A 60948-nucleotide genomic window follows, 5' to 3' on the forward strand; every position below is an offset into this window, starting at 1 on the left:
GACTTAGACACAATTTCATGACATATAGGATGCCCAAGGATCGATTTCAATAAAGCCTCGTATCTTGAAGTGAGGTCTGGAAGCTTTTCCAATACACATAGTTTCTTGGCATGGGTCATGAATGTCATAAACTTAATTCTTCACTCCTATCGGGTCATAGATCAGATAGATATGAAGTTTCTGATTTTTTTGGAGAAAGAGTTCAATTCAACCAATTATGGCTCGAATACCACTTCACCGATGATGTCACCGGTATCACCCTATATACCGCATAGGAAGTTGATATATGCCAAGTTTCAATTTTTTTGTTGAGCAGTTTCAGAGAAAATGATGTCCAAATTTTTTTTATTTAATCCCATATGGCTGCCATACCATGTGACCTTTGACATCAGAGTTAGCAATAAAGTATTCTCCATGCAGAGTCCCTCCGATGTACAGTGTGTTTGAAAAAAGTGGACTATTTGAGCAGCCTGATATGCTGTTGTTTCTGATGGTATACCCTTCTCTCTTGCAGGTTATGGTGGTGGTGGTGGTATGCCATTTCTAACAAGTAATCAGGAGGACCCAACGTCAGCTATGGTGTTAATAGTTTGTAAAAAAAAAGTGAAAATCTTGACTTTGTGGTTTGAGACAAAATCCTACATGGAGGTGTGCCGACAATACTGTCACTATTACAATGTTCACACCCATACTGGACCTTCCAATGGGAGCATTCAGTGGTTTGTGGAGCACTTCCAAGCACATGGAAACATGAAAATTTCAAATAAAGGCAACAGCGGCCGCACACCAAATGTTACCAAGGACAAAGGAAACATTGATCTTGTGAGATTCTGCTATCAAAAGTCCTAAAAATCCCACCATCGGCGTTCCAGAGAACTGGCGATCTCAGCCTAATCTGTGTGGTGCATTCTCAGTTCTGAACTCAAGCTCGACCCCTACAATCTGTAAGGCATAAACTAACTATGAATGACATGGGAAGATGAGTAACAATGTGTGATTGCTTGAGTGACTGAATGGAAAGGTACCCAAATGGGATCATCTCCATGTAGTTCATTGATGAAGCACACTTCCATTTGAATGGGGCTATCAACGATCACAACAACATCTTCTGGGGGTGTTGAGCGTCCTGAGGAGCTGTCTGAGATGTCTCTCAAGGGCCCCAAGTCCACTTGCTTCTGTGCATTGAATGCCAGATGAGGTATGCTGGGACCATATTGGTTCGAGGACGCCAATGGTAAGATGGTGACAGTCAACGGTGAGCGGTACCGAGAGATCTTATGCCGATTCCACACTGATCTCACTCAACTACTGTCTCCAAACCAACTCAGACTTGCATGGTTCATGCAGGACGGTGCCCCCACCGCATACTGCAGGTGAAACCATCGACTTGCTCCACCAGCTGTTTGGAAATCGTGTCATCAGCCTGAGCACAGCACATGAGCGGGTGCCCCACAGCCCGGATTTGAATCCATCGGATTTTTTTATTTTGGGGTGCTGGCAAAAGTCGAGTTTACACCAACAAACCTCGAACCCTGGCTGCCCTAAAGCAGGAGATGGAGGACTACCGTCAGGCTACCATTCCAGCCACTTGCAGACGAGTTGTGGAGAATTTCGTAGTCACGATCAGAGCCTGTTTGAACAGAGGTAGAGCACACATTGAAAATGTCAATTACAACTAGTATAATGAGTGATTTGGAAGTGGCATGGTGTATACTTTCCATCAATGTATCAATGAACTTGCTACCTTTTGTTATTTTTCAACAATAAACAGTTCAAATAGTCCACTTTTTTTGAAACACCCTGTATAATGTTTTGCATCGAGCGCACAGGGGTTGCAGAGAAAACCATTGTTAAAGCGAAAATATATACAGTAAGTGTAAATATTTTCGGGATAGAAAGAGAATGGATGAACTGACAGACGACATCATTGTGCAGATGAGCTTAACTGAAAGAATGGTGAAATCCCGGCTGAGATGGGCTGGACATTTGGTGCGAATGGGGGAAGAGAAAATGGCAAAGAAAGTGCACAGGTTGACAGAGCAAGGTAGGAGGAAAAGAAAGGGACTTAAGTTGAGATGGGAGGATTGTGTGAAGAGGGATATCAGTGAGGTCAGTGTAGTAGGGGAGTGGAGAGAGTTGGGAAAGCCCTTTGGCATACAAAAAAGATTTGGAAAAAACGTTGAAACAACAATATATATGTTGTATACAACATGTATAAATAAACCATGGCATAGATGAAAACCGTATTCATGGGCAAACAATTTGACAAGGTGAATGAGTGGGTCAGCAGATCAATAGATCAATGGAAAGCACCATTCAATAGTCAAAGAGAACCACAATCGGTGGAAAGCATACCTCCGCCAGGCTGAAGAGTTTACGTTTTCTATCCCACCGATAACCATAGGTCACATCTGGATCTGGGCCTGAACCAAAATCTAATGGCCTTGATCTTGTCTTGTCACTTACCCAACTCATCCACCTTGTTTCGTCCGAATCCATCCCCAACTTTTTGACATATCCTGTTCACAAACAGGCATGAAAACACAACCTCCGCTCACTTTCAGTGAGGGAGAAAAATATACAGCGTGTCTCAAAAGTCTGCACTCATTGGAAAATATAGGTTTTATGTTCTTAAAGTTAAACAAAAACATTTCTAATGTCGGTTTCACTAATTTCAGGAATTAACATACCCTGATGGTGATGAATGGCTCACAACACTGATCAAGGGAAGGTGAAACTGGTGTTGTTACACAGTAACGTTTTTGTAATAACTTTCGCAACTTTTACAATTTAACAGTCTGACTGAACCTCTACATGGAAGGAGGTTGTCTTATCAGGTCCATCCTACCTGTGCTCAGACATACGTTTTGTCATAACTCATAACATATTATATTGCTTGCACTAGCAGGTGCAAGCTTCCACTAGCAGGATAAACATATTATATTGCTTGCACTAGCAGGTACTCCCGTCTGGGTAACCTTCTTGGTCCACCTCAGGTGGGTAATGTGCTGTGGCACGGTCTTGGAAATGTACTTTATAATTTTTAATACATCGATCGTGGGTCCGTGGCGAATCTGAATATTATATGGCGATCCGCGAGGTTCACGTTTGGAAAGTAGAAACCATCACGGCATGTCATCATTTACTTGAACTCGATATCTCTTTTTTCATTCCAAACAACAGAACTCCAATCACAAATTAATCACAAAATAAACTTTCAACAACATTGTTAATGTTTAATTCATTCTAAAAACTTCCAAGTCAACAGTTAAAAGGATTTTGAGCCGAGCGGTGTGACGGCCTTGGCAAGATCGATGGAGACAGTGATCTGTTATCTTATACACCGCCCAAATAGCGATGTGTAATTCTCTCATACAGAGATTAAACTCACATCGTTTCAACTTTGGCCGAGGTCATTATTTACCTTTAATGATGTTTATATACGAATCAAAAAGAAGATAATTAGTTTTGGGCCGTCCTTTCCACATATCTCGTGGGATTGTGAGTTGGAGAGATGGCCGTGATGGCGGGGAGGGGGTTGGCATTCTCTCAAGCAGGGATTCAACCCATGTCCTGACAAAGGTCTTTGTCCGAGGTCATTATTTTTAACAGTGTGTTTTTATTCGTCAGGTTGCGATCTGTGCAGCCATTTGTGCGGTACCTGGGAAAATAACATTATGCGGGAGGCGAAACCTGAAAATGCTGGAGACCAAAGCTGAAATTGGAAAAACAATATGGCCTATTTTACTCCAGGGGGTCCCAGGATTGCCCACTCAACATTTCGTTGCGATTGGTTCAGCTGTTTTTGCGGTACCTTCAAACGGACAGATGGATGGACGGACAGACGGACATTTGGTGAATTATAGTAAGATAGTGGGGTCACCCGTGGGAATCCCATGGGTATGGACGTGTGTGACATTTGGACACCTTGATTGACATGCTGCACATTAAATTTTACAAAATGGTTAAAATGGTGTAATGAACACAATTTATTTATTTCACATGTGACTCCTCACTCCTCTCCACCCTCACGCCTCTCCAATGCCACTCCTCCTCACACTCCTCTCCAATACCTCCTCACACTCCTCTCCAATACCTCCTCACACTCCTCAGTAACCCCTCACACTCCTCTCCAATCCCTCACACTCCTCTCCAATCCCTCACACTACTCTCCAATCCCTCACACTCGTCTTCAAATTCCTCATACTCCCCTCCAATCGCGCCTCACTCGCCTCTCCAACACCTCCTCACACTCCTCTCCAACACCTCCTCACACTCCTCTCCAACACCTCCTCACACTCCTCTCCAACACCTCCTCACACTCCTCTCCAACACCTCCTCACACTGCTCTCCAATACCTCCTCACACTCCTCTCCAATACCTCCTCACACTCCTTTCCAATACCTCCTCACACTCCTCTCCAATACCTCCTCACACTCCTCTCCAATACCTCCTCACACTCCTCTCCAATACCTCCTCACACTCCTCTCCAATACCTCCTCACACTCCTCTCCAATACCTCCTCACACTCCTCTCCAATACCTCCTCGCACGCCTCTCTAATAGCCCCTCACCTTCCTCTCCAATACCTCCTCACACTCCTCACCAACCCCTCACACTCCTCTCCAACCCCTCACACTCCTCTCCAACCACTCACACTCCTCTCCAACCCGTCACACTCCTCTCCAAGCCCTCACACTCCTCTCCAACTTCTCACACTCCTCTCCAATACCTCCTCACACTCCTCTCCAATACCTCCTCACACTCCTCTCCAATACCTCCTCACACTCCTCTCCGCTCCAATCGGCCCTCACTCTCCGCTCCAATCGCTCCTCACTCTCCGCTCCAATCGGCCCTCACTCTCCGCTCCAATCGGCCCTCACTCTCCGCTCCAATCGGCCCTCACTCTCCGCTCCAATCGGCCCTCACTCTCCGCTCCAATCGGCCCTCACTCTCCACTCCAATCGGCCCTCACTCTCCAACTCCTTGCTCCTCACTCTCCAACCCCGAGCTCCTCGCTCTCCAACCCCTCGCTCTCCAACCCCTCGCTCTCCAACCCCTCGCTCCTCACTCGCCAACCCATAGCTCCTCGCTCTCCAACCCATCGCTCCTCGCTCTCCAACCCCTAGCTCCTCGCTCTCCAACCCATCGCTCCTCGCTCTCCAACCCCTCGCTCCTCACTCTCCAACCCCTCGCTCCTCGCTCTCCAACCCATCGCTCCTCACTCTCCAACCCCTCGCTCCTCACTCTCCAACCCCTAGCACCTCACTCTCCAACCCCTAGCACCTCGCTCTCCAACCCCTAGCACCTCACTCTCCAACCCCTAGCACCTCGCTCTCCAACCCCTAGCACCTCACTCTCCAACCCCTAGCACCTCGCTCTCAAACTCCTAGTACCTCACTCTCCAACCCCTAGCACCTCGCTCTCCAACCCATCGCTCCTCGCTCTCCAACCCCAAGCACCTCGCTCTCCAACCCATCGCTCCTCGCTCTCCAACCCCGAGCACCTCGCTCTCCAACCCATCGCTCCTCGCTCTCCAACCCCTAGCACCTCGCTCTCCAACCCATCGCTCCTCGCTCTCCAACCCCGAGCACCTCGCTCTCCAACCCCTCGCTCCTCACTCTCCAACCCCGAGCACCTTGCTCTCCAACCCCTCGCTCCTCTCCAACCCTCCTCATCGTTGTTGCAGCAGCATTCTGTGCGGTTCTCCCGTCTCGTGCGGTCTCTGTGCGGTTCTTGCTACATCCTGTTCAAGTTTGCATTGACGTTCGTCGATGGACTCGTTCGCCCGTCTCATTCGTTTTCTTGCTACATCCTGTTCAAGTCTGCGTTCTTCATCGACCGTCGCATTCATTTTGGAAATGGAAGTTTCCACGGAACACATGCATAGTCACGATCCTCAAGAGGAAGTGTCTCGTAATTATCAAATGACAAAGGCAAGTAAATTACATTGTGAAAATTAAAGATTTCAAAGAAACCTATTTAAAGTGTATGCGCACATAACTAATGAAATAAAAACGAAGAAATATCTCTCGGTAATTTCCTGAAACATATTTTACTTCCGGGTAATAATGTTGAATGAAATAAGAAATAACGAAGATATATATGTCGTTTTTGTGCAGACTCTCATAAAAGGTAAAAGTAATATATCTTAACGGAAAAGAAAAAGCGAAATTTTAATATATGTCGACATTTTCCCCGAATGTTATTTTAGGCGGTGTATTTTCGTGTATCATCGTGGCGCGATTTTGAAAAATATATCTCTGCATTTTCCCGTGTGTGCGTGAATGTTCTCAATTATTTCTGACACCGAGTCTAAAACCAACGATAAAAATTAAATCAGATGGTGAATTCGAGATAAAATCGTGAGGGTGACTCATGATGGGCTTTATTTTACCGGCCTTTGAGAATTCATTTCGTTGAAGAGCCGGGGCTCTTGCTTGATACGGACGAAATGACGGGCAAGACACAAACTCGTCCGAGAAGATATTTATTCTCAAACCAACTCGGGAACACTGAAAAGCCCGTTTATCGGGCTGCATTATAAAGCACAACCCGAAACCAAAAGCCACGCCTCTCAAGCGAGGCGTGCTTCGGTGGTCACGTGATCAACAGGTGGAGCTGATTATACCCGCACGCGCGGCACGCTTTGGTGGTCACGTGACCAGCCACTCTGGTGCCGTGGTTCCCCGCCGGTGACGTCACCGGCTGGAGCAAGGAGATTCTGATGCTGGTCTTGCTTAGGGGGCCCATGGGTCGCTACATCGTTCTATAAACGGAAACTTTCTTGGGATTCTCTTCCCGGTTTTTTTCAACCGAGTCTAACACGATGTTAGCGACTGTTAAAAATGAAATGATATATCGAATTAGAATTGAAATAAACCTGTGTGTGAGAGAGAAAGACAGAACGGGCCTAACTAAACAGACCTCAAAGCTATTCGAGGTAATAAAATGGTGGATATTTGTTTACATGAAGCCTCTCCAAGAATGGGTGGAGCTATGGGTGGAGCAACTCTGCAAACGGACTAAGCCACACCCCCGGACAGACGGACAAAATCACCTTCGCCTAATATAATATAGATGACAGTATAGTTGGCAATACTTTTTTTGAGCAATTTAAATAACGTAATGCTTGATTCAGTAATTTCTTGGTGCGACAGCGAATCGACAAGCGACAGATGTGGATGAGGCCTTGCAGCTGTCGACCAATGCATGCACCATTGGAAATTCAAAAAGGAACCCAACATGAACACGAAGCTCTTGTCGACCTGCTACATTTCACAGGTAAAACAACGTGGGAAAGCGAAATCGAACTCTGCTGGGGAATCACATTGCAGAAGAGATGAAGAGCGAAATAACTTTCTGTCCGAAATTCCATCTCTATAAAATAATCAGCTAGCATAGAATGGTTTTGAACCATCGACCTCTGGGTTATGGGCCCAGCACGCTTCTGCTGCGCCACTCTGCTTACTTACCTCATTCGCTCTCATTTCAATAATAAATCCTCTTCTTTGTTTTCAGCATCAAGTCGTTTTTTTCAATAATATTCGTCACTTTCACAATTTAACAGTCTGAGTGAACCTCAACATGGAAGGAGGTTACCTTTTACCTTACTTGCTCTCCCTTACCTGTGCTCAGGCTTATATTTTGTCATGTAAACATATTATATTGCTTGCACTGGCAGGTACTCCCGCTTGGGTAACCTTCTTGGTCCACCTTCGGTGGGTAATGTGCTGTGGCACGGTCTTGGAAATGTACTTTATAATTTTTAATACATCGATCATGGGTCCGTGGCGAATCTGAATATTATATGGCGATCCGCGAGGTTCACGTTTGGAAAGTAGAAACCATCACGGCATGTCGTCATTGACTTGAACTCGATATCTCTTTTTTCATTCCAAACAACAGAACTCCAATCACAAATTAATCAAAAAATAAACTTTTAACAACATTGTTAATGTTTCCTTCATTATAAAAATTTCCAAGTCAACAGTTAATAGGATTTTGAGCCGATAGGTGTTACGGCATTGGCAAGATCGATGGAGACAGTGATCTGCTAGTTTATACACCGCCCAAATAGCTATGTGTAATTCTCTCATGTGGAGATGAAACTCACGTCGTTTGAACTTTGGCCGAGGTCATTATTTACTTTTAATGATGTTTATATACGAATCAAAAAGAAGATAATTGGTTTTGGGCCATCCTTTCCGCATATCTCATGGGATTGTGAGTTGGAGAGATGGCCGTGATGGTGGGGAGGGGGTTGGCATTCTCTTCAAGCAGTGATTCAACCCATGTCCTGACAAAGGTCTTTGTCGGAGGTCATTATTTTTAACTGTGTTAAAGGTTGCGAAACGACCTTCTTGGTCCACCTTCGGTGGGTAATGTGCTGTGGCAGGGTCTTGGAAATGTACTTTATAATTTTTAATATTTGCCCCGCACTCCTCCTACAAATTTGAAACAGAGGACACTAAAATGATCTCTGACCGACCGACCACCTGACCAAATGACCGACCGACAGTCTGACCAACTGACTGACTGACCGGCCTGACCGACTGACCGGCCTGACTGACCGACCTACCATCCCACCGAATTTTCTGCCATCTTCCGCTTCTAGGATCTTTTCACTTCATTTTTGAAGTCCTGGGATTTGTTAATTTTCTTGATTTCTGTGTTGTTTGGACCAAAATCGCTGAGTACAGACATCTCACTCAGCAATGCCTTCTGTTCTTTTTTGTACCCAAGTACGATAGCTGGGCACAATTCTGACTGGTGGATCTGGAGAAAAAGATTTTTGAAGGAATCTTTGCAATTTACCCAAAAAGTTGACGAAGTCGGCCATTTTGAAATTCCCTCAGACACGTGATCGTCACGACCCACAATTTAACATCCAAACCACAGCCTGATTTTGGAACACAAATTTCGAAGCATTCTGACTGGTGGGTCTGGAGAAAAAGATTTTTGAAGGAATTCACGAAGTCCGCCATTTTTTCACACTTCCGGTCAAGTGACGGGAACGTGCTTTGCAACCCCCATTATCTGTGAGGAGCGGAACCTTGCTGCCCAGTTAATGCCGGATCGGCCCAGCGGTTTGGCTGGAAAAGTCTAAATAGGAGACCGACGGATGGTGCACAATCACAATACCTTATCGGGATTTCAAATTCTCGAGAAGCTAAGAATTCACTCGACATCACTCACCCATTCATGTCATCCTCCCCTCGGTTGCATAAGAACGAGCTTATTCATCACACGGTCATGGAATGCCAAACGCCAAAATGGAGCCGTTCAAAAATTGTGTAACTGCAGCGGTTACCTTATTCGCATGTCGCGGTTAACTTATTCGCATGTCGCGGTTAACTTATTCGCATGTGACGGTTACCTTATGTTTGGTCATAACCCACGTGCACGGGCCTGTGGGGCTTTTGGTTGTGTGGAAGTGACGCACACACGGTTGTAGAGCCACGCCCTCCGAAGAGGGTTTTGGCTTTATAAAAGCTGTACCACTTCCGTTCGCATTTCAGAGTGCTGGAGATTTCTGTACGAATAAACGAGCTTCGAACCCTACGAAATGGTCTCGTCTTCTCGCCTTCCGCGACTCCTAAACTGGTGACCCCGGCTGCCCCCGAACGGATTCGGGGGCTGCAAACGAACTCGGCAAGCGCGCCCTGGCCAGGGAAGCCACCTAAACTGGTGACCCCGGCTTCTCCCGAACGGATGCGGGCGCGGTTTCGAACGCAGTTTCGATCGAACTGCCGGAGTTTCGGAAACGACGAGCGGCCATGTGGTTCGCGCACCGTGCTCGGCTCCTCCTCTACGACCAGAGGGGCGAGCCTGTTCCAGGACCCTCCGAAGGAACGCAGTTACGAGATGTGGGTGGCACTGCTGCTCATCTCTTGCGCGCGCACTGACGTTGGCTGCACGGCTGCTTCGTTACCTTCGCGCGCACTACTGCTCGCAACTCGCGCAACTACTACTCCTACTCTGAAGCCTTGGGAGGCCCGCGAGGAACCTCGGCAGCCTCCCCCGAGGCCTTGACCAGCCCCTCGGTCGGCTCAACCCCACGGCAGCGTTTTTTCGCGTGTACCGAGGCCGAGCACTGCTCGAGCCTTCTCGGCACTGCCGAGCGCGCCTGTGAACTACGTACATGCCCGTGGGAGTGCATTTTGGGGGGACGCATGTAGCGGTTACCTTATTCGCATGTCGCGGTTAACTTATTCGCATGTGACGGTTCCCTTATGTTTGGTCATAATCCACGTGCACGGGCCTGTGGGGCTTTTGGTTGTATGGAAGTGACGCACGCGCGGTTGTGGAGCCACCCCCTCCGAAGAGGGTTTTGGCTTTATAAAAGCTGTACCACGTCCATTTGCGTTTCAGAGTAATGGAGATTTCTGTACGAATAAACGAGCTTCGAACCCTACGAAATGGTCTCGTCTTCTCGCCTTCCGCGACTCCTAAATAACGCTATTTTAAATAACGCATTATGGCCATGACAGTATAGTTGGCAATACATTTTTTGAGTAATTTAAACAACGTAATGCTTGATTCTGTCATTTCCTGATGGTGCCATCGCGAATCGACAAGCGACAGATGTTGATGAGGCCTTGCAGCTGTCGACCAATGCGTGCACAATTGGAAATTCAAAAATGGACCCCAACATGAACCCAACAGCAACACGAAGCTCTTGTTGACCTGCGACATTTCACGGGTAAAAACAACGTGTGAAAGCGAAATCGAACTCTGCTGGCAAACCACATTGCAGAAGAGATGAGGAGCGAAAGAACAACTTTCTGTCCGAAATTCCATCTTTATAAAATAATTAATTAGCAGAGAATAGTTTCGATCCATCAACCTTTGGGTTATGGACCCAGCACACTTCCGCTGCGCCACTCTGCTACTTACTTCATTTGTTCTCATTTCAATAATAAATCCTCTTCTTTGTTTTCAGCATCAAGTAGTTTTTCAATAATATTCATCACTTTTGCAATTTAACAGTCTGAGTGAACCTCAACATGGAAGGAGGTTACCTTTTACCTTACTTGGTGTACCTTACCGGTGCTCAGGCATATATTTTGTCATGTAAACATATTATATTGCTTGCACGAGCAGGTAACCCGCCTGGGTAACCTTCTTGGTCCACCTTGGGTGGGTAATGTGCTGTGGCACGGTCTTGGAAATGTACGTTATAATTTTTAATATTTATCCCGCACCCCTCCTACAAATTTGAAACAGAGGACACTAAAATGATCTCTGACCGACGGACCACCTGACCAAATGACAGACCGACAGTCTGACCAACTGACCGGCCTGACCACCTGACCGACTGACCGACCTACCATCCCACCGAATTTTCTGCCATCTTCGGCTTCCAGGATCTTTTCACTTCATTTTTGAAGTCCTGGGATTTGTTCATTTTCTTGATTTCTGTGTTGTTTGGACCAAACTCGCTGAGTACAGACATCTTACTCAGCAATGCCTTCTGTTCTTTTTTGTACACAAGTACCATATCTGGGCACAATTCTGAGTGGTGGATCTGGAGAAAAAGATTTTTGAAGGAATCTTTGCAATTTACCCAAAAAGTTGACGAAGTCGGCCATTTTGAAATTCCCTCAGACACGTGATCGTCATGACCCACAATTTAACATCCCAACCACAGCCTGATTTTGGAACACAAATTTGGAAGCATTCTGACTGGTGGATCTGGAGAAAAAGATTTTGAAGGAATTCACGAAGTCCGCCATTTTTTCACACTTCCGGTCAAGTGACGGGAACGTGCTTTGCAACCCCCATTATCTGTGAGGAGCGGAACCTTGCTGCCCAGTTAAAGCCGGATCGGCCCAGCGGTTTGGCCGGAAAAGTCTAAAGAGGCGACCGACGGATGGTGCATAATCACAATACCTTATCGCGATTTCAAATTCTAGAGAAGCTAAGAATTCACTCGACATCGCTTACCCATTCATGTCATCCTCCCCTCGGTTGTTTAAGAACGAGCTTGTTCATCACACGGTCATGGAATGTGAAACGCCAAAATGGAGCCGTTCAAAAATTGCGTAACGCTATTTTAACGAACGCATTATGGCCATGACAGTATCGTTGGCAATACTTTTTTTGAGTCATTTAAATAACGTAATGCTTGATTCTGTCATTTCGTCTTGGTGCCATCGCGAATCGACAAGCGACAGATGTTGATGAGGCCTTGCAGCTGTCGACTAATGCGTGCACAATTGGAAATTCAAAAATGGACCCCAACATGAACCCAAGAGCAACACGCAGCTCTTGTCGACCTGCGACATTTCACGGGTAAACACAACGTGGGAAAGCGAAATCGAACTCTGCTGGCAAATCACATTGCAGAAGAGATGAGGAGCGAAAGAACAACATTCTGTCTGAAATTCCATCTTTATAAAATAATTAATTAGCAGAGGATGGTTTCGATCCATCGACCTCTGGGTTATGGGCCCAGCACGCTTCCTCTGCACCACTCTGCTACTTATTTCAATTGTTCTCATTTCAATAAAAATCCTCTTCTTTGTTTTCAGCATCAAGTCGTTTTTCAATAATATTCATCACTTTTACAATTTAACAGTCTGAGTGAACCTCAACATGGAAGGACGTTACCTTTTACCTTACTTGGTCTACCTTACCGGTGCTCAGGCATATATTTTGTCATGTAAACATATTATATTGCTTGCACGAGCAGGTACTCCCACCTGGATAACCTTCCAGGTTGGGTGGGTCATGTGCTGTGGCACGGTCTTGGAAATGTACTTTATAATTTTTAATACATCGATCGTGGGTCCGTGGCGAATCTGAATATGGCGATCTGCGAAGTTCACTTTTGGAAAGTTGAAACCATCATGGCATGTCGTCATTTACTTGAACTCGATATCTCTTTTTTCATTCCAAACAACAGAACTCCAATCACAAATTAATCACAAAATAAACTTTTAACAACATTGTTAATGTTTCCTTCATTATAAAAACTTCCAAGTCAACAGTTAAAAGGATTTGGAGCTGATACATGTTATGGCATTGGCAAGATCGATGGAGACAGTGATCTGTGATGCTTATACTCCGCCCAAATAGCTATGTTCAATTCTCTCATGTAGAGATTAAACGCATGTTGTTTGAACTTTGGCCGAGGACATTATTTATTTTTAATGATGTTTATATACGAATCAAAAAGAAGATAATTGGTTTTTGGCCGTCCTTTCCGCATATCTCGTGGGATTGTGAGTTGGAGAGATGGCTGTGATGGCGGAGAGGGGGTTGGCATTCCTTCAAGCAGGGATTCAACCCATGTCCTGACAAAGGTCTTTGTCGGAGGTCATTATTTTTAATTGTGTGTTTTCATTCGTCAGGATGCGATCGGTGCAGCCGTTTGTGCGGTACCTGGAAAAACAACGTTATGCGGGAGTCCAAACCTGTAAATGTTGGAGACCAAAGCTGAAATTGGAAAAACAATATGGCCTATTTTACTCCAGGGGGTCCCAGGATGACCCACTCAACATTTCGTTGTGATTGGTTCAGCCGTTTTGCGGTACCTTCGAACGGACAGACGGACGGACGGACAGACGGACATTTGGTGAATTACAGGAAGATGACAGAATTGTTGGCAATACTTTTTTTGAGCAATTTAAATAACGTAATGCTTGATTCTGTAATTTCGTCTTGGTGCGAAGCGAATCGACAAGCGACAGATGTGGATGAGGCCTTGCAGCTGTCGACCAATGCATGCACCATTGGAAATTCAAGAATGGACCCCAACATGAACAGGCAGCTCTTGTCGACCTGCGACATTTCACGGGTAAAAACAAAGTGGGAAAGCGAAATCGAACTCTGCTGGCAAATCACATTGCAGAAGAGATGAGGAGCGAAAGAACAACATTCTGTCCGAAATTCCATCTTTATAAAATAATTAATTAGCAGAGGATGGTTTCGATCCATCGATCTCTGGGTTATGGACCCAGCACGCTTCCGCTGCGCCACTCTGCTACTTATTTCAATTGTTCTCATTTCAATAAAAATCCTCTTCTTTGTTTTCAGCATCAAGTCGTTTTTCAATAATATTCATCACTTTTACAATTTAACAGTCTGAGTGAACCTCAACATGGAAGGACGTTACCTTTTACCTGACTTGGTCTACCTTACCGGTGCTCAGGCATATATTTTGTCATGTAAACATATTATATTGCTTGCACGAGCAGGTAACCCGCCTGGGTAACCTTCTTGGTCCACCTTGGGTGGGTAATGTGCTGTGGCACGGTCTTGGAAATGTACTTCATAATTTTTAATACATCGACCGTGGGTCCGTGGTGAATCTGAATATTGCGATCTCCGAAGTTCATGTTTGGAAAGTAGAAACCATCATGGCATGTCGTCATTTACTTGAACTCGATATCTCTTTTTTCATTCCAAACAACAGAACTCCAATCACAAATTAATCACAAAATAAACTTTTAACAACATTGTTAATGTTTCCTTCATTATAAAAACTTCCAAGTCAACAGTTAAAAGGATTTTGAGCCGATCGGTGTTACGGCATTGGCAAGATCGATGGAGACAGTGATCTGTTAGCTTATACACCGCCCAAATAGCTATGTGCAATTCTCTCATGTAGAGATTAAACTCACGTTGTTTGAACTTTGGCCGAGGACATTATTTACTTTTAATGATGTTTATATACGAATCAAAAAGAAGATAATTGGTTTTGGGCCATCCTTTCTGCATATCTCGTGGGATTGTGAGTTGGAGAGATGGCCGTGATGGCGGGGAGGGGGTTGGCATTCTTTCAAGCAGGGATTCAACCCATGTCCTGACAAAGGTCTTTGTCGGAGGTCATTATTTTTAACTGTGTGTTTTCATTCGTCAGGTTGCGATCGGTGCAGCCGTTTGTGCGGTACCTGGAAAAACAACGTTATGCGGGATTCCAAACCAGTTAATGTTGGAGACCAAAGCTGAAATTGGAAAAACAATATGGCCTATTTTACTCCAGGGAGTCCCAGAATGACCCACTCAACATTTCGTTGTGATTGGTTCAGCCGTTTTGCGGTACCTTCGAACGGACAGACGGACGGACGGACAGACGGACATTTGGTGAATTACAGTAAGATGACAGAATTGTTGGCAATACTTTTTTTGAGCAATTTAAATAACGTAATGCTTGATTCTGTAATTTCGTCTTGGTGCGAAGCGAATCGACAAGCGACAGATGTGGATGAGGCCTTGCAGCTGTCGACCAATGCATGCACCATTGGAAATTCAAGAATGGACCCCAACATGAACAGGCAGCTCTTGTCGACCTGCGACATTTCACGGGTAAAAACAAAGTGGGAAAGCGAAATCGAACTCTGCTGGCAAATCACATTGCAGAAGAGATGAGGAGCGAACGAACAACATTCTGTCCGAAATTCCATCTTTATAAAATAATTAATTAGCAGAGGATGGTTTCGATCCATCGATCTCTGGGTTATGGGCCCAGCACGCTTCTGCTGCGCCACTCTGCTATTTATCTCAATTGTTCTCATTTCAATAAAAATCCTCTTCTTTGTTTTCAGCATCAAGTCGTTTTTCAATAATATTCATCACTTTTACAATTTAACAGTCTGAGTGAACCTCAACATGGAAGGACGTTACCTTTTACCTTACTCGGTCTACCTTACCGGTGCTCAGGCATATATTTTGTCATGTAAACATATTATATTGCTTGCACGAGCAGGTAACCCGCCTGGGTAACCTTCTTGGTCCACCTTGGGTGGGTAATGTGCTGTGGCACGGTCTTGGAAATGTACTTCATAATTTTTAATACATCGACCATGGGTCCGTGGTGAATCTGAATATTGCGATCTGCGAAGTTCACGTTTGCAAAGTAGAAACCATCATGGCATGTCGTCATTTACTTGAACTCGATATCTCTTTTTTCATTCCAAACAACAGAACTCCAATCACAAATTAATCACAAAATAAACTTTTAACAACATTGTTAATGTTTCCTTCATTATAAAAACTTCCAAGTCAACAGTTAAAAGGATTTTGAGCCGATCGGTGTTACGGCATTGGCAAGATCGATGGACAGTGATCTGTTAGCTTATACACCACCCAAATAGCTATGTGCAATTCTCTCATGTAGAGATGAAACTCACGTTGTTTGAACTTTGGCCGAGGACATTATTTACTTTTAATGATGTTTATATACGAATCAAAAAGAAGGTAATTGGTTTTGGGGCAGCCTTTCCGCATATCTCGTGGGATTGTGAGTTGGAGAGATGGCCGTGATGGCAGGGAGGGGGTTGGCATTCTTTCAAGCAGGGATTCAACCCATGTCCTGACAAAGGTCTTTGTCGGAGGTCATTATTTTTAACTGTGTGTTTTCATTCGTCAGGTTGCGATCGGTGCAGCCGTTTGTGCGGTACCTGGAAAAACAACGTTATGTGGGAGTCCAAACCTGTAAATGCTGGAGACCAAAGCTGAAATTGGAAAAACAATAAGGCCTATTTTACTCCAGGGGGCCCCAGGATTACCCACTCAAAGTTTCGTTGTGATTGGTTCAGTCGTTTTTGCGGTACCCTCGAATGGACAGACAGATGGACGGACAGACGGACATTTGGTGAATTACAGGAAGATGACAGTATTGTTGGCAATACTTTTTTTGAGCAATTTAAATAACGTAATGCTTGATTCTGTAATTTCGTCTTGGTGCGAAGCGAATCGACAAGCGGCAGATGTGGGTGAGGCCTTCCAGCTGTTTACCAATGCATGCACCATTGGAAATTCAAGAATGGAGCCCAACATGAACAGGAAGCTCTTGTCGACCTGGGACATTCCACAGGTAAAAACAACGTGGGAAAGCGAAATCGAACTCTGCTCGGGAATCACATTGCCGAAGAGACAAGGAGCGAAATAACCTTCTGTCCGAAATTCCATCTTTATAAAATAATTAATTAGCAGAGGATGGTTTCGATCCATCGACCTCTGGGTTATGGGCCCAGCACGCTTCCGCTGCGCCACTCTGCTACTTACTTCAACTGTTCTCATTTCAATAAAAATCCTCTTCTTTGTTTTCAGCATCAAGTCGTTTTTCAATAATATTCATCACTTTTACAATTTAACAGTCTGAGTGAACCTCAACATGGAAGGAGGTTACCTTTTACCTTACTTGGTCTACCTTACCGGTGCTCAGGCATATATTTTGTCATGTAAACATATTATATTGCTTGCACGAGCAGGTACTCCCACCTGGATAACCTTTCAGGTTGGGTGGGTCATGTGCTGTGGCACGGTCTTGGAAATGTACTTTATAATTTTTAATACATCGATCGTGGGTCCGTGGCGAATCTGAATATGGCGATCTGCGAAGTTCACTTTTGGAAAGTTGAAACCATCACGGCATGTCGTCATTTACTTGAACTCGATATCTCTTTTTTCATTCCAAACAACAGAACTCCAATCACAAATTAATCACAAAATAAACTTTTTACAACATTGTTAATGTTTCCTTCATTATAAAAACTTCCAAGTCAACAGTTAAAAGGATTTGGAGCTGATACATGTTATGGCATTGGCAAGATCGATGGAGACAGTGATCTGTGATGCTTATACTCCGCCCAAATAGCTATGTTCAATTCTCTCATGTAGAGATTAAACTCATGTTGTTTGAACTTTGGCCGAGGACATTATTTATTTTTAATGATGTTTATATACGAATCAAAAAGAAGATAATTGGTTTTGGGCCGTCCTTTCCGCATATCTCGTGGGATTGTGAGTTGGAGAGATGGCCGTGATGGCGGAGATGGGGTTGGCATTCTTTCAAGCAGGGATTCAACCCATGTCCTGACAAAGGTCTTTGTCGGAGGTCATTATTTTTAACTGTGTGTTTTCATTCGTCAGGTTGCGATCGGTGCAGCCGTTTGTGCGGTACCTGGAAAAACAACGTTATGCGGGATTCCAAACCAGTTAATGTTGGAGACCAAAGCTGAAATTGGAAAAACAATATGGCCTATTTTACTCCAGGGGGTCCCAGGATGACCCACTCAACATTTCGTTGTGATTGGTTCAGCCGTTTTGCGGTACCTTCGAACGGACGGACGGACGGATGGACAGACGGACATTTGGTGAATTACAGTAAGATGACAGAATTGTTGGCAATACTTTTTTTGAGCAATTTAAATAACGTAATGCTTGATTCTGTAATTTCGTCTTGGTGCGAAGCGAATCGACAAGCGACAGATGTGGATGAGGCCTTGCAGCTGTCGACCAATGCATGCACCATTGGAAATTCAAGAATGGACCCCAACATGAACAGGCAGCTCTTGTCGACCTGCGACATTTCACGGGTAAAAACAAAGTGGGAAAGCGAAATCGAACTCTGCTGGCAAATCACATTGCAGAAGAGATGAGGAGCGAAAGAACAACATTCTGTCCGAAATTCCATCTTTATAAAATAATTAATTAGCAGAGGATGGTTTCGATCCATCGATCTCTGGGTTATGGGCCCAGCACGCTTCCGCTGCGCCACTCTGCTACGTATTTCAATTGTTCTCATTTCAATAAAAATCCTCTTCTTTGTTTTCAGCATCAAGTCGTTTTTCAATAATATTCATCACTTTTACAATTTAACAGTCTGAGTGAACCTCAACATGGAAGGACGTTACCTTTTACCTGACTTGGTCTACCTTACCGGTGCTCAGGCATATATTTTGTCATGTAAACATATTATATTGCTTGCACGAGCAGGTAACCCGCCTGGGTAACCTTCTTGGTCCACCTTGGGTGGGTAATGTGCTGTGGCACGGTCTTGGAAATGTACTTCATAATTTTTAATACATCGACCGTGGGTCCGTGGTGAATCTGAATATTGCGATCTCCGAAGTTCATGTTTGGAAAGTAGAAACCATCATGGCATGTCGTCATTTACTTGAACTCGATATCTCTTTTTTCATTCCAAACAACAGAACTCCAATCACAAATTAATCACAAAATAAACTTTTAACAACATTGTTAATGTTTCCTTCATTATAAAAACTTCCAAGTCAACAGTTAAAAGGATTTTGAGCCGATCGGTGTTACGGCATTGGCAAGATCGATGGAGACAGTGATCTGTTAGCTTATACACCGCCCAAATAGCTATGTGCAATTCTCTCATGTAGAGATTAAACTCACGTTGTTTGAACTTTGGCCGAGGACATTATTTACTTTTAATGATGTTTATATACGAATCAAAAAGAAGATAATTGGTTTTGGGCCATCCTTTCTGCATATCTCGTGGGATTGTGAGTTGGAGAGATGGCCGTGATGGCGGGGAGGGGGTTGGCATTCTTTCAAGCAGGGATTCAACCCATGTCCTGACAAAGGTCTTTGTCGGAGGTCATTATTTTTAACTGTGTGTTTTCATTCGTCAGGTTGCGATCGGTGCAGCCGTTTGTGCGGTACCTGGAAAAACAACGTTATGCGGGATTCCAAACCAGTTAATGTTGGAGACCAAAGCTGAAATTGGAAAAACAATATGGCCTATTTTACTCCAGGGAGTCCCAGGATGACCCACTCAACATTTCGTTGTGATTGGTTCAGCCGTTTTGCGGTACCTTCGAACGGACAGACGGACGGACGGACAGACGGACATTTGGTGAATTACAGTAAGATGACAGAATTGTTGGCAATACTTTTTTTGAGCAATTTAAATAACGTAATGCTTGATTCTGTAATTTCGTCTTGGTGCGAAGCGAATCGACAAGCGACAGATGTGGATGAGGCCTTGCAGCTGTCGACCAATGCATGCACCATTGGAAATTCAAGAATGGACCCCAACATGAACAGGAAGCTCTTGTCGAACTGCGACATTCCACAGGTAAAGACAACGTGGGAAAGCGAAATCGAACTCTGCTCGGGAATCACATTGCCGAAAGGATAAGGAGCGAAATAACTTTCTGTCCGAAATTCCATCTTTATAAAATAATTATATAGCAGAGGATGGTTTCGATCCATCGACCTCTGGGTTATGGGACCAGCACGCTTCCGCTGCACCACTCTGCTTACTTGCCTCATTCGCTCTCATTTCAATAATAAATCCTCTTCTTTGTTTTCAGCATCAAGTAGTTTTTCAATAATATTCGTCACTTTTATAATTTAACAGTCTGAGTGAACCTCAACATGGAAGGAGGTTACCTTTCCCTTACTTGGTCTCCCTTACCTGTGCTCAGGCTTATATTTTGTCATGTAAACATGTTATATTGCTTGCTTTAGCAGGTACTCCCGCCTGGGTAACCTTCTTGGTCCACCTTCGGTGGGTAATGTGCTGTGGCACGGTCTTGGAAATGTACTTTATAATTTTTAATATTTGTCCCGCACCCCTCCTACAAATTTGAAACAGAGGACACTAAAATGATCTCTGACCGACCGACCACCTGACCAAATGACAGACCGACAGTCTGACCAACTGACCGACTGACCGGCCTGACCACCTGACCGACTGACCGGCCTGACTGACCGACCTACCATCCCACCGAATTTTCTGCCATCTTCGGCTTCCAGGATCTTTTCACTTCATTTTTGAAGTCCTGGGATTTGTTCATTTTCTTGATTTCTGTGTTGTTTGGACCAAACTCGCTGAGTACAGACATCTTACTCAGCAATGCCTTCTGTTCTTTTTTGTACCCAAGTACGATATCTGGGCACAATTCTGAGTGGTGGATCTGGAGAAAAAGATTTTTAAAGGAATCTTTGCAATTTACCCAAAAAGTTGACGAAGTCGGCCATTTTGAAATTCCCTCAGACACGTGATCGTCATGACCCACAATTTAACATCCCAACCACAGCCTGATTTTGGAACACAAATTTGGAAGCATTCTGACTGGTGGATCTGGAGAAAAAGATTTTGAAGGAATTCACGAAGTCCGCCATTTTTTCACACTTCCGGTCAAGTGACGGGAACGTGCTTTGCAACCCCCATTATCTGTTAGGACCGGAACCATGCTGCCCAGTTAAAGCCGGATCGGCCCAGCGGTTTGGCCGGAAAAGTCTAAATAGGAGACCGACGGATGGTGCATCATCACAATACCTTATCGGGATTTCAAATTCTAGAGAAGCTAAGAATTCACTCGACATCGCTTACACATTCATGTCATCCTCCCCTCGGTTCTTTAAGAACGAGCTTATTCATCACACGGTCATGGAATGCAAAACTCCAAAATGGAGCCGTTCAAAAATTGCGTAACGCTATTTTAACTAACGCATTAGGGCCATGACAGTATCGTTGGCAATACTTTTTTTGAGTCATTTAAATAACGTAATGCTTGATTCTGTCATTTCGTCTTGGTGCCATCGCGAATCGACAAGCGACAGATGTTGATGAGGCCTTGCAGCTGTCGACAAATGCGTGCACAATTGGAAATTCAAAAATGGACCCCAACATGAACCCAACAGCAACACGCAGCTCTTGTCGACCTGCGACATTTCATGGGTAAAAACAACGTGGGAAAGCGAAATCGAACTCTGCTGGCAAATCACATTGCAGAAGAGATGTGGAGCAAAAGAACAACATTCTGTCCGAAATTCCATCTTTATAAAATAATTAATTAGCAGAGGATGGTTTCGATCCATCGACCTCTGGGTTATGGGCCCAGCATGCTTCTGCTGCGCCACTCTGCTACTTATTTCAATTGTTCTCATTTCAATAAAAATCCTCTTCTTTGTTTTCAGCATCAAGTCGTTTTTCAATAATATTCATCACTTTTACAATTTAACAGTCTGAGTGAACCTCAACATGGAAGGACGTTACCTTTTACCTTACTCGGTCTACCTTACCGGTGCTCAGGCATATATTTTGTCATGTAAACATATTATATTGCTTGCACGAGCAGGTAACCCGCCTGGGTAACCTTCTTGGTCCACCTTGGGTGGGTAATGTGCTGTGGCACGGTCTTCGAAATGTACTTTATTATTTTTAATACATCGATCGTGGGTCCGTGGCGAATCTGAAGATGGCGATCTGCGAAGTTCACTTTTGGAAAGTAGAAACCATCACGGCATGTCGTCATTTACTTGAACTCGATATCTCTTTTTTCATTCCAAACAACAGAACTCCAATCACAAATTAATCACAAAATAAACTTTTAACAACATTGTTAATGTTTCCTTCATTATAAAAACTTCCAAGTCAACAGTTAAAAGGATTTTGAGCCGATAGGTGTTACGGCATTGGCAAGATCGATGGAGACAGTGATCTGTTAGCTTATACACCGTCCAAATAGCTATGTGCAATTCTCTCATGTAGAGATTAAACTCACGTTGTTTGAACTTTGGCCGAGGACATTATTTACTTTTAATGATGTTTATATACGAATCAAAAAGAAGATAATTGGTTTTGGGCCATCCTTTCTGCATATCTCGTGGGATTGTGAGTTGGAGAGATGGCCGTGATGGCGGAGAGGGGGTTGGCATTCTTTCAAGCAGGGATTCAACCCATGTCCTGCCAAAGGTCTTTGTCGGAGGTCATTATTTTTAACTGTGTGTTTTCATTCGTCAGGTTGTGATCGGTGCAGCCGTTTGTGCGGTACCTGGAAAAACAACGTTATGCGGGATTCCAAACCAGTTAATGTTGGAGACCAAAGCTGAAATTGGAAAAACAATATGGCCTATTTTACTCCAGGGGGTCCCAGGATGACCCACTCAACATTTCGTTGTGATTGGTTCAGCCGTTTTGCGGTACCTTCGAACGGACAGACGGACGGACGGACAGACGGACATTTGGTGAATTACAGTAAGATGACAGAATTGTTGGCAATACTTTTTTTGAGCAATTTAAATAACGTAATGCTTGATTCTGTAATTTCGTCTTGGTGCGAAGCGAATCGACAAGCGACAGATGTGGATGAGGCCTTGCAGCTGTCGACCAATGCATGCACCATTGGAAATTCAAGAATGGACCCCAACATGAACAGGCAGCTCTTGTCGACCTGCGACATTTCACGGGTAAAAACAAAGTGGGAAAGCGAAATCGAACTCTGCTGGCAAATCACATTGCAGAAGAGATGAGGAGCGAAAGAACAACATTCTGTCCGAAATTCCATCTTTATAAAATAATTAATTAGCAGAGGATGGTTTCGATCCATCGATCTCTGGGTTATGGGCCCAGCACGCTTCCGCTGCACCACTCTGCTACTTATTTCAATTGTTCTCATTTCAATAAAAAGCCTCTTCTTTGTTTCAGCATCAAGTCGTTTTTCAATAATATTCATCACTTTTACAATTTAACAGTCTGAGTGAACCTCAACATGGAAGGACGTTACCTTTTACCTGACTTGGTCTACCTTACCGGTGCTCAGGCATATATTTTGTCATGTAAACATATTATATTGCTTGCACGAGCAGGTAACCCGCCTGGGTAACCTTCTTGGTCCACCTTGGGTGGGTAATGTGCTGTGGCACGGTCTTGGAAATGTACTTCATAATTTTTAATACATCGACCGTGGGTCCGTGGTGAATCTGAATATTGCGATCTCCGAAGTTCATGTTTGGAAAGTAGAAACCATCATGGCATGTCGTCATTTACTTGAACTCGATATCTCTTTTTTCATTCCAAACAACAGAACTCCAATCACAAATTAATCACAAAATAAACTTTTAACAACATTGTTAATGTTTCCTTCATTATAAAAACTTCCAAGTCAACAGTTAAAAGGATTTTGAGCCGATCGGTGTTACGGCATTGGCAAGATCGATGGAGACAGTGATCTGTTAGCTTATACACCACCCAAATAGCTATGTGCAATTCTCTCATGTAGAGATTAAACTCACGTTGTTTGAACTTTGGCCGAGGACATTATTTACTTTTAATGATGTTTATATACGAATCAAAAAGAAGATAATTGGTTTTGGGCCATCCTTTCTGCATATCTCGTGGGATTGTGAGTTGGAGAGATGGCCGTGATGGCGGGGAGGGGGTTGGCATTCTTTCAAGCAGGGATTCAACCCATGTCCTGACAAAGGTCTTTGTCGGAGGTCATTATTTTTAACTGTGTGTTTTCATTCGTCAGGTTGTGATCGGTGCAGCCGTTTGTGCGGTACCTGGAAAAACAACGTTATGCGGGATTCCAAACCAGTTAATGTTGGAGACCAAAGCTGAAATTGGAAAAACAATATGGCCTATTTTACTCCAGGGGGTCCCAGGATGACCCACTCAACATTTCGTTGTGATTGGTTCAGCCGTTTTGCGGTACCTTCGAACGGACAGACGGACGGACGGACAGACGGACATTTGGTGAATTACAGTAAGATGACAGAATTGTTGGCAATACTTTTTTTGAGCAATTTAAATAACGTAATGCTTGATTCTGTAATTTCGTCTTGGTGCGAAGCGAATCGACAAGCGACAGATGTGGATGAGGCCTTGCAGCTGTCGACCAATGCATGCACCATTGGAAATTCAAGAATGGACCCCAACATGAACAGGCAGCTCTTGTCGACCTGCGACATTTCACGGGTAAAAACAAAGTGGGAAAGCGAAATCGAACTCTGCTGGCAAATCACATTGCAGAAGAGATGAGGAGCGAAAGAACAACATTCTGTCCGAAATTCCATCTTTATAAAATAATTAATTAGCAGAGGATGGTTTCGATCCATCGATCTCTGGGTTATGGGCCCAGCACGCTTCCGCTGCACCACTCTGCTACTTATTTCAATTGTTCTCATTTCAATAAAAAGCCTCTTCTTTGTTTCAGCATCAAGTCGTTTTTCAATAATATTCATCACTTTTACAATTTAACAGTCTGAGTGAACCTCAACATGGAAGGACGTTACCTTTTACCTGACTCGGTCTACCTTACCGGTGCTCAGGCATATATTTTGTCATGTAAACATATTATATTGCTTGCACGAGCAGGTAACCCGCCTGGGTAACCTTCTTGGTCCACCTTGGGTGGGTAATGTGCTGTGGCACGGTCTTGGAAATGTACTTCATAATTTTTAATACATCGACCGTGGGTCCGTGGTGAATCTGAATATTGCGATCTCCGAAGTTCACGTTTGGAAAGTAGAAACCATCATGGCATGTCGTCATTTACTTGAACTCGATATCTCTTTTTTCATTCCAAACAACAGAACTCCAATCACAAATTAATCACAAAATAAACTTTTAACAACATTGTTAATGTTTCCTTCATTATAAAAACTTCCAAGTCAACAGTTAAAAGGATTTTGAGCCGATCGGTGTTACGGCATTGGCAAGATCGATGGAGACAGTGATCTGTTAGCTTATACACCACCCAAATAGCTATGTGCAATTCTCTCATGTAGAGATTAAACTCACGTTGTTTGAACTTTGGCCGAGGACATTATTTACTTTTAATGATGTTTATATACGAATCAAAAAGAAGATAATTGGTTTTGGGCCATCCTTTCCGCATATCTCGTGGGATTGTGAGTTGGAGAGATGGCCGTGATGGCGGAGAGGGGGTTGGCATTCTTTCAAGCAGGGATTCAACCCATGTCCTGACAAAGGTCTTTGTAGGAGGTCATTATTTGTAACTGTGTGTTTTCATTCGTCAGGTTGCGATCGGTGCAGTCGTTTGTGCGGTACCTGGAAAAACAACGTTATGCGGGAGTCCAAACCTGTAAATGCTGGAGACCAAAGCTGAAATTGGAAAAATAATACGGCCTATGTTACTCCAGGGTGTCCCAGGATGACACTCTCAACATTTCGTTGTGATTGGTTCAGCCGTTTTTGCGGTACCTTCGAACGGAAGGACGGACGGACGGACGGACATTTGATGAATTACAGTAAGATGACAGAATTGTTGGCAATACTTTTTTTGAGCAATTTCAATAACGTAATGCTTGATTCTGTAATTTCGTCTTGGTGCGAAGCGAATCGAAAAGCGACAGATGTGGATGAGGCCTTGCAGCTGTCGACCAATGCATGCACCATTGGAAATTCAAGAATGGACCCCAACATGAACAGGAAGCTCTTGTCGAACTGCGACATTCCACAGGTAAAGACAACGTGGGAAAGCGAAATCGAACTCTGCTCGGGAATCACATTGCCGAAAGGAGAAGGAGCGAAATTACTTTCTGTCCGAAATTCCATCTTTATAACATAATTAATTAGCAGAGGATGGTTTCGATCCATCGACCTCTGGGTTATGGGCCCAGCACGCTTCCGCTGCGCCACTCTGCTTACTTGCCTCATTTGCTCTCATTTCAATAATAAATCCTCTTCTTTGTTTTCAGCATCAAGTAGTTTTTCAATAATATTCGTCACTTTTATAATTTAACAGTATGAGTGAACCTCAACATGGAAGGAGGTTACCTTTCCCTTACTTGGTCTCCCTTACCTGTGCTCAGGCTTATATTTTGTCATGTAAACATGTTATATTGCTTGCTTTAGCAGGTACTCCCGCCTGGGTAACCTTCTTGGTCCACCTTCGGTGGGTAATGTGCTGTGGCACGGTCTTGGAAATGTACTTTATAATTTTTAATATTTGTCCCGCACCCCTCCTACAAATTTGAAACAGAGGACACTAAAATGATCTCTGACCGACTGACCACCTGACCATATGACAGACCGACAGTCTGACCAACTGACCGACTGACCGGCCTGACCACCTGACCGACTGACCGGCCTGACTGACCGACCTACCATCCCACCGAATTTTCTGCCATCTTCGGCTTCCAGGATCTTTTCACTTCATTTTTGAAGTCCTGGGATTTGTTCATTTTCTTGATTTCTGTGTTGTTTGGACCAAACTCGCTGAGTGCAGACATCTTACTCAGCAATGCCTTCTGTTCTTTTTTGTACCCAAGTACGATATCTGGGCACAATTCTGAGTGGTGGATCTGGAGAAAAAGATTTTTAAAGGAATCTTTGCAATTTACCCAAAAAGTTGACGAAGTCGGCCATTTTGAAATTCCCTCAGACACGTGATCGTCATGACCCACAATTTAACATCCCAACCACAGCCTGATTTTGGAACACAAATTTGGAAGCATTCTGACTGGTGGATCTGGAGAAAAAGATTTTGAAGTAATTCACGAAGTCCGCCATTTTTTCACACTTCCGGTCAAGTGACGGGAACGTGCTTTGCAACCCCCATTATCTGTTAGGAGCGGAACCATGCTGCCCAGTTAAAGCCGGATCGGCCCAGCGGTTTGGCCGGAAAAGTCTAAATAGGAGACCGGCGGATGGTGCATAATCACAATACCTTATCGGGATTTCAAATTCTAGAGAAGCTAAGAATTCACTCGACATCGCTTACCCATTCATGTCATCCTCCCCTCGGTTCTTTAAGAACGAGCTTATTCATCACACGGTCATGGAATGCAAAACTCCAAAATGGAGCCGTTCAAAAATTGCGTAACGCTATTTGAACTAACGCATTAGGGCCATGACAGTATCGTTGGCAATACTTTTTTTGAGTCATTTAAATAACGTAATGCTTGATTCTGTCATTTCGTCTTGGTGCCATCGCGAATCGACAAGCGACAGATGTTGATGAGGCCTTGCAGCTGTCGACAAATGAGTGCACAATTGGAAATTCAAAAATGGACCCCAACATGAACACGCAGCTCTTGTCGACCTGCGACATTTCATGGGTAAAAACAACGTGGGAAAGCGAAATCGAACTCTGCTGGCAAATCACATTGCAGAAGAGATGTGGAGCAAAAGAACAACATTCTGTCCGAAATTCCATCTTTATAAAATAATTAATTAGCAGAGGATGGTTTCGATCCATCGACCTCTGGGTTATGGGCCCAGCACGCTTCCGCTGCGCCACTCTGCTACTTATTTCAATTGTTCTCATTTCAATAAAAATCCTCTGCTTTGTTTTCAGCATCAAGTCGTTTTTCAATAATATTCATCACTTTTACAATTTAACAGTCTGAGTGAACCTCAACATGGAAGGACGTTACCTTTTACCTTACTCGGTCTACCTTACCGGTGCTCAGGCATATATTTTGTCATGTAAACATATTATATAGCTTGCACGAGCAGGTAACCCGCCTGGGTAACCTTCTTGGTCCACCTTGGGTGGGCAATGTGCTGTGGCACAGTCTTGGAAATGTACTTTATAATTTTTAATACATCGATCGTGGGTCCGTGGCGAATCTGAATATGGCGGTCTGCGAAGTTCACTTTTGGAAAGTAGAAACCATCATGGCATGTCGTCATTTACTTGAACTCGATATCTCTTTTTTCATTCCAAACAACAGAACTCCAATCACAAATTAATCACAAAATAAACTTTTAACAACATTGTTAATGTTTCCTTCATTATAAAAACTTCCAAGTCAACAGTTAAAAGGATTTTGAGCCGATCGGTGTTACGGCATTGGCAAGATCGATGGAGACAGTGATCTGTTAGCTTATACACCGTCCAAATAGCTATGTGCAATTCTCTCATGTAGAGATTAAACTCACGTTGTTTGAACTTTGGCCGAGGACATTATTTACTTTTAATGATGTTTATATACGAATCAAAAAGAAGGTAATTGGTTTTGGGCCGTCCTTTCCGCATATCTCGTGGGATTGTGAGTTGGAGAGATGGCCGTGATGGCGGGGAGGGGGTTGGCATTCTTTCAAGCAGGGATTCAACCCATGTCCTGACAAAGGTCTTTGTTGGAGGTCATTATTTGTAACTGTGTGTTTTCATTCGTCAGGTTGCGATCGGTGCAGTCGTTTGTGCGGTACCTGGAAAAACAATGTTATGCGGGAGTCCAAACCTGTAAATGCTGGAGACCAAAGCTGAAATTGGAAAAATAATACGGCCTATTTTACTCCAGGGGGTCCCAGGATGACACTCTCAGCATTTCGTTGTGATTGGTTCAGCCGTTTTTGCGGTACCTTCGAACGGACGGACGGACGGACGGACGGACATTTGGTGAATTACAGTAAGATGACAGAATTGTTGGCAATACTTTTTTTGAGCAATTTAAATAACGTAATGCTTGATTCTGTAATTTCGGCTTGTTGCGAAGCGAATCGAAAAGCGACAGATGTGGATGAGGCCTTGCAGCTGTCGACCAATGCATGCACCATTGGAAATTCAAGAATGGACCCCAACATGAACAGGAAGCTCTTGTCGAACTGCGACATTCCACAGGTAAAGACAACGTGGGAAAGCGAAATCGAACTCTGCTCGGGAATCACATTGCCGAAAGGATAAGGAGCGAAATTACTTTCTGTCCGAAATTCCATCTTTATAAAATAATTAATTAGCAGAGGATGGTTTCGATCCATCGACCTCTGGGTTATGGGCCCAGCACGCTTCCGCTGCGCCACTCTGCTTACTTGCCTCATTTGCTCTCATTTCAATAATAAATCCTCTTCTTTGTTTTCAGCATCAAGTAGTTTTTCAATAATATTCGTCACTTTTATAATTTAACAGTCTGAGTGAACCTCAACATGGAAGGAGGTTACCTTTCCCTTACTTGGTCTGCCTTACCTGTGCTCAGGCTTATATTTTGTCATGTAAACATGTTATATTGCTTGCTTTAGCAGGTACTCCCGCCTGGGTAACCTTCTTGGTCCACCTTCAGTGGGTAATGTGCTGTGGCACGGTCTTGGAAATGTACTTTATAATTTTTAATATTTGTCCCGCACCCCTCCTACAAATTTGAAACAGAGGACACTAAAATGATCTCTGACCGACCGACCACCTGACCAAATGACAGACCGACAGTCTGACCAACTGACCGACTGACCGGCCTGACCACCTGACCGACTGACCGGCCTGACTGACCGACCTACCATCCCACCGAATTTTCTGCCATCTTCGGCTTCCAGGATCTTTTCACTTCATTTTTGAAGTCCTGGGATTTGTTCATTTTCTTGATTTCTGTGTTGTTTGGACCAAACTCGCTGAGTACAGACATCTTACTCAGCAATGCCTTCTGTTCTTTTTTGTACCCAAGTACGATATCTGGGCACAATTCTGAGTGGTGGATCTGGAGAAAAAGATTTTTAAAGGAATCTTTGCAATTTACCCAAAAAGTTGACGAAGTCGGCCATTTTGAAATTCCCTCAGACACGTGATCGTCATGACCCACAATTTAACATCCCAACCACAGCCTGATTTTGGAACACAAATTTGGAAGCATTCTGACTGGTGGATCTGGAGAAAAAGCTTTTGAAGGAATTCACGAAGTCCGCCATTTTTTCACATTTCCGGTCAAGTGACGGGAACGTGCTTTGCAACCCCCATTATCTGTTAGGAGCGGAACCATGCTGCCCAGTTAAAGCCGGATCGGCCCAGTGGTTTGGACGGAAAAGTCTAAATAGGAGACCGACGGATGGTGCATAATCACAATACCTTATCGGGATTTCAAATTCTAGAGAAGCTAAGAATTCACTCGACATCGCTTACCCATTCATGTCATCCTCCCCTCGGTTCTTTAAGAACGAGCTTATTCAACACACGGTCATGGAATGCAAAACTCCAAAATGGAGCCGTTCAAAAATTGCGTAACGCTATTTTAACTAACGCATTAGGGCCATGACAGTATCGTTGGCAATACTTTTTTTGAGTCATTTAAATAACGTAATGCTTGATTCTGTCATTTCGTCTTGGTGCCATCGCGAATCGACAAGCGACAGATGTTGATGAGGCCTTGCAGCTGTCGACAAATGCGTGCACAATTGGAAATTCAAAAATGGACCCCAACATGAACCCAACAGCAACACGCAGCTCTTGTCGACCTGCGACATTTCATGGGTAAAAACAACGTGGGAAAGCGAAATCGAACTCTGCTGGCAAATCACATTGCAGAAGAGATGTGGAGCAAAAGAACAACATTCTGTCCGAAATTCCATCTTTATAAAATAATTAATTAGCAGAGGATGGTTTCGATCCATCGACCTCTGGGTTATGGGCCCAGCACGCTTCCGCTGCGCCACTCTGCTACTTATTTCAATTGTTCTCATTTCAATAAAAATCCTCTTCTTTGTTTTCAGCATCAAGTCGTTTTTCAATAATATTCATCACTTTTACAATTTAACAGTCTGAGTGAACCTCAACATGGAAGGACGTTACCTTTTACCTGACTAGGTCTACCTTACCGGTGCTCAGGCATATATTTTGTCATGTAAACATATTATATTGCTTGCACGAGCAGGTAACCCACCTGGATAACCTTCTTGGTCCACCTTGGGTGGGTAATGTGCTGTGGCACGGTCTTGGAAATGTACTTTATAATTTTTAATACATCGATCGTGGGTCCGTGGCGAATCTGAATATGGCGATCTGCGAAGTTCACTTTTGGAAAGTGGAAACCATCACGGCATGTCGTCATTTACTTGAACTCGATATCTCTTTTTTCATTCCAAACAACAGAACTCCAATCACAAATTAATCACAAAATAAACTTTTAACAACATTGTTAATGTTTCCTTCATTATAAAAACTTCCAAGTCAACAGTTAAAAGGATTTTGAGCCGATAGGTGTTACGGCATTGGCAAGATCGATGGAGACAGTGATCTGTTAGCTTATACACCGTCCAAATAGCTATGTGCAATTCTCTCATGTAGAGATTAAACTCACGTTGTTTGAACTTTGGCCGAGGACATTATTTACTTTTAATGATGTTTATATACGAATCAAAAAGAAGATAATTGGTTTTGGGCCATCCTTTCTGCATATCTCGTGGGATTGTGAGTTGGAGAGATGGCCGTGATGGCGGAGAGGGGGTTGGCATTCTTTCAAGCAGGGATTCAACCCATGTCCTGACAAAGGTCTTTGTCGGAGGTCATTATTTTTAACTGTGTGTTTTCATTCGTCAGGTTGCGATCGGTGCAGCCGTTTGTGCGGTACCTGGAAAAACAACGTTATGCGGGATTCCAAACCAGTTAATGTTGGAGACCAAAGCTGAAATTGGAAAAACAATATGGCCTATTTTACTCCAAGGAGTCCCAGGATGACCCACTCAACATTTCGTTGTGATTGGTTCAGCCGTTTTGCGGTACCTTCGAACGGACAGACGGACGGACGGACAGACGGACATTTGGTGAATTACAGTAAGATGACAGAATTGTTGGCAATACTTTTTTTGAGCAATTTAAATAACGTAATGCTTGATTCTGTAATTTCGTCTTGGTGCGAAGCGAATCGACAAGCGACAGATGTGGATGAGGCCTTGCAGCTGTCGACCAATGCATGCACCATTGGAAATTCAAGAATGGACCCCAACATGAACAGGCAGCTCTTGTCGACCTGCGACATTTCACGGGTAAAAACAAAGTGGGAAAGCGAAATCGAACTCTGCTGGCAAATCACATTGCAGAAGAGATGAGGAGCGAAAGAACAACATTCTGTCCGAAATTCCATCTTTATAAAATAATTAATTAGCAGAGGATGGTTTCGATCCATCGATCTCTGGGTTATGGGCCCAGCACGCTTCTGCTGCGCAACTCTGCTATTTATCTCAATTGTTCTCATTTCAATAAAAATCCTCTTCTTTGTTTTCAGCATCAAGTCGTTTTTCAATAATGTTCATCACTTTTACAATTTAACAGTCTGAGTGAACCTCAACATGGAAGGACGTTACCTTTTACCTTACTCGGTCTACCTTACCGGTGCTCAGGCATATATTTTGTCATGTAAACATATTATATTGCTTGCACGAGCAGGTAACCCGCCTGGGTAACCTTCTTGGTCCACCTTGGGTGGGTAATGTGCTGTGGCACGGTCTTGGAAATGTACTTCATAATTTTTAATACATCGACCGTGGGTCCGTGGTGAATCTGAATATTGCGATCTGCGAAGTTCACGTTTGGAAAGTAGAAACCATCATGGCATGTCGTCATTTACTTGAACTCGATATCTCTTTTTTCATTCCAAACAACAGAACTCCAATCACAAATTAATCACAAAATAAACTTTTAACATCATTGTTAATGTTTCCTTCATTATAAAAACTTCCAAGTCAACAGTTAAAAGGATTTTGAGCCGATCGGTGTTACGGCATTGGCAAGATCGATGGACAGTGATCTGTTAGCTTATACACCGCCCAAATAGCTATGTGCAATTCTCTCATGTAGAGATTAAACTCACGTTGTTTGAACTTTGGCCGAGGACATTATTTACTTTTAATGATGTTTATATACGAATCAAAAAGAAGGTCATTGGTTTTGGGCCGTCCTTTCCGCATATCTCGTGGGATTGGTTGTTGGAGAGATGGCCGTGATGGCGGGGAGGGGGTTGGCATTCTTTCAAGCAGGGATTCAACCCATGTCCTGACAAAGGTCTTTGTAGGAGGTCATTATTTGTAACTGTGTGTTTTCATTCGTCAGGTTGCGATCGGTGCAGTCGTTTGTGCGGTACCTGGAAAAACAACGTTATGCGGGAGTCCAAACCTGTAAATGCTGGAGACCAAAGCCGAAATTGGAAAAATAATACGGCCTATTTTACTCCAGGGTGTCCCAGGATGACACTCTCAACATTTCGTTGTGATTGGTTCAGCCGTTTTTGCGGTACCTTCGAACGGACGGACGGACGGACGGACGGACATTTGATGAATTACAGTAAGATGACAGAATTGTTGGCAATACTTTTTTTGAGCAATTTCAATAACGTAATGCTTGATTCTGTAATTTCGTCTTGGTGCGAAGCGAATCGAAAAGCGACAGATGTGGATGAGGCCTTGCAGCTGTCGACCAATGCATGCACCATTGGAAATTCAAGAATGGACCCCAACATGAACAGGAAGCTCTTGTCGAACTGCGACATTCCACAGGTAAAGACAACGTGGGAAAGCGAAATCGAACTCTGCTCGGGAATCACATTGCCGAAAGGAGAAGGAGCGAAATTACTTTCTGTCCGAAATTCCATCTTTATAAAATAATTAATTAGCAGAGGATGGTTTCAATCCATCGACCTCTGGGTTATGGGCCCAGCACGCTTCCGCTGCGCCACTCTGCTTACTTGCCTCATTTGCTCTCATTTCAATAATAAATCCTCTTCTTTGTTTTCAGCATCAAGTAGTTTTTCAATAATATTCGTCACTTTTATAATTTAACAGTCTGAGTGAACCTCAACATGGAAGGAGGTTACCTTTCCCTTACTTGGTCTCCCTTACCTGTGCTCAGGCTTATATTTTGTCATGTAAACATGTTATATTGCTTGCTTTAGCAGGTACTCCCGCCTGGGTAACCTTCTTGGTCCACCTTCGGTGGGTAATGTGCTGTGGCACGGTCTTGGAAATGTACTTTATAATTTTTAATATTTGTCCCGCACCCCTCCTACAAATTTGAAACAGAGGACACTAAAATGATCTCTGACCGACTGACCACCTGACCAAATGACAGACCAACAGTCTGACCAACTGACCGACTGACCGGCCTGACCACCTGACCGACTGACCGGCCTGACTGACCGACCTACCATCCCACCGAATTTTCTGCCATCTTCGGCTTCCAGGATCTTTTCACTTCATTTTTGAAGTCCTGGGATTTGTTCATTTTCTTGATTTCTGTGTTGTTTGGACCAAACTCGCTGAGTACAGACATCTTACTCAGCAATGCCTTCTGTTCTTTTTTGTACCCAAGTACGATATCTGGGCACAATTCTGAGTGGTGGATCTGGAGAAAAAGATTTTTAAAGGAATCTTTGCAATTTACCCAAAAAGTTGACGAAGTCGGCCATTTTGAAATTCCCTCAGACACGTGATCGTCATGACCCACAATTTAACATCCCAACCACAGCCTGATTTTGGAACACAAATTTGGAAGCATTCTGACTGGTGGATCTGGAGAAAAAGATTTTGAAGGAATTCACGAAGTCCGCCATTTTTTCACACTTCCGGTCAAGTGACGGGAACGTGCTTTGCAACCCCCATTATCTGTTAGGAGCGGAACCATGCTGCCCAGTTAAAGCCGGATCGGCCCAGCGGTTTGGCCGGAAATGTCTAAATAGGAGACCAACGGATGGTGCATCATCACAATACCTTATCGGGATTTCAAATTCTAGAGAAGCTAAGAATTCACTCGACATCGCTTACCCATTCATGTCATCCTCCCCTCGGTTCTTTAAGAACGAGCTTATTCAACACACGGTCATGGAATGCAAAACTCCAAAATGGAGCCGTTCAAAAATTGCGTAACGCTATTTTAACTAACGCATTAGGGCCATGACAGTATCGTTGGCAATACTTTTTTTGAGTCATTTAAATAACGTAATGCTTGATTCTGTCATTTCGTCTTGGTGCCATCGCGAATCGACAAGCGACAGATGTTGATGAGGCCTTGCAGCTGTCGACAAATGCGTGCACAATTGGAAATTCAAAAATGGACCCCAACATGAACCCAACAGCAACACGCAGCTCTTGTCGACCTGCGACATTTCATGGGTAAAAACAACGTGGGAAAGCGAAATCGAACTCTGCTGGCAAATCACATTGCAGAAGAGATGTGGAGCAAAAGAACAACATTCTGTCCGAAATTCCATCTTTATAAAATAATTAATTAGCAGAGGATGGTTTCGATCCATCGACCTCTGGGTTATGGGCCCAGCACGCTTCCGCTGCGCCACTCTGCTACTTATTTCAATTGTTCTCATTTCAATAAAAATCCTCTTCTTTGTTTTCAGCATCACGTCGTTTTTCAATAATATTCATCACTTTTACAATTTAACAGTCTGAGTGAACCTCAACATGGAAGGACGTTACCTTTTACCTGACTTGGTCTACCTTACCGGTGCTCAGGCATATATTTTGTCATGTAAACATATTATATTGCTTGCACGAGCAGGTAACCCACCTGGATAACCTTCTTGGTCCACCTTGGGTGGGTAATGTGCTGTGGCACGGTCTTGGAAATGTACTTTATAATTTTTAATACATCGATCGTGGGTCCGTGGCGAATCTGAATATGGCGATCTGCGAAGTTCACTTTTGGAAAGTGGAAACCATCACGGCATGTCGTCATTTACTTGAACTCGATATCTCTTTTTTCATTCCAAACAACAGAACTCCAATCACAAATTAATCACAAAATAAACTTTTAACAACATTGTTAATGTTTCCTTCATTATAAAAACTTCCAAGTCAACAGTTAAAAGGATTTTGAGCTGATAGGTGTTACGGCATTGGCAAGATTGATGGAGACAGTGATCTGTTAGCTTATACACCGTCCAAATAGCTATGTGCAATTCTCTCATGTAGAGATTAAACTCACGTTGTTTGAACTTTGGCCGAGGACATTATTTACTTTTAATGATGTTTATATACGAATCAAAAAGAAGATAATTGGTTTTGGGCCATCCTTTCTGCATATCTCGTGGGATTGTGAGTTGGAGAGATGGCCGTGATGGCGGAGAGGGGGTTGGCATTCTTTCAAGCAGGGATTCAACCCATGTCCTGACAAAGGTCTTTGTCGGAGGTCATTATTTTTAACTGTGTGTTTTCATTCGTCAGGTTGCGATCGGTGCAGCCGTTTGTGCGGTACCTGGAAAAACAACGTTATGCGGGAGTCCAAACCTGTAAATGCTGGAGACCAAAGCCGAAATTGGAAAAATAATACGGCCTATTTTACTCCAGGGTGTCCCAGGATGACACTCTCAACATTTCGTTGTGATTGGTTCAGCCGTTTTTGCGGTACCTTCGAACGGACGGACGGACGGACGGACGGACATTTGATGAATTACAGTAAGATGACAGAATTGTTGGCAATACTTTTTTTGAGCAATTTCAATAACGTAATGCTTGATTCTGTAATTTCGTCTTGGTGCGAAGCGAATCGAAAAGCGACAGATGTGGATGAGGCCTTGCAGCTGTCGACCAATGCATGCACCATTGGAAATTCAAGAATGGACCCCAACATGAACAGGAAGCTCTTGTCGAACTGCGACATTCCACAGGTAAAGACAACGTGGGAAAGCGAAATCGAACTCTGCTCGGGAATCACATTGCCGAAAGGAGAAGGAGCGAAATTACTTTCTGTCCGAAATTCCATCTTTATAAAATAATTAATTAGCAGAGGATGGTTTCAATCCATCGACCTTTGGGTTATGGGCCCAGCACGCTTCCGCTGCGCCACTCTGCTTACTTGCCTCATTTGCTCTCATTTCAATAATAAATCCTCTTCTTTGTTTTCAGCATCAAGTAGTTTTTCAATAATATTCGTCACTTTTATAATTTAACAGTCTGAGTGAACCTCAACATGGAAGGAGGTTACCTTTCCCTTACTTGGTCTCCCTTACCTGTGCTCAGGCTTATATTTTGTCATGTAAACATGTTATATTGCTTGCTTTAGCAGGTACTCCCGCCTGGGTAACCTTCTTGGTCCACCTTCGGTGGGTAATGTGCTGTGGCACGGTCTTGGAAATGTACTTTATAATTTTTAATATTTGTCCCGCACCCCTCCTACAAATTTGAAACAGAGGACACTAAAATGATCTCTGACCGACTGACCACCTGACCAAATGACAGACCAACAGTCTGACCAACTGACCGACTGACCGGCCTGACCACCTGACCGACTGACCGGCCTGACTGACCGACCTACCATCCCACCGAATTTTCTGCCATCTTCGGCTTCCAGGATCTTTTCACTTCATTTTTGAAGTCCTGGGATTTGTTCATTTTCTTGATTTCTGTGTTGTTTGGACCAAACTCGCTGAGTACAGACATCTTACTCAGCAATGCCTTCTGTTCTTTTTTGTACCCAAGTACGATATCTGGGCACAATTCTGAGTGGTGGATCTGGAGAAAAAGATTTTTAAAGGAATCTTTGCAATTTACCCAAAAAGTTGACGAAGTCGGCCATTTTGAAATTCCCTCAGACACGTGATCGTCATGACCCACAATTTAACATCCCAACCACAGCCTGATTTTGGAACACAAATTTGGAAGCATTCTGACTGGTGGATCTGGAGAAAAAGATTTTGAAGGAATTCACGAAGTCCGCCATTTTTTCACACTTCCGGTCAAGTGACGGGAACGTGCTTTGCAACCCCCATTATCTGTTAGGAGCGGAACCATGCTGCCCAGTTAAAGCCGGATCGGCCCAGCGGTTTGGCCGGAAATGTCTAAATAGGAGACCAACGGATGGTGCATAATCACAATACCTTATCGGGATTTCAAATTCTAGAGAAGCTAAGAATTCACTCGACATCGCTTACCCATTCATGTCATCCTCCCCTCGGTTCTTTAAGAACGAGCTTATTCAACACACGGTCATGGAATGCAAAACTCCAAAATGGAGCCGTTCAAAAATTGCGTAACGCTATTTTAACTAACGCATTAGGGCCATGACAGTATCGTTGGCAATACTTTTTTTGAGTCATTTAAATAACGTAATGCTTGATTCTGTCATTTCGTCTTGGTGCCATCGCGAATCGACAAGCGACAGATGTTGATGAGGCCTTGCAGCTGTCGACAAATGCGTGCACAATTGGAAATTCAAAAATGGACCCCAACATGAACCCAACAGCAACACGCAGCTCTTGTCGACCTGCGACATTTCATGGGTAAAAACAACGTGGGAAAGCGAAATCGAACTCTGCTGGCAAATCACATTGCAGAAGAGATGTGGAGCAAAAGAACAACATTCTGTCCGAAATTCCATCTTTATAAAATAATTAATTAGCAGAGGATGGTTTCGATCCATCGACCTCTGGGTTATGGGCCCAGCACGCTTCCGCTGCGCCACTCTGCTACTTGTTTCAATTGTTCTCATTTCAATAAAAATCCTCTTCTTTGTTTTCAGCATCAAGTCGTTTTTCAATAATATTCATCACTTTTACAATTTAACAGTCTGAGTGAACCTCAACATGGAAGGACGTTACCTTTTACCTGACTTGGTCTACCTTACCGGTGCTCAGGCATATATTTTGTCATGTAAACATATTATATTGCTTGCACGAGCAGGTAACCCACCTGGATAACCTTCTTGGTCCACCTTGGGTGGGTAATGTGCTGTGGCACGGTCTTGGAAATGTACTTTATAATTTTTAATACATCGATCGTGGGTCCGTGGCGAATCTGAATATGGCGATCTGCGAAGTTCACTTTTGGAAAGTGGAAACCATCACGGCATGTCGTCATTTACTTGAACTCGATATCTCTTTTTTCATTCCAAACAACAGAACTCCAATCACAAATTAATCACAAAATAAACTTTTAACAACATTGTTAATGTTTCCTTCATTATAAAAACTTCCAAGTCAACAGTTAAAAGGATTTTGAGCCGATAGGTGTTACGGCATTGGCAAGATCGATGGAGACAGTGATCTGTTAGCTTATACACCGTCCAAATAGCTATGTGCAATTCTCTCATGTAGAGATTAAACTCACGTTGTTTGAACTTTGGCCGAGGACATTATTTACTTTTAATGATGTTTATATACGAATCAAAAAGAAGATAATTGGTTTTGGGCCATCCTTTCTGCATATCTCGTGGGATTGTGAGTTGGAGAGATGGCCGTGATGGCGGAGAGGGGGTTGGCATTCTTTCAAGCAGGGATTAAACCCATGTCCTGACAAAGGTCTTTGTCGGAGGTCATTATTTTTAACTGTGTGTTTTCATTCGTCAGGTTGCGATCGGTGCAGCCGTTTGTGCGGTACCTGGAAAAACAACGTTATGCGGGATTCCAAACCAGTTAATGTTGGAGACCAAAGCTGAAATTGGAAAAACAATATGGCCTATTTTACTCCAAGGAGTCCCAGGATGACCCACTCAACATTTCGTTGTGATTGGTTCAGCCGTTTTGCGGTACCTTCGAACGGACAGACGGACGGACGGACAGACGGACATTTGGTGAATTACAGTAAGATGACAGAATTGTTGGCAATACTTTTTTTGAGCAATTTAAATAACGTAATGCTTGATTCTGTAATTTCGTCTTGGTGCGAAGCGAATCGACAAGCGACAGATGTGGATGAGGCCTTGCAGCTGTCGACCAATGCATGCACCATTGGAAATTCAAGAATGGACCCCAACATGAACAGGCAGCTCTTGTCGACCTGCGACATTTCACGGGTAAAAACAAAGTGGGAAAGCGAAATCGAACTCTGCTGGCAAATCACATTGCAGAAGAGATGAGGAGCGAAAGAACAACATTCTGTCCGAAATTCCATCTTTATAAAATAATTAATTAGCAGAGGATGGTTTCGATCCATCGATCTCTGGGTTATGGGCCCAGCACGCTTCTGCTGCGCAACTCTGCTATTTATCTCAATTGTTCTCATTTCAATAAAAATCCTCTTCTTTGTTTTCAGCATCAAGTCGTTTTTCAATAATGTTCATCACTTTTACAATTTAACAGTCTGAGTGAACCTCAACATGGAAGGACGTTACCTTTTACCTTACTCGGTCTACCTTACCGGTGCTCAGGCATATATTTTGTCATGTAAACATATTATATTGCTTGCACGAGCAGGTAACCCGCCTGGGTAACCTTCTTGGTCCACCTTGGGTGGGTAATGTGCTGTGGCACGGTCTTGGAAATGTACTTCATAATTTTTAATACATCGACCGTGGGTCCGTGGTGAATCTGAATATTGCGATCTGCGAAGTTCACGTTTGGAAAGTAGAAACCATCATGGCATGTCGTCATTTACTTGAACTCGATATCTCTTTTTTCATTCCAAACAACAGAACTCCAATCACAAATTAATCACAAAATAAACTTTTAACATCATTGTTAATGTTTCCTTCATTATAAAAACTTCCAAGTCAACAGTTAAAAGGATTTTGAGCCGATCGGTGTTACGGCATTGGCAAGATCGATGGACAGTGATCTGTTAGCTTATACACCGCCCAAATAGCTATGTGCAATTCTCTCATGTAGAGATTAAACTCACGTTGTTTGAACTTTGGCCGAGGACATTATTTACTTTTAATGATGTTTATATACGAATCAAAAAGAAGGTCATTGGTTTTGGGCCGTCCTTTCCGCATATCTCGTGGGATTGGTTGTTGGAGAGATGGCCGTGATGGCGGGGAGGGGGTTGGCATTCTTTCAAGCAGGGATTCAACCCATGTCCTGACAAAGGTCTTTGTAGGAGGTCATTATTTGTAACTGTGTGTTTTCATTCGTCAGGTTGCGATCGGTGCAGTCGTTTGTGCGGTACCTGGAAAAACAACGTTATGCGGGAGTCCAAACCTGTAAATGCTGGAGACCAAAGCCGAAATTGGAAAAATAATACGGCCTATTTTACTCCAGGGTGTCCCAGGATGACACTCTCAACATTTCGTTGTGATTGGTTCAGCCGTTTTTGCGGTACCTTCGAACGGACGGACGGACGGACGGACGGACATTTGATGAATTACAGTAAGATGACAGAATTGTTGGCAATACTTTTTTTGAGCAATTTCAATAACGTAATGCTTGATTCTGTAATTTCGTCTTGGTGCGAAGCGAATCGACAAGCGACAGATGTGGATGAGGCCTTGCGGCTGTCGACCAATGCATGCACCATTGGAAATTCAAGAATGGACCCCAACATGAACAGGAAGCTCTTGTCGAACTGCGACATTCCACAGGTAAAGACAACGTGGGAAAGCGAAATCGAACTCTGCTCGGGAATCACATTGCTGAAAGGAGAAGGAGCGAAATTACTTTTCTGTCCGAAATTCCATCTTTATAAAATAATTAATTAGCAGAGGATGGTTTCGATCCATCGACCTCTGGGTTATGGGCCCAGCACGCTTCCGCTGCGCCACTCTGCTTACTTGCCTCATTTGCTCTCATTTCAATAATAAATCCTCTTCTTTGTTTTCAGCATCAAGTAGTTTTTCAATAATATTCGTCACTTTTATAATTTAACAGTCTGAGTGAACCTCAACATGGAAGGAGGTTACCTTTCCCTTACTTGGTCTCCCTTACCTGTGCTCAGGCTTATATTTTGTCATGTAAACATGTTATATTGCTTGCTTTAGCAGGTACTCCCGCCTGGGTAACCTTCTTGGTCCACCTTAGGTGGGTAATGTGCTGTGGCACGGTCTTGGAAATGTACTTTATAATTTTTAATATTTGTCCCGCACCCCTCCTACAAATTTGAAACAGAGGACACTAAAATGATCTCTGACCGACCGACCACCTGACCAAATGACAGACCGACAGTCTGACCAACTGACCGACTGACCGGCCTGACCACCTGACCGACTGACCGGCCTGACTGACCGACCTACCATCCCACCGAATTTTCTGCCATCTTCGGCTTCCAGGATCTTTTCACTTCATTTTTGAAGTCCTGGGATTTGTTCATTTTCTTGATTTCTGTGTTGTTTGGACCAAACTCGCTGAGTACAGACATCTTACTCAGCAATGCCTTCTGTTCTTTTTTGTACCCAAGTACGATATCTGGGCACAATTCTGAGTGGTGGATCTGGAGAAAAAGATTTTTAAAGGAATCTTTGCAATTTACCCAAAAAGTTGACGAAGTCGGCCATTTTGAAATTCCCTCAGACACGTGATCGTCATGACCCACAATTTAACATCCCAACCACAGCCTGATTTTGGAACACAAATTTGGAAGCATTCTGACTGGTGGATCTGGAGAAAAAGATTTTGAAGGAATTCACGAAGTCCGCCATTTTTTCACACTTCCGGTCAAGTGACGGGAACGTGCTTTCAACCCCCATTATCTGTTAGGAGCGGAACCATGCTGCCCAGTTAAAGCCGGATCGGCCCAGCGGTTTGGCCGGAAAAGTCTAAATAGGAGACCGACGGATGGTGCATAATCACAATACCTTATCGGGATTTCAAATTCTAGAGAAGCTAAGAATTCACTCGACATCGCTTACCCATTCATGTCATCCTCCCCTCGGTTCTTTAAGAACGAGCTTATTCATCACACGGTCATGGAATGCAAAACTCCAAAATGGAGCCGTTCAAAAATTGCGTAACGCTATTTTAACTAACGCATTAGGGCCATGACAGTATCGTTGGCAATACTTTTTTTGAGTCATTTAAATAACGTAATGCTTGATTCTGTCATTTCGTCTTGGTGCCATCGCGAATCGACAAGCGACAGATGTTGATGAGGCCTTGCAGCTGTCGACAAATGCGTGCACAATTGGAAATTCAAAAATGGACCCCAACATGAACCCAACAGCAACACGCAGCTCTTGTCGACCTGCGACATTTCATGGGTAAAAACAACGTGGGAAAGCGAAATCGAACTCTGCTGGCAAATCACATTGCAGAAGAGATGTGGAGCAAAAGAACAACATTCTGTCCGAAATTCCATCTTTATAAAATAATTAATTAGCAGAGGATGGTTTCGATCCATTGACCTCTGGGTTATGGGCCCAGCACGCTTCCGCTGCGCCACTCTGCTACTTATTTCAATTGTTCTCATTTCAATAAAAATCCTCTTCTTTGTTTTCAGCATCAAGTCGTTTTTCAATAATATTCATCACTTTTACAATTTAACAGTCTGAGTGAACCTCAACATGGAAGGACGTTACCTTTTACCTTACTCGGTCTACCTTACCGGTGCTCAGGCATATATTTTGTCATGTAAACATATTATATTGCTTGCACGAGCAGGTAACCCGCCTGGGTAACCTTCTTGGTCCACCTTGGGTAGGTAATGTGCTGTGGCACGGTCTTGGAAATGTACTTTATAATTTTTAATACATCGATCGTGGGTCCGTGGCGAATCTGAATATGGCGGTCTCCGAAGTTCACTTTTGGAAAGTAGAAACCATCATGGCATGTCGTCATTTACTTTAACTCGATATCTCTTTTTTCATTCCAAACAACAGAACTCCAATCACAAATTAATCACAAAATAAACTTTTAACAACATTGTTAATGTTTCCTTCATTATAAAAACTCCCAAGTCAACAGTTAAAAGGATTTTGAGCCGATCGGTGTTATGGCATTGGCAAGATCGATGGACAGTGATCTGTTAGCTTATACACCGCCCAAATAGCTATGTGCAATTCTCTCATGTAGAGATTAAACTCACGTTGTTTGAACTTTGGCCGAGGACATTATTTACTTTTAATGATGTTTATATACGAATCAAAAAGAAGGTAATTGGTTTTGGGCCGTCCTTTCCGCATATCTCGTGGGATTGTGAGTTGGAGAGATGGCCGTGATGGCGGGGAGGGGGTTGGCATTCTTTCAAGGAGGGATTCAACCCATGTCCTGACAAAGGTCTTTGTCGGAGGTCATTATTTTTAACTGTTTGTTTTCATTCGTCAGGTTGCGATCGGTGCAGCCGTTTGTGCGGTACCTGGAAAAACAACGTTATGCGGGAGTCCAAACCTGTAAATGCTGGAGACCAAAGCTGAAATTGGAAAAATAATACGGCCTATTTTACTCCAGGGGGTCCCAGGATGACCCACTCAACATTTCGTTGTGATTGGTTCAGCCGTTTTGCGGTACCTTCGAACGGACAGACGGACGGACGGACAGACGGACATTTGGTGAATTACAGTAAGATGACAGAATTGTTGGCAATACTTTTTTTGAGCAATTTAAATAACGTAATGCTTGATTCTGTAATTTCGTCTTGGTGCGAAGCGAATCGACAAGCGACAGATGTGGATGAGGCCTTGCAGCTGTCGACCAATGCATGCACCATTGGAAATTCAAGAATGGACCCCAACATGAACAGGCAGCTCTTGTCGACCTGCGACATTTCACGGGTAAAAACAAAGTGGGAAAGCGAAATCGAACTCTGCTGGCAAATCACATTGCAGAAGAGATGAGGAGCGAAAGAACAACATTCTGTCCGAAATTCCATCTTTATAAAATAATTAATTAGCAGAGGATGGTTTCGATCCATCGATCTCTGGGTTATGGGCCCAGCACGCTTCCGCTGCACCACTCTGATACTTATTTCAATTGTTCTCATTTCAATAAAAAGCCTCTTCTTTGTTTCAGCATCAAGTCGTTTTTCAATAATATTCATCACTTTTACAATTTAACAGTCTGAGTGAACCTCAACATGGAAGGACGTTACCTTTTACCTTACTCGGTCTACCTTACCGGTGCTCAGGCATATATTTTCTCATGTAAACATATTATATTGCTTGCACGAGCAGGTAACCCGCCTGGGTAACCTTCTTGGTCCACCTTGGGTGGGTAATGTGCTGTGGCACGGTCTTGGAAATGTACTTCATAATTTTTAATACATCGACCGTGGGTCCGTGGTGAATCTGAATATTGCGATCTCCGAAGTTCATGTTTGGAAAGTAGAAACCATCATGGCATGTCGTCATTTACTTGAACTCGATATCTCTTTTTTCATTCCAAACAACAGAACTCCAATCACAAATTAATCACAAAATAAACTTTTAACAACATTGTTAATGTTTCCTTCATTATAAAAACTTCCAAGTCAACAGTTAAAAGGATTTTGAGCCGATCGGTGTTACGGCATTGGCAAGATCGATGGAGACAGTGATCTGTTAGCTTATACACCGCCCAAATAGCTATGTGCAATTCCCTCATGTAGAGATTAAACTCACGTTGTTTGAACTTTGGCCGAGGACATTATTTACTTTTAATGATGTTTATATACGAATCAAAAAGAAGATAATTGGTTTTGGGCCATCCTTTCTGCATATCTCGTGGGATTGTGAGTTGGAGAGATGGCCGTGATGGCGGGGAGGGGGTTGGCATTCTTTCAAGCAGGGATTCAACCCATGTCCTGACAAAGGTCTTTGTTGGAGGTCATTATTTGTAACTGTGTGTTTTCATTCGTCAGGTTGCGATCGGTGCAGTCGTTTGTGCGGTACCTGGAAAAACAATGTTATGCGGGAGTCCAAACCTGTAAATGCTGGAGACCAAAGCTGAAATTGGAAAAATAATACGGCCTATTTTACTCCAGGGGGTCCCAGGATGACACTCTCAGCATTTCGTTGTGATTGGTTCAGCCGTTTTTGCGGTACCTTCGAACGGACGGACGGACGGACGGACGGACATTTGGTGAATTACAGTAAGATGACAGAATTGTTGGCAATACTTTTTTTGAGCAATTTAAATAACGTAATGCTTGATTCTGTAATTTCGGCTTGGTGCGAAGCGAATCGAAAAGCGACAGATGTGGATGAGGCCTTGCAGCTGTCGACCAATGCATGCACCATTGGAAATTCAAGAATGGACCCCAACATGAACAGGAAGCTCTTGTCGAACTGCGACATTCCACAGGTAAAGACAACGTGGGAAAGCGAAAAGGAACTCTGCTCGGGAATCACATTGCCGAAAGGATAAGGAGCGAAAGTACTTTTTGTCCGAAATTCCATCTTTATAAAATAATTAATTAGCAGAGGATGGTTTCGATCCATCGACCTCTGGGTTATGGGCCCAGCACGCTTCCGCTGCGCCACTCTGCTTACTTACCTCATTCGCTCTCATTTCAATAATAAATCCTCTTCTTTGTTTTCAGCATCAAGTAGTTTTTCAATAATATTCGTCACTTTTATAATTTAACAGTCTGAGTGAACCTCAACATGGAAGGAGGTTACCTTTCCCTTACTTGGTCTCCCTTACGTGTGCTCAGGCTTATATTTTGTCATGTAAACATGTTATATTACTTGCTTTAGCAGGTACTCCCGCCTGGGTAACCTTCTTGGTCCACCTTCGGTGGGTAATGTGCTGTGGCACGGTCTTGGAAATGTACTTTATAATTTTTAATATTTGTCCCGCACCCCTCCTACAAATTTGAAACAGAGGACACTAAAATGATCTCTGACCGACCGACCACCTGACCAAATGACAGACCGACAGTCTGACCAACTGACCGACTGACCGGCCTGACCACCTGACCGACTGACCGGCCTGACTGACCGACCTACCATCCCACCGAATTTTCTGCCATCTTCGGCTTCCAGGATCTTTTCACTTCATTTTTGAAGTCCTGGGATTTGTTCATTTTCTTGATTTCTGTGTTGTTTGGACCAAACTCGCTGAGTACAGACATCTTACTCAGCAATGCCTTCTGTTCTTTTTTGTACCCAAGTACGATATCTGGGCACAATTCTGAGTGGTGGATCTGGAGAAAAAGATTTTTAAAGGAATCTTTGCAATTTACCTAAAAAGTTGCCGAAGTCGGCCATTTTGAAATTCCCTCAGACACGTGATCGTCATGACCCACAATTTAACATCCCAACCACAGCCTGATTTTGGAACACAAATTTGGAAGCATTCTGACTGGTGGATCTGGAGAAAAAGATTTTGAAGGAATTCACGAAGTCCGCCATTTTTTCACACTTCCGGTCAAGTGACGGGAACGTGCTTTGCAACCCCCATTATCTGTGAGGAGCGGAACCATGCTGCCCAGTTAAAGCCGGATCGGCCCAGCGGTTTGGCCGGAAAAGTCTAAATAGGAGACCGACGGATGGTGCATAATCACAATACCTTATCGGGATTTCAAATTCTAGAGAAGCTAAGAATTCACTCGACATCGCTTACCCATTCATGTCATCCTCCCCTCGGTTGTATAAGAACGAGCTTATTCATCACACGGTCATGGAATGCAAAACTCCAAAATGGAGCCGTTCAAAAATTGCGTAACGCTATTTTAACTAACGCATTATGGCCATGACAGTATCGTTGGCAATACTTTTTTTGAGTCATTTAAATAACGTAATGCTTGATTCTGTCATTTCGTCTTGGTGCCATCGCGAATCGACAAGCGACAGATGTTGATGAGGCCTTGCAGCTGTCGACAAATGCGTGCACAATTGGAAATTCAAAAATGGACCCCAACATGAACCCAACAGCAACACGCAGCTCCTGTCGACCTGCGACATTTCATGGGTAAAAACAACGTGGGAAAGCGAAATCGAACTCTGCTGGCAAATCACATTGCAGAAGAGATGTGGAGCAAAAGAACAACATTCTGTCCGAAATTCCATCTTTATAAAATAATTAATTAGCAGAGGATGGTTTCGATCCATCGACCTCTGGGTTATGGGCCCAGCACGCTTCCGCTGCGCCACTCTGCTACTTATTTCAATTGTTCTCATTTCAATAAAAATCCTCTGCTTTGTTTTCAGCATCAAGTCGTTTTTCAATAATATTCATCACTTTTACAATTTAACAGTCTGAGTGAACCTCAACATGGAAGGACGTTACCTTTTACCTTACTCGGTCTACCTTACCGGTGCTCAGGCATATATTTTGTCATGTAAACATATTATATTGCTTGCACGAGCAGGTAACCCGCCTGGGTAACCTTCTTGGTCCACCTTGGGTGGGTAATGTGCTGTGGCACGGTCTTGGAAATGTACTTTATAATTTTTAATACATCGATCGTGGGTCCATGGCGAATCTGAATATGGCGATCTGCGAAGTTCACTTTTGGAAAGTAGAAACCAGCATGGCATGTCGTCATTTACTTGAACTCGATATCTCTTTTTTCATTCCAAACAACAGAACTCCAATCACAAATTAATCACAAAATAAACTTTTAACAACATTGTTAATGTTTCCTTCATTATAAAAACTTCCAAGTCAACAGTTAAAAGGATTTTGAGCCGATCGGTGTTACGGCATTGGCAAGATCGATGGACAGTGATCTGTTAGCTTATACACCGCCCAAATAGCTATGTGCAATTCTCTCATGTAGAGATTAAACTCACGTTGTTTGAACTTTGGCCGAGGACATTATTTACTTTTAATGATGTTTATATACGAATCAAAAAGAAGGTAATTGGTTTTGGGCCGTCCTTTCCGCATATCTCGTGGGATTGTGAGTTGGAGAAATGGCCGTGATGGCGGGGAGGGGGTTGGCATTCTTTCAAGGAGGGATTCAACCCATGTCCTGACAAAGGTCTTTGTCGGAGGTCATTATTTTTAACTGTTTGTTTTCATTCGTCAGGTTGCGATCGGTGCAGCCGTTTGTGCGGTACCTGGAAAAACAACGTTATGCGGGAGTCCAAACCTGTAAATGCTGGAGACCAAAGCTGAAATTGGAAAAATAATACGGCCTATTTTACTCCAGGGGGTCCCAGGATGACACTCTCAACATTTCGTTGTGATTGGTTCAGCCGTTTTTGCGGTACCTTCGAACGGACGGACGGACATTTGGTGAATTACAGTAAGATGACAGAATTGTTGGCAATACTTTTTTTGAGCAATTTAAATAACGTTAATGCTTGATTCTGTAATTTCGTCTTGGTGCGAAGCGAATCGAAAAGCGACAGATGTGGATGAGGCCTTGCAGCTGTCGACCAATGCATGCACCATTGGAAATTCAAGAATGGACCCCAACATGAACAGGAAGCTCTTGTCGAACTGCGACATTCCACAGGTAAAGACAACGTGGGAAAGCGAAATCGAACTCTGCTCGGGAATCACATTGCCGAAAGGATAAGGAGCGAAATAACTTTCTGTCCGAAATTCCATCTTTATAAAATAATTAATTAGCAGAGGATGGTTTCGATCCATCGACCTCTGGGTTATGGGCCCAGCACGCTTCCGCTGCGCCACTCTGCTTATTTACCTCATTCGCTCTCATTTCAATAATAAATCCTCTTCTTTGTTTTCAGCATCAAGTAGTTTTTCAATAATATTCGTCACTTTTATAATTTAACAGTCTGAGTGAACCTCAACATGGAAGGAGGTTACCTTTCCCTTACTTGGTCTCCCTTACGTGTGCTCAGGCTTATATTTTGTCATGTAAACATGTTATATTGCTTGCTTTAGCAGGTACTCCCGCCTGGGTAACCTTCTTGGTCCACCTTCGGTGGGTAATGTGCTGTGGCACGGTCTTGGAAATGTACTTTATAATTTTTAATATTTGTCCCGCACCCCTCCTACAAATTTGAAACAGAGGACACTAAAATGATCTCTGACCGACCGACCACCTGACCAAATGACAGACCGACAGTCTGACCAACTGACCGACTGACCGGCCTGACCACCTGACCGACTGACCGGCCTGACTGACCGACCTACCATCCCACCGAATTTTCTGCCATCTTCGGCTTCCAGGATCTTTTCACTTCATTTTTGAAGTCCTGGGATTTGTTCATTTTCTTGATTTCTGTGTTGTTTGGACCAAACTCGCTGAGTACAGACATCTTACTCAGCAATGCCTTCTGTTCTTTTTTGTACCCAAGTAGATATCTGGGCACAATTCTGAGTGGTGGATCTGGAGAAAAAGATTTTTAAAGGAATCTTTGCAATTTACCCAAAAAGTTGCCGAAGTCGGCCATTTTGAAATTCCCTCAGACACGTGATCGTCATGACCCACAATTTAACATCCCAACCACAGCCTGATTTTGGAACACAAATTTGGAAGCATTCTGACTGGTGGATCTCGAGAAAAAGATTTTGAAGGAATTCACGAAGTCCGCCATTTTTTCACACTTCCGGTCAAGTGACGGGAACGTGCTTTGCAACCCCCATTATCTGTGAGGAGCGGAACCATGCTGCCCAGTTAAAGCCGGATCGGCCCAGCGGTTTGGCCGGAAAAGTCTAAATAGGAGACCGACGGATGGTGCATAATCACAATACCTTATCGGGATTTCAAATTCTAGAGAAGCTAAGAATTCACTCGACATCGCTTACCCATTCATGTCATCCTCCCCTCGGTTGTATAAGAACGAGCTTATTCATCACACGGTCATGGAATGCAAAACTCCAAAATGGAGCCGTTCAAAAATTGCGTAACGCTATTTTAACTAACGCATTATGGCCATGACAGTATCGTTGGCAATACTTTTTTTGAGTCATTTAAATAACGTAATGCTTGATTCTGTCATTTCGTCTTGGTGCCATCGCGAATCGACAAGCGACAGATGTTGATGAGGCCTTGCAGCGGTCGACAAATGCGTGCACAATTGGAAATTCAAAAATGGACCCCAACATGAACCCAACAGCAACACGCAGCTCCTGTCGACCTGCGACATTTCATGGGTAAAAACAACGTGGGAAAGCGAAATCGAACTCTGCTGGCAAATCACATTGCAGAAGAGATGTGGAGCAAAAGAACAACATTTTGTCCGAAATTCCATCTTTATAAAATAATTAATTAGCAGAGGATGGTTTCGATCCATCGACCTCTGGGTTATGGGCCCAGCACGCTTCCGCTGCGCCACTCTGCTACTTATTTCAATTGTTCTCATTTCAATAAAAATCCTCTGCTTTGTTTTCAGCATCAAGTCGTTTTTCAATAATATTCATCACTTTTACAATTTAACAGTCTGAGTGAACCTCAACATGGAAGGACGTTACCTTTTACCTTACTCGATCTACCTTACCGGTGCTCAGGCATATATTTTGTCATGTAAACATATTATATTGCTTGCACGAGCAGGTAACCCGCCTGGGTAACCTTCTTGGTCCACCTTGGGTGGGTAATGTGCTGTGGCACGGTCTTGGAAATGTACTTTATAATTTTTAATACATCGATCGTGGGTCCATGGCGAATCTGAATATGGCGATCTGCGAAGTTCACTTTTGGAAAGTAGAAACCAGCATGGCATGTCGTCATTTACTTGAACTCGATATCTCTTTTTTCATTCCAAACAACAGAACTCCAATCACAAATTAATCACAAAATAAACTTTTAACAACATTGTTAATGTTTCCTTCATTATAAAAACTTCCAAGTCAACAGTTAAAAGGATTTTGAGCCGATCGGTGTTACGGCATTGGCAAGATCGATGGACAGTGATCTGTTAGCTTATACACCGCCCAAATAGCTATGTGCAATTCTCTCATGTAGAGATTAAACTCACGTTGTTTGAACTTTGGCCGAGGACATTATTTACTTTTAATGATGTTTATATACGAATCAAAAAGAAGGTAATTGGTTTTGGGCCGTCCTTTCTGCATATCTCGTGGGATTGTGAGTTGGAGAAATGGCCGTGATGGCGGGGAGGGGGTTGGCATTCTTTCAAGGAGGGATTCAACCCATGTCCTGACAAAGGTCTTTGTCGGAGGTCATTATTTTTAACTGTTTGTTTTCATTCGTCAGGTTGCGATCGGTGCAGCCGTTTGTGCGGTACCTGGAAAAACAACGTTATGCGGGAGTCCAAACCTGTAAATGCTGGAGACCAAAGCGGAAATTGGAAAAATAATACGGCCTATTTTACTCCAGGGGGTCCCAGGATGACACTCTCAACATTTCGTTGTGATTGGTTCAGCCGTTTTTGCGGTACCTTCGAACGGACGGACATTTGGTGAATTACAGTAAGATGACAGAATTGTTGGCAATACTTTTTTTGAGCAATTTAAATAACGTAATGCTTGATTCTGTAATTTCGTCTTGGTGCGAAGCGAATCGAAAAGCGACAGATGTGGATGAGGCCTTGCAGCTGTCGACCAATGCATGCACCATTGGAAATTCAAGAATGGACCCCAACATGAACAGGAAGCTCTTGTCGAACTGCGACATTCCACAGGTAAAGACAACGTGGGAAAGCGAAATCGAACTCTGCTCGGGAATCACATTGCCGAAAGGATAAGGAGCGAAATAACTTTCTGTCCGAAATTCCATCTTTATAAAATAATTAATTAGCAGAGGACGGTTTCGATTCATCGACCTCTGGGTTATGGACGCAGCACGCTTCTGCTGCGCCACTCTGCTTACTTACCTCATTCGCTCTCATTTCAATAATAAATCCTCTTCTTTGTTTTCAGCATCAAGTAGTTTTTCAATAATATTCGTCACTTTTATAATTTAACAGTCTGAGTGAACCTCAACATGGAAGGAGGTTACCTTTCCCTTACTTGGTCTCCCTTACGTGTGCTCAGGCTTATATTTTGTCATGTAAACATGTTATATTGCTTGCTTTAGCAGGTACTCCCGCCTGGGTAACCTTCTTGGTCCACCTTCGGTGGGTAATGTGCTGTGGCACGGTCTTGGAAATGTACTTTATAATTTTTAATATTTGTCCCGCACCCCTCCTACAAATTTGAAACAGAGGACACTAAAATGATCTCTGACCGACCGACCACCTGACCAAATGACAGACCGACAGTCTGACCAACTGACCGACTGACCGGCCTGACCACCTGACCGACTGACCGGCCTGACTGACCGACCTACCATCCCACCGAATTTTCTGCCATCTTCGGCTTCCAGGATCTTTTCACTTCATTTTTGAAGTCCTGGGATTTGTTCATTTTCTTGATTTCTGTGTTGTTTGGACCAAACTCGCTGAGTACAGACATCTTACTCAGCAATGCCTTCTGTTCTTTTTTGTACCCAAGTACGATATCTGGGCACAATTCTGAGTGGTGGATCTGGAGAAAAAGATTTTTAAAGGAATCTTTGCAATTTACCCAAAAAGTTGCCGAAGTCGGCCATTTTGAAATTCCCTCAGACACGTGATCGTCATGACCCACAATTTAACATCCCAACCACAGCCTGATTTTGGAACACAAATTTGGAAGCATTCTGACTGGTGGATCTGGAGAAAAAGATTTTGAAGGAATTCACGAAGTCCGCCATTTTTTCACACTTCCGGTCAAGTGACGGGAACGTGCTTTGCAACCCCCATTATCTGTGAGGAGCGGAACCATGCTGCCCAGTTAAAGCCGGATCGGCCCAGCGGTTTGGCTGGAAAAGTCTAAATAGGAGACCGACGGATGGTGCATAATCACAATACCTTATCGGGATTTCAAATTCTAGAGAAGCTAAGAATTCACTCGACATCGCTTACCCATTCATGTCATCCTCCCCTCGGTTGTATAAGAACGAGCTTATTCATCACACGGTCATGGAATGCAAAACTCCAAAATGGAGCCGTTCAAAAATTGCGTAACGCTATTTTAACTAACGCATTATGGCCATGACAGTATCGTTGGCAATACTTTTTTTGAGTCATTTAAATAACGTAATGCTTGATTCTGTCATTTCGTCTTGGTGCCATCGCGAATCGACAAGCGACAGATGTTGATGAGGCCTTGCAGCTGTCGACAAATGCGTGCACAATTGGAAATTCAAAAATGGACCCCAACATGAACCCAACAGCAACACGCAGCTCCTGTCGACCTGCGACATTTCATGGGTAAAAACAACGTGGGAAAGCGAAATCGAACTCTGCTGGCAAATCACATTGCAGAAGAGATTTGGAGCAAAAGAACAACATTCTGTCCGAAATTCCATCTTTATAAAATAATTAATTAGCAGAGGATGGTTTCGATCCATCAACCTCTGCGTTATGGGCCCAGCACGCTTCCGCTGCACCACTCTGCTACTTATTTCAATTGTTCTCATTTCAATAAAAATCCTCTGCTTTGTTTTCAGCATCAAGTCGTTTTTCAATAATATTCATCACTTTTACAATTTAACAGTCTGAGTGAACCTCAACATGGAAGGACGTTACCTTTTACCTTACTCGGTCTACCTTACCGGTGCTCAGGCATATATTTTGTCATGTAAACATATTATATTGCTTGCACGAGCAGGTAACCCGCCTGGGTAACATTCTTGGTCCACCTTGGGTGGGTAATGTGCTGTGGCACGGTCTTGGAAATGTACTTTATAATTTTTAATACATCGATCGTGGGTCCGTGGCGAATCTGAATATGGCGATCTGCGAAGTTCACTTTTGGAAAGTAGAAACCAGCATGGCATGTCGTCATTTACTTGAACTCGATATCTCTTTTTTCATTCCAAACAACAGAACTCCAATCACAAATTAATCACAAAATAAACTTTTAACAACATTGTTAATGTTTCCTTCATTATAAAAACTTCCAAGTCAACAGTTAAAAGGATTTTGAGCCGATCGGTGTTACGGCATTGGCAAGATCGATGGACAGTGATCTGTTAGCTTATACACCGCCCAAATAGCTATGTGCAATTCTCTCATGTAGAGATTAAACTCACGTTGTTTGAACTTTGGCCGAGGACATTATTTACTTTTAATGATGTTTATATACGAATCAAAAAGAAGGTAATTGGTTTTGGGCCGTCCTTTCCGCATATCTCGTGGGATTGTGAGTTGGAGAAATGGCCGTGATGGCGGGGAGGGGGTTGGCATTCTTTCAAGGAGGGATTCAACCCATGTCCTGACAAAGGTCTTTGTCGGAGGTCATTATTTTTAACTGTTTGTTTTCATTCGTCAGGTTGCGATCGGTGCAGCCGTTTGTGCGGTACCTGGAAAAACAACGTTATGTGGGAGTCCAAACCTGTAAATGCTGGAGACCAAAGCTGAAGTTGGAAAAATAATACGGCCTATTTTACTCCAGGGGGTCCCAGGATGACACTCTCAACATTTCGTTGTGATTGGTTCAGCCGTTTTTGCGGTACCTTCGAACGGACGGACGGACATTTGGTGAATTACAGTAAGATGACAGAATTGTTGGCAATACTTTTTTTGAGCAATTTAAATAACGTAATGCTTGATTCTGTAATTTCGTCTTGGTGTGAAGCGAATCGAAAAGCGACAGATGTGGATGAGGCCTTGCAGCTGTCGACCAATGCATGCACCATTGGAAATTCAAGAATGGACCCCAACATGAACAGGAAGCTCTTGTCGAACTGCGACATTCCACAGGTAAAGACAACGTGGGAAAGCGAAATCGAACTCTGCTTGGGAATCACATTGCCGAAAGGATAAGGAGCGAAATAACTTTCTGTCCGAAATTCCATCTTTTTAAAATAATTAATTAGCAGAGGATGGTTTCGATCCATCGACCTCTGGGTTATGGGCCCAGCACGCTTCCGCTGCGCCACTCTGCTTACTTACCTCATTCGCTCTCATTTCAATAATAAATCCTCTTCTTTGTTTTCAGCATCAAGTAGTTTTTCAATAATATTCGTCACTTTTATAATTTAACAGTCTGAGTGAACCTCAACATGGAAGGAGGTTACCTTTCCCTTACTTGGTCTCCCTTACCTGTGCTCAGGCTTATATTTTGTCATGTAAACATGTTATATTGCTTGCTTTAGCAGGTACTCCCGCCTGGGTAACCTTCTTGGTCCACCTTCGGTGGGTAATGTGCTGTGGCACGGTCTTGGAAATGTACTTTATAATTTTTAATATTTGTCCCGCACCCCTCCTACAAATTTGAAACAGAGGACACTAAAATGATCTCTGACCGACCGACCACCTGACCAAATGACAGACCGACAGTCTGACCAACTGACCGACTGACCGGCCTGACCACCTGACCGACTGACCGGCCTGACTGACCGACCTACCATCCCACCGAATTTTCTGCCATCTTCGGCTTCCAGGATCTTTTCACTTCATTTTTGAAGTCCTGGGATTTGTTCATTTTCTTGATTTCTGTGTTGTTTGGACCAAACTCGCTGAGTACAGACATCTTACTCAGCAATGCCTTCTGTTCTTTTTTGTACCCAAGTACGATATCTGGGCACAATTCTGAGTGGTGGATCTGGAGAAAAAGATTTTTAAAGGAATCTTTGCAATTTACCCAAAAAGTTGCCGAAGTCGGCCATTTTGAAATTCCCTCAGACACGTGATCGTCATGACCCACAATTTAACATCCCAACCACAGCCTGATTTTGGAACACAAATTTGGAAGCATTCTGACTGGTGGATCTGGAGAAAAAGATTTTGAAGGAATTCACGAAGTCCGCCATTTTTTCGCACTTCCGGTCAAGTGACGGGAACGTGCTTTGCAACCCCCATTATCTGTGAGGAGCGGAACCATGCTGCCCAGTTAAAGCCGGATCGGCCCAGCGGTTTGGCCGGAAAAGTCTAAATAGGAGACCGACGGATGGTGCATAATCACAATACCTTATCGGGATTTCAAATTCTAGAGAAGCTAAGAATTCACTCGACATTGCTTACCCATTCATGTCATCCTCCCCTCGGTTGTATAAGAACGAGCTTATTCATCACACGGTCATGGAATGCAAAACTCCAAAATGGAGCCGTTCAAAAATTGCGTAACGCTATTTTAACTAACGCATTATGGCCATGACAGTATCGTTGGCAATACTTTTTTTGAGTCATTTAAATAACGTAATGCTTGATTCTGTCATTTCGTCTTGGTGCCATCGCGAATCGACAAGCGACAGATGTTGATGAGGCCTTGCAGCGGTCGACAAATGCGTGCACAATTGGAAATTCAAAAATGGACCCCAACATGAACCCAACAGCAACACGCAGCTCCTGTCGACCTGCGACATTTCATGGGTAAAAACAACGTGGGAAAGCGAAATCGAACTCTGCTGGCAAATCACATTGCAGAAGAGATGTGGAGCAAAAGAACAACATTTTGTCCGAAATTCCATCTTTATAAAATAATTAATTAGCAGAGGATGGTTTCGATCCATCGACCTCTGGGTTATGGGCCCAGCACGCTTCCGCTGCGCCACTCTGCTACTTATTTCAATTGTTCTCATTTCAATAAAAATCCTCTGCTTTGTTTTCAGCATCAAGTCGTTTTTCAATAATATTCATCACTTTTACAATTTAACAGTCTGAGTGAACCTCAACATGGAAGGACGTTACCTTTTACCTTACTCGATCTACCTTACCGGTGCTCAGGCATATATTTTGTCATGTAAACATATTATATTGCTTGCACGAGCAGGTAACCCGCCTGGGTAACCTTCTTGGTCCACCTTGGGTGGGTAATGTGCTGTGGCACGGTCTTGGAAATGTACTTTATAATTTTTAATACATCGATCGTGGGTCCATGGCGAATCTGAATATGGCGATCTGCGAAGTTCACTTTTGGAAAGTAGAAACCAGCATGGCATGTCGTCATTTACTTGAACTCGATATCTCTTTTTTCATTCCAAACAACAGAACTCCAATCACAAATTAATCACAAAATAAACTTTTAACAACATTGTTAATGTTTCCTTCATTATAAAAACTTCCAAGTCAACAGTTAAAAGGATTTTGAGCCGATCGGTGTTACGGCATTGGCAAGATCGATGGACAGTGATCTGTTAGCTTATACACCGCCCAAATAGCTATGTGCAATTCTCTCATGTAGAGATTAAACTCACGTTGTTTGAACTTTGGCCGAGGACATTATTTACTTTTAATGATGTTTATATACGAATCAAAAAGAAGGTAATTGGTTTTGGGCCGTCCTTTCTGCATATCTCGTGGGATTGTGAGTTGGAGAAATGGCCGTGATGGCGGGGAGGGGGTTGGCATTCTTTCAAGGAGGGATTCAACCCATGTCCTGACAAAGGTCTTTGTCGGAGGTCATTATTTTTAACTGTTTGTTTTCATTCGTCAGGTTGCGATCGGTGCAGCCGTTTGTGCGGTACCTGGAAAAACAACGTTATGCGGGAGTCCAAACCTGTAAATGCTGGAGACCAAAGCGGAAATTGGAAAAATAATACGGCCTATTTTACTCCAGGGGGTCCCAGGATGACACTCTCAACATTTCGTTGTGATTGGTTCAGCCGTTTTTGCGGTACCTTCGAACGGACGGACATTTGGTGAATTACAGTAAGATGACAGAATTGTTGGCAATACTTTTTTTGAGCAATTTAAATAACGTAATGCTTGATTCTGTAATTTCGTCTTGGTGCGAAGCGAATCGAAAAGCGACAGATGTGGATGAGGCCTTGCAGCTGTCGACCAATGCATGCACCATTGGAAATTCAAGAATGGACCCCAACATGAACAGGAAGCTCTTGTCGAACTGCGACATTCCACAGGTAAAGACAACGTGGGAAAGCGAAATCGAACTCTGCTCGGGAATCACATTGCCGAAAGGATAAGGAGCGAAATAACTTTCTGTCCGAAATTCCATCTTTATAAAATAATTAATTAGCAGAGGACGGTTTCGATTCATCGACCTCTGGGTTATGGACGCAGCACGCTTCTGCTGCGCCACTCTGCTTACTTACCTCATTCGCTCTCATTTCAATAATAAATCCTCTTCTTTGTTTTCAGCATCAAGTAGTTTTTCAATAATATTCGTCACTTTTATAATTTAACAGTCTGAGTGAACCTCAACATGGAAGGAGGTTACCTTTCCCTTACTTGGTCTCCCTTACGTGTGCTCAGGCTTATATTTTGTCATGTAAACATGTTATATTGCTTGCTTTAGCAGGTACTCCCGCCTGGGTAACCTTCTTGGTCCACCTTCGGTGGGTAATGTGCTGTGGCACGGTCTTGGAAATGTACTTTATAATTTTTAATATTTGTCCCGCACCCCTCCTACAAATTTGAAACAGAGGACACTAAAATGATCTCTGACCGACCGACCACCTGACCAAATGACAGACCGACAGTCTGACCAACTGACCGACTGACCGGCCTGACCACCTGACCGACTGACCGGCCTGACTGACCGACCTACCATCCCACCGAATTTTCTGCCATCTTCGGCTTCCAGGATCTTTTCACTTCATTTTTGAAGTCCTGGGATTTGTTCATTTTCTTGATTTCTGTGTTGTTTGGACCAAACTCGCTGAGTACAGACATCTTACTCAGCAATGCCTTCTGTTCTTTTTTGTACCCAAGTACGATATCTGGGCACAATTCTGAGTGGTGGATCTGGAGAAAAAGATTTTTAAAGGAATCTTTGCAATTTACCCAAAAAGTTGCCGAAGTCGGCCATTTTGAAATTCCCTCAGACACGTGATCGTCATGACCCACAATTTAACATCCCAACCACAGCCTGATTTTGGAACACAAATTTGGAAGCATTCTGACTGGTGGATCTGGAGAAAAAGATTTTGAAGGAATTCACGAAGTCCGCCATTTTTTCACACTTCCGGTCAAGTGACGGGAACGTGCTTTGCAACCCCCATTATCTGTGAGGAGCGGAACCATGCTGCCCAGTTAAAGCCGGATCGGCCCAGCGGTTTGGCTGGAAAAGTCTAAATAGGAGACCGACGGATGGTGCATAATCACAATACCTTATCGGGATTTCAAATTCTAGAGAAGCTAAGAATTCACTCGACATCGCTTACCCATTCATGTCATCCTCCCCTCGGTTGTATAAGAACGAGCTTATTCATCACACGGTCATGGAATGCAAAACTCCAAAATGGAGCCGTTCAAAAATTGCGTAACGCTATTTTAACTAACGCATTATGGCCATGACAGTATCGTTGGCAATACTTTTTTTGAGTCATTTAAATAACGTAATGCTTGATTCTGTCATTTCGTCTTGGTGCCATCGCGAATCGACAAGCGACAGATGTTGATGAGGCCTTGCAGCTGTCGACAAATGCGTGCACAATTGGAAATTCAAAAATGGACCCCAACATGAACCCAACAGCAACACGCAGCTCCTGTCGACCTGCGACATTTCATGGGTAAAAACAACGTGGGAAAGCGAAATCGAACTCTGCTGGCAAATCACATTGCAGAAGAGATTTGGAGCAAAAGAACAACATTCTGTCCGAAATTCCATCTTTATAAAATAATTAATTAGCAGAGGATGGTTTCGATCCATCAACCTCTGCGTTATGGGCCCAGCACGCTTCCGCTGCACCACTCTGCTACTTATTTCAATTGTTCTCATTTCAATAAAAATCCTCTGCTTTGTTTTCAGCATCAAGTCGTTTTTCAATAATATTCATCACTTTTACAATTTAACAGTCTGAGTGAACCTCAACATGGAAGGACGTTACCTTTTACCTTACTCGGTCTACCTTACCGGTGCTCAGGCATATATTTTGTCATGTAAACATATTATATTGCTTGCACGAGCAGGTAACCCGCCTGGGTAACATTCTTGGTCCACCTTGGGTGGGTAATGTGCTGTGGCACGGTCTTGGAAATGTACTTTATAATTTTTAATACATCGATCGTGGGTCCGTGGCGAATCTGAATATGGCGATCTGCGAAGTTCACTTTTGGAAAGTAGAAACCAGCATGGCATGTCGTCATTTACTTGAACTCGATATCTCTTTTTTCATTCCAAACAACAGAACTCCAATCACAAATTAATCACAAAATAAACTTTTAACAACATTGTTAATGTTTCCTTCATTATAAAAACTTCCAAGTCAACAGTTAAAAGGATTTTGAGCCGATCGGTGTTACGGCATTGGCAAGATCGATGGACAGTGATCTGTTAGCTTATACACCGCCCAAATAGCTATGTGCAATTCTCTCATGTAGAGATTAAACTCACGTTGTTTGAACTT

General features: G+C 43.4%; 16 non-coding genes across 16 annotated transcripts; all 16 read right to left on the minus strand.

Annotated features, from left to right (window-relative positions):
• Positions 1-13919: 13919 nt before the first annotated feature.
• TRNAM-CAU (transfer RNA methionine (anticodon CAU)) lies at positions 13920-13991 on the minus strand. The gene has a single exon. It is a non-coding gene; the product is annotated as a tRNA-Met (tRNA).
• Positions 13992-16937: 2946 nt separating this feature from the next.
• TRNAM-CAU (transfer RNA methionine (anticodon CAU)) lies at positions 16938-17009 on the minus strand. The gene has a single exon. It is a non-coding gene; the product is annotated as a tRNA-Met (tRNA).
• Positions 17010-18444: 1435 nt separating this feature from the next.
• On the minus strand, positions 18445-18516 carry TRNAM-CAU (transfer RNA methionine (anticodon CAU)). Its single transcript has one exon. It is a non-coding gene; the product is annotated as a tRNA-Met (tRNA).
• Positions 18517-26091: 7575 nt separating this feature from the next.
• Positions 26092-26163, minus strand: TRNAM-CAU (transfer RNA methionine (anticodon CAU)). The gene has a single exon. It is a non-coding gene; the product is annotated as a tRNA-Met (tRNA).
• A 1531-nt stretch (positions 26164-27694) lies between these two features.
• Positions 27695-27766, minus strand: TRNAM-CAU (transfer RNA methionine (anticodon CAU)). The gene has a single exon. It is a non-coding gene; the product is annotated as a tRNA-Met (tRNA).
• A 1433-nt stretch (positions 27767-29199) lies between these two features.
• TRNAM-CAU (transfer RNA methionine (anticodon CAU)) lies at positions 29200-29271 on the minus strand. Its single transcript has one exon. It is a non-coding gene; the product is annotated as a tRNA-Met (tRNA).
• A 1542-nt stretch (positions 29272-30813) lies between these two features.
• Positions 30814-30885, minus strand: TRNAM-CAU (transfer RNA methionine (anticodon CAU)). Its single transcript has one exon. It is a non-coding gene; the product is annotated as a tRNA-Met (tRNA).
• Positions 30886-35441: 4556 nt separating this feature from the next.
• Positions 35442-35513, minus strand: TRNAM-CAU (transfer RNA methionine (anticodon CAU)). The gene has a single exon. It is a non-coding gene; the product is annotated as a tRNA-Met (tRNA).
• Positions 35514-38560: 3047 nt separating this feature from the next.
• On the minus strand, positions 38561-38632 carry TRNAM-CAU (transfer RNA methionine (anticodon CAU)). Its single transcript has one exon. It is a non-coding gene; the product is annotated as a tRNA-Met (tRNA).
• A 2943-nt stretch (positions 38633-41575) lies between these two features.
• Positions 41576-41647, minus strand: TRNAM-CAU (transfer RNA methionine (anticodon CAU)). Its single transcript has one exon. It is a non-coding gene; the product is annotated as a tRNA-Met (tRNA).
• A 4554-nt stretch (positions 41648-46201) lies between these two features.
• On the minus strand, positions 46202-46273 carry TRNAM-CAU (transfer RNA methionine (anticodon CAU)). The gene has a single exon. It is a non-coding gene; the product is annotated as a tRNA-Met (tRNA).
• A 1542-nt stretch (positions 46274-47815) lies between these two features.
• On the minus strand, positions 47816-47887 carry TRNAM-CAU (transfer RNA methionine (anticodon CAU)). Its single transcript has one exon. It is a non-coding gene; the product is annotated as a tRNA-Met (tRNA).
• A 1420-nt stretch (positions 47888-49307) lies between these two features.
• On the minus strand, positions 49308-49379 carry TRNAM-CAU (transfer RNA methionine (anticodon CAU)). The gene has a single exon. It is a non-coding gene; the product is annotated as a tRNA-Met (tRNA).
• A 1541-nt stretch (positions 49380-50920) lies between these two features.
• TRNAM-CAU (transfer RNA methionine (anticodon CAU)) lies at positions 50921-50992 on the minus strand. Its single transcript has one exon. It is a non-coding gene; the product is annotated as a tRNA-Met (tRNA).
• A 4520-nt stretch (positions 50993-55512) lies between these two features.
• On the minus strand, positions 55513-55584 carry TRNAM-CAU (transfer RNA methionine (anticodon CAU)). Its single transcript has one exon. It is a non-coding gene; the product is annotated as a tRNA-Met (tRNA).
• A 1542-nt stretch (positions 55585-57126) lies between these two features.
• On the minus strand, positions 57127-57198 carry TRNAM-CAU (transfer RNA methionine (anticodon CAU)). The gene has a single exon. It is a non-coding gene; the product is annotated as a tRNA-Met (tRNA).
• Between the last annotated feature and the right edge of the window lie 3750 nt (positions 57199-60948).

The sequence above is a fragment of the Myxine glutinosa genome, chromosome 2 (genome assembly GCF_964187855.1).
Source record: "Myxine glutinosa chromosome 2, kmMyxGlut1.1, whole genome shotgun sequence".
NCBI lineage: Eukaryota > Metazoa > Chordata > Myxini > Myxiniformes > Myxinidae > Myxine > Myxine glutinosa.